Here is a 70,257-nt window from a genome sequence, read left to right as displayed (position 1 = left end):
TATGGTGTTTGGAGGACGGAGCACCCCTCCATGGAGGGCTGTGACCCACCTCCCCCAGGAGGCCACGCAGCTCCCCTCTGGTCTGCTCAGAAGGCGGGAGGCCCCCATCGGCTTTCTGGAGCCCCTGGAGCAGGCAGGGAGCTGCGGAGCAGGGTGGGGGCGGGGCCCGGACCCATCTGTTTGGAATTAGACACAAATTGAGCACAGTTGGCCAGAAACCGGCTCCATTAAGCCAGAAAGCCGAGTTTGGAAACACTCTGCCAAGTGTCTGAGCAGAGCCCACTCTCCTCTTGAGGTTCCATCCGGCTCTCTTTGCTCCAAGGCTCATTTTCGAGCACCCTCTCTGTGCTGGGCTGGGGGACAGACATGAGGACACCTTTCCTTGCCCTCTGAGGGTGTTAGGAGGGGGACAGTGTGCTGGGGGCACACCTCGAGACCAGAGAAGGACTCTACTCCAGGGAGGACAAGGGTGACAAACAACAACAATAATAATAGTCTCTATTATGTGCTTACGGGGGGCCATGGCTTAACATTTTACCCATTAGGCCAGTATTAGTTTTGTCTCCAGTTGATGGATGAAACCTAGGCTCCTAGGGGTTAACTAGCAAGACCCCACAGCCACTGAATCACTGTGCCGGGATTTGAACCCAGGCTTTTGGATGCCAGTGCCCGGCTCATGTGATGTGGCCAGCTGTGGTGTGGGGTAAAGAACTCCAGGATCCAGTCAAAAGGCCTGAGTCCCATTTCTTGCTCTGTCTCTTACCAGCTGTGTGGCCTCAGGCAAGTCGGTTGACCTCTCTGAGCCTCAGACCTTCGGCTAAGACATATAGTACATATGACATTGTAGTACCTTCCCACAGGGGCAGTGCGAGGAGATCCAGCCACAGCGAGCCTGTGATGTGCTTCGAAAGTCAGAAAGGACCTGTCTGTGCTTCTGGGTGAATGTGTCACCGTCCCCTTGGCTTTTTAGTTAGGGGTTGGAGAGAGAAAGGTGGGGTCGGGCCCGAGGGAGCCCCTAGGGATGGTGTTCCCACGCCCTCCTTCCTGGGATCCATTTGGGTTTCTTTTTTAATTTAAAAAAATTTTCCTGGATCTGCATTTGCACACATCTCCTACCTCCTCTTCCTTGCTGGTGTCCTAGATTGCCTCCGATTTCTCCCTCTCTGCTCTGGGTCTGAGCCTCTGCACAGGAAATCCCATGTCCTGGGAGGCTGTCTGTGTAAGTCAGCCCTTGAGGGATGGCCAGGTCAGAGTCCTGGAGGCTCCTGCTCTCCATTGGGCTCTGGAGGTCTAGGTACCACTGTTTCCTGGGGTTGGTTTGGTTGGTTTTGTTTTTTTTCTTTTTTTGATAGTATTATTTTCGGATCATAAAAGTAGCCATGTCGACTGAAGAAAATCCTGAAAAGAGAGAAAAGTGTAAAGGCCCAAGGGAAGAAAAATCCTGCAGATCTGCCCATCTTGGAGAGTACCTATCTTAGCATTTTAGAATATTTCCTCTCACTGTATTTCTGGTTCCTGTATTGTTAAAACTGTAATTCTGATTCCGATATCGTCCCTTGTTTTTTCCAATTTAAGGGTATATGTTTCAGCAGATGTTTCCTATGTTATTTGAAAATCTTAGTGAGCATTATTAATGCTGCAGACTTTTCCGTCATGTGACAGATACTTGAACTTAACATGATGTACTTGATAATTTGCTGAGGGTGGAGCGTGTTGGAGGTCTCTGGCATTTTGCTATTAAAAATTAACACGATGATAAACCTCTTTGGGCACAATACTCTGTCTGCACGTTGGGCCATTTCCTAGACTAGATTCTTGGCAGGGAATTTCGGGGTGGAACCCGAGCGCTTGTGGAGGCTTCTGATGCCCCGCATGAATGTCCTTCTGTTCTAGATGAAGGCTCTGGCGGACCAGAGCCGGCGGGAACAATGTCTCCGCTGCAGGGGGCTCTGTTTCTACTGAGAGGGGATCGGGACCCACGTGCTCTGGCTCAGAGGGAAGGTACCAGATGGGCCAGACCCCACGTCTTTTCTCCGTGACTTTGAAGCTGCTCTAGGAGTCCCGATGACCTGAATTAAGTTTCACTTGAAGCTGGGACAACTAGCAGTGCTGGGAAGGCAGAGCGTCAGGACACGGGAGCTTTTGCGATGCTGGACGGGGTTCACGTGGAATACAGACAAAACAGCGCACGTGTGTGCGCACACACTCGCCACATTCTCCGTCCATCCGCTGCTCCTCATCCTTCCTCACTGGTCTCTGGATATTGGACCTGTTATGCATTTTACTTCTTTGCTGATTCTTTCCTGCACCTAGAATTGAAGCTTCCTTCACTGTTTTGCTCCCTGCTGTAGCCCTGCCTCCTGGAACATCACCTGGCGGTGGCAGGTGTTCAGTAAATAAGAATGGAATGAATGGTGAATCGGGGAAAATGTAAAGACCCCCTCACAGGTCCCCCCATGGGGTTTTTTAAGTACCAATACTTGACCACGTTCATTGAGTGAGTTCTGGATGTGTGCCTGGCATGTGTCCCCAGACGCCTCCCATGTCACCTGACGAGGTGGCTCTGTTATTGTCCGATGTGTTTCCTTACTCCTGCCACTTTGACATTATAACAGAAGCATATCCCCATGTTTCTAAAAATTCTTTATGAACTGGAATTTTTCTTCTTTTAACATATATAAGAACATTCCAGAATGTGTTTGCTACTCTCCCTGACACTTTGGATAGCTCTGGTGTTTACCTTGGAGTGGAACTGCTGGGACCTAGAGTATGCCTCTATGTAACGTGCCCCAGTACTGCCAGCTGGTTCCCCAGAATGGCTAATGTGTCCACCTTCCCGTTGGCGGGGCGTGAGCTTCCCTGTCTGCACACACCCGCCAGCACTTGGCATCACAGTGCCTTCCAATATTTGCCAGGCTAATAGGTGTCAAGTGAGGTCTCATCCTGTTTTCATTTGCTTTCTCTGATTGCTAATGAGACCTCAGACCTCTGTGCCCGCCCTGCCCTCAGCCCGGACCCTCACCCACCCCGGGCTCGCCCTCTCTTCTGCTTGTTCTTCAGGTTTCAATGTAGACATTCGCCCCTTCATCAGGCTCTGGTCCCGGGCCTCTCCTCTCTGCTCCTTCTAGAATAGCAGGCTAAGATAGTGTTTACAGACCCAACTCTGGAGCCTCACATCAGCAGACTGATCAAAGTCTGCTCCAGCAGCTATAAGCTGTGCAACCTAGACCAAGGGCCTTAACCTCTCAGATCCTCAGTTTCCTCACCTGCAAACCAGGGATTAAAACTGGCACCTCCTGGGAGAGTTTTCTTGAGAATTAGGTGAGATTATTTATGCAAAGAGTTTGGTCCCTAGTGTAGCTGAGTAACGGTAGCTTTTGGGTGGCAGGGCCGTTGCCGTCCTGCCTTGTCATCAACTGCTTACTGACTGGCCCCTGCAGCCTGGGAGGACTCCAGGGTGGGGCTGCTTTCAGTGCTGCGTTCTATTTCCAGTTCCCGGCAGTGCTGGGCAGACAGTCATACCTTGAAGGAACCGTGTCAGCCTTGCTGGAGGAGAGTTCAGCATCAAATGATGGGTTGGTCTAGATGCCTTTTTAAAGTCCCCACCAACCCTGAAATTCTCTAATCAGGAAATTACCCAGGAAAACGTTCTCCTCGCAGGGTCCTGTCTAAGATTTCTAAATGGGGCTTTATTACACACTGCAGGTAATTATAAGAGGCTGCTGCCGTGGCAGGGAGCTCGGCCTGGCCTGATGGCTGGTTGATGCATTTTAGAGGCTATCATCTTTCCGCTGACCAGGGTATCGGAATCCTGGCAGAGGCAGGGTGGTGGGAGGCAGCCCTGGAGGACTCAGCTTCAAGCTGGCGGCCCTCCACTGTCTACCCCACGGGGTGGCAGCTCAGCTTCTCATGTGAACAATATCAGGGAAGTCACGGACAACAGAAGCAGAGGATACCTTTAGAACATCCAGCCCAGGGGTCACAGCCTCATATGTCCACAGGGGCCCTGTGGGCAATAAGAATGGAAAAAGGCCTGGGTAAGGCAGTAGAGAGTGGTGGGGCCTACGGCAAACTGGAAAACTGACCAGGGTCTGACCCAAGGAGATGGCTGCTGCTCCGCTCCAAGGGATTGTCGCTGTGGGGAAGGTGAGCCCAGGGTTCCTGAATCTTCCCCTCCTTTATCAAAGGAAGGCAGAGGTCCAGATTTTTATGTGAAGCTTTCTGATTTTTACAAGTTGCAGCTAGTTCAAATTTTTGTCAATTGCTGTGCAGTGCGGACAAAGCACACTCATGAGGCAACAGCTTCTGTATCTTCTGATTTAGCACAATCTTGGGGAAAGCGAGGGATTCACCAAACGTCCCTGGGGAGGTAGTGACCCTGGTGGACGTAAAGCACGATCCTTTGTGGCTGAGTCCGGGCGTGTTGCCTACCACTCTGATGGGCTCTCACCACCGCCTCTTTCCGAGGCAGGAACTGAAACCCAGAGAAGGAAGGGACTCGCTCTGAGCCACGCAGCTTGTGATGGCAGGTCTGGAGGAGGGCTGGGGCTTTGGGACTGTCCAGCCACTGTGCTACCACAAACAACCCTGGGACGGTTTCAGTGAAAGCCTGACTGGGAGCTTGGCACGGGGCAGATTCTGACTCGCCGCCAATCAGCAGGAAATGGCTCGCGCACCAGTGAGCGGGAAGCCGCCAGGCACTACGGCTGCCCGGGGAGAGCTGTGTGTGCATTTGCTAAACTAAGGCTTTCAGTCCCGAAGGTGCAGAGAGCTACTCTGGCCTCTTTGTGGAGGGTCCTCCAACTGATGCCCACAGTCTGATCGAAGGACGTGTTCTGACCCTGAACTGCATTCTTCAAGAGTCTGCCTGGAAAGGCCCAGGCTCAGTGGGGGATGTTTATTCTCCTTTGTGGTCAGCCACAGTCTTGGGGAAATGAACCTGGGCTTGGAGTTGTGAGCAGTTCCAGTTTACCATGTCCTGGCTGTGACACCGGGCTGGCCATTTCAATCATTGTGGCCCTGCCAGCCACAAAGAACTATTGTGAGAGTGTAGTTAAGCAGACAGATCTAAACTGCCAAGGCAAAGGCTAGACAAATATGAACTATTTTCGGTCTTATATTCCTCCTCCCTGAAGGGTGACATTTGAGCTGGGACAGGAATGATAGGAAGGAGTCAGAGCATTCAGCAAGTGCAAAGGCCCTGAGGCAGGAAGGGGCTTGGAGAGTTCAAGAACGGATATGGATGGAGTTAGCAGGACTGGAACACAGAGAGCAAGGGAGAACGTGTGAGGGCAAAACAGAGAGAGGTGGCCCGGGACTGCCAGGAGCAGGGTGCAGTCTCTGGAGCACAGACGAGCTGCCTGGTATCATGCGAAGATCCTCTCCCCTGAAATGGTGGCAAGGAACTGCTCTCTGAGGCAGGCCCTTCTACCAAGGCCAGGACTGTGGGGTGGGAGCACAGAGAATTCCAGAAAATGGAGAAGATAATGCGGAGGGCGAGGACTGATTACCCCAAAGACATCAAGGAGGGAAGGGGTAGGCCATCTGGGCTGTGACATGTGAGTAGGGTTTGGCTGGACAGTGGGAGGGAGATGAATATTCCCGATAGGGCTCGGGATCAGCAGAGAGGCCAGTTTGGAAACGAGCGGTGTTGCTTCTCTCTCTGTATGGAAGCTGTGTGCAAGCCACAGGCCTGAAGAGAAGGCCTGAGGCCCTGGACTAGGAAGGGCAGGGACAGACCTCAAGGGTCTTTACAGGCAGACCCATGTAATGTGTGGACCCCACCTCTCCACCTGGCGCCCCAGGAATGCAGGACCCCGCCGTCCCCCATTCCTTCCAGCCTCACTCATTTGCGCAGAGGTCCAAGGCCCAGGAGAGAATCTCGCTGTCTGAGAATGCAGACGTCTGAGGAGCCCCCAGGGACCCCTGTGCTCCTGTTGTGGGAAGGCAGCCTGTGTGCGACCATCGCACAGAGAGGGCGCACAGTGGAGGACAGGGCTCACCAGCAGGAGACCGGGCAGCGTTAGAAGGAAGAAAGGCGGCCAGAGGCGGCCCTTACGTTCCTGATCGCTGCCATCCGCTTCTGTCCCGGAGCAGGAGGCGCGCCCGCGCTCCGCTCCATGCTCCCATACGGCGGTGAGCGAGGGCATGTGGCTCCCGTCCACTCTGAGCTCGCCTGTGACCCCAAAACCATGATGAAGAGCACCCATCCCATTGCCAGGGAGCATGCTGTCAGGCGGGACAGGGTCACACGGAGAGTGAGCCAGAGGTTGGTCGGTGGTGTCACCTTGGAGATTCCGCTATGTAAGAAATGACATCTCTGTTGTTGGTGTCACTGCAGTTACTGTGCGGTAGAGCCACTCGTCATAGCTCGTTGGTCCCTTGCGTTCCTTCTGTGCATGTGCGTGTGTGTGTGTGTGTGTGTGTGTGTGTGTGTGTGTCCTTCTCATCTTGTGAGGACACACACACTCATCCTTGCATGTCATGACTATTGGCCAGGGGCCCGATGTGCTACAAATGTGCTTCCTCATTCAACTTTCTTTTTCACTGTTGTTCCGGGAGTTGGATCCCATAGAGCAGGGTCAGCAAGTGTGTTCTGTGAAGGGCCCGAGAGTAAATATTTTAGGCTTCTAGAACCGCACAGTCTCCATCACAACTGCTCAGCTCTGCCGTTGTAGCACAAAAGCCGCCACAGGCAATACGGAAATGAATGTGCACGACTGTGTTTCAATAAAACTTTATTCACAAAAACAGGCAGCCAGCCTGCGGGCTGTGGTTTACCAAGCCCGGCCTTAGGGAAGCTAGCATGTCTTACGTGTTCTGTCTTTTTCTTTATGTAAATATGGAATTGTTGTTTTTGTGAGGAAGATCAGCCCTGAGCTAACATCCATGCCAATCCTCCCCTTTTTTGCTGAGGAAGACTGGCTCTGGGCTAACATCCGTGCCCATCTTCCTCCACTTTATATGGGACGCCGCCACAGCACGTCTGGAGAAGCGGTGCGACGGTGCGCGCCCGGGATCAGAATCTGCCAACCACTGGCCGCAGCAGCGGAGTGCGCACTTAACCTCTGCGCCACGGGGCCGGCCCCTAAATATGGAATTTTACACTAAGCAGGGAACTTGCCCACTCCAAGATTAAAGGGGAAAAAAGCAAAACAGAACAAGGAGAAAAGTACTTAAAAGTGGTAGGAGTGGGTGGTTCTGGACCTGCTGACTGCGTCTTGGTGGGTGGTGAGTCCCCAGGAGGAGACATGAGGGGACACTGCTGCAGACAGAGGCAATGGCCTGAGTGAGGCCAGAGGCATGGGGCCTGGTGCCCCCCATGCAGCGGTGGACCGGAGGGGGGCTGGCACCCAGAGGGGTTTCTTCTATCCCTGCGCCTCTCCTCTGACCTTTGCCCTCCGCACTGACCTTGAAAAGCGTGTTCTCAGGGGTCACTGGGCCCATTGTGTCTTGAGAGACCTGTCCGGTCAGCCAGCTGGTCCTTGGCCGCCCCAGTGGGACCCCAAGTGAGGACCCCACCTTCCACAGAAGCCACCAGTCCCCTCCCCTGCCCCTCTCCCCCGAAATCTGGACCCTTCCATGGACTGAGTTGTCAGTCTGATCCTAAAGAATCACATGTGAGTTTTACACTGAGCAAAAGGAGAGTCCTCTACCCTTTTCTTCTGACCCCATTGCAAAGGTGTCCTTATACCCAGTGCTGTGTGTAAGATACGACTTTCCAGTCAAAATGGTAATTCTAAACTGGAAAACCCACGCTGGTTTTGCAAAGGGCCGATGGGGAGATGTGTTGGTTTTCTGGATTTGAAGAGGCTGCTTTCTCCTCCTTTCTGCCGGCCTACCTCCCCCGCCCTCGGCTTGGTCAGCCTGAGGACACACTGCAGAACCCAGGCCTGAGGGCTGGGCAGTCCCTGAGTAGACGCGCAGCTGGCCACGTGACCTGGGAAAGGCTCCTCACCTTTCTGCATCTTGGTGGACTCTCCTTAAGGATGGAAGCGATGATGTGTGACTCTCCAGGTCTGCAGCAAAAGTGAGGGGAGGTCACTTAGGATAGTGTGTCACAGTTGCTGTTAGCTCCAGAGGCTGGCCATGTCTCTGAGTCAGGTACTGACTCTGCCGTCTACTCGCTGTGTGACCTTGGACAGGTGACTTCACCTCTCTGTGCTTGCCTAAATAGAGTTGGATGATAAGGCACCCAATACTAGGTCGTTTGGTGTTTGAAACAAGGCACTTAACGGTGCCTTGTTTGAAACAAGTTAGTAAACGGTAGCTATTATATGTAAAGTACTGGCGCGTAGTGGGTGTTCAGTAAAGACAGTCGCCCTTCTGTGTTTTAGATGTGCCAGAACGTTCTTATTGTCCTAATCTTTGCCACTTTCACCGGGACTGCAGATTCCACGCACATGCACCTCGCCATGCACCGTTAACAAAAGCCCGAGCCCAGAGAACCTTGCTTTTCCGTCCTTAGCAAGCGTTGCCTTGATGAGAATTTTCAAAATGTGTTTGTCGATCTTTTAAAACCCCTGAGGTGAGTATTTATTGCCAAAATGTGCAAGTATTTCAAAAAGATTTAATTCAGGCGCTGGATAATAACGCTGGAGATTTAAAGAGGGAAAATGATGAGGTTTTCCTTTCTCTGCCCTCTATCTGCTGTGGCCACGAGCACTTCTGTTTATCACTTAAAATCTCATTGGAAAAGGTCGCCATGTGTCTGTGTGAATCACCCTGGGGGAGGACTTAGGAAGGAAGACCTGGGGACTGGCCTCCTCAGGTTCCTACTCCATCCCTGTCTGGCCCGATGACGTGGTGCCCTGCGTCCCTGCTGCTCCCGGCTGTGGTGGCCGCCCCTGGGCAGAGGAGGACCACGGAGCCCGGGCACGTGACACTGTCGGTGACGATGAGAAGATCAGACGCCTGTGCTCGGTGTGCCGAGGTGGCGAGACGCCTTCCATCCACTCTCTCACGGTTACTCCTGTTCCCATTCTTCGGAGGCAGAGACAGAGGCTCCAAACGCTTTCAGCACCGGTTTGCAGTAGGCCCGCAAGCACGCGGCAAAACCCGCAGCTGCCTTCAGAGGGCAGCGAGCCCCTCCAAAGGCCCACCCTCTGCCTCGGCTCATCTCTAACTGCATCCGCAGGTATTCCCCTCGCCTCCCGCAGCCCGGGTTTCATTTGATGTGAGACGAAATGAGAGGCGATGAAATATTTATTGGCCTCATGTCTGATCAGCGCCGTCACAGGAAAGCCCAGAGGAACACTTTGGAAAGTGGAGCTGGTGTTCAGAAGGCCACTAATTGGTTTGTTCACAAGGCTTCGTCTCTGATGTTGCAACATCCCCCGTGAAAGATGGTCCTGGCCTGGGAGCTCCGGTGGGAACAGGGGTGCGGCCGGGTTTCCCCAGGACAGAGCTGACCCAGAGGAAGGGACTCATAGGGAAATCGTGAGCAGCCTCTCCCTTTGCTAATTTGTTGGATGACATGTCACCGCCCTCCCGGGGTGACAAGATGGGGCTCTGCTTCCCTCTCTGACCCCGTCCTGTAAGATTATCCCTCTGCTCAGCGCGCTGGCACCGCACTGGCCTTCGGGCTGAAGACGACCAGCTCGTTTCTGCCTTGTGATCTCACTGACTCTCCCTCTGCCCGAGCTCCTCTCTCCTCGCCCCGTCTCTGCGTGGCTGGCTCATTTAGGGGCTCAGCCGCCAGCTCTCCCCGGTGCCGCCTTCCCTGACATCCACTGGCACGCCACCTCTTTCATTTCTGCAGAAGTGTTTCCCGTGCTCTGCCTGATTTGATGCGTGAGCTTCCAGAGGAGAGGGATTTGCCTTGTTCACTGTTGTATCACCAGCCTCCAAAACAGGGCACATCCGGGGCCCCAGTGAGTCTTTGCTCAATGACCGATGGCTTCTGGTTGCTCGTTATAAAGCCACGAGTTAGGACTAGGCAGTTGCTCAGGAGCCTCCCTGCTCTTGGAAAAGCTCTCTGAACTCGAGTGCACTGCACTTCCAGGGCTTTCTCTTCCTGACAGTCACTACTCAGACCAGCCTCATGCGGGGTCCCAGTTCCCTCCCAGCAGAGCCTGAGGCAGGGATTGGGTGCGCGTCGATTACTAGAGGTGCTCCCGGAGAAGGGGTGAGGGAAGCAGGAGAGGGTGGGTGAGGGACAGAGGCTGAGCAACCATGTGCCTCCAGCTGGAGTCGACCTTCAACCTGACCCCATGGGAGCCCTGATGTGCAAAGTGCGCCCACCGCGGGGTTGGTCCCACATGGAGGCAAAGGGAGCCAGTCTCATATAGCCCTGGGTCCCCCAGTCATTGCCTGGGGGCTGCCAGGGTGGGGGGGCCAGGGAGTGGTCACCTCCCAGACGAGGCAGCTCCTCTCTGGCTGGAGCAGGCCTCTGGAGCAAGGGCACTGTGAGCTGCTCGCAGCCAACACCCACAGCGGCCGAGGGGTGGTGGCCTGGCCCAGAAAGGGCCGTAGAGCTGGGCACCAACAGCATCCACCCCACAGGGCCCTGGCGCCTTCCAGGCAGCCTGAGCCCCACGGAGGAAACGAAAACCTGAAACCTGCCTTTCCAGGTGAAGTGACTCCCAGGGTCACTGGAAGTAACCTAAGGAACGTCTGAGGCTCTTGGTTACCCCGCCGTCCCTCCGTGCCACTCAGGTTTCCTGCTTCTCCTCCAGCCCAGAGAAGAAAAACATAATGGACTTTGTTTTCTTAGTGTACCTACTGTGTGCAGGAACTCGTCTGCGAGCTTTGCACATATTATCTTATTTAACTCTCCCAACAACCCCTCGAGGTGGGTCTTATAATCCCGGTGTCTGCAAGATGGAAGCCACGGCCCTCAAGGTAAATTAGCTTGCCTGAGGCCTCACAGCTAGAGAGTGGCAGCGTCAGAACCCCACCCAGGTCCTCTGGGCCAAAGCCTGTGATCCTCCCGCTCTCCACACTGCCTCCCTGAGCTTGGGTGGGGAGAGAAGAGGCACCCCTCCGTCTACAATCTTCTGAGCCTCCCACTTGCCCTTGGGGTAAGGCCAAACCTTTGGGCCTGGCTTCCTGAGCCCCTTTGTGTTTTGCCACCTTCCTTCCTATCCAATCCCATCCCTCAGGGTTGCCCGCTACCACCTCCTGCTGTAGTGTGAAGGGGAACTGGATTTGCCCAATACCTGAAATACTCACCCCTGTTTGGGGAGCCCTCACCATGTGCCCAGGCTGGGCTGTGCACTTCATATGGTTATCTTGTGGAATCCTCACAAGAACTCATGGGGTCAGCCCTGTTTTTCTTGCCTTAGAAATGAGGAATAGGAACTCGGAGAGGTGAAGGAGCTTGCCCCAAGTCTCGTAGCCAGTGAGCAGTAGAAGCGAGGATTGAACCCAGGTTGGCCTGGCCCCATACCCTCTGCTCTTTTCTACTAGACCCATGTTCTCCAACAGAACTTTCCCAGTCATGGCAGTGGTCTATATGTGCACTGTCCAGTCCAGTAACCACTAACCACATGAGGCTCTGAAGTGCTTGAAATTTGGCTCGTGTAACTCAGGAACTACGTCTTAGATTTTATTTAATTTTAATTAAAAATAGCCACCTGTGGCCCATGGCTGTGAGGAACTGTGAAAATCTTGAGATGTTACCCTACTTACAAGCTGACAAATTAGTCTGCTGGCAGAAGACGTGAGCTTCCTGGATCAGAGACAGAGGACGTTACCACTCACAGCAGACAGGCAGCCTGAACTTTGTGGGGGCCTCATTGCTACTTGCTGCTCGAGTTCCCGTGGCTTTCCTCCATAGACCGGACACCGTGATCTTTTACAATGGGCTGCAAGCAAACCTGCCCAAGTTTTCCCCTGGAGGGAGACACTGTCTCTATTATACCGGACGGTGCGCACACCTGAGCTGTGCTCTGGAGGGACGCACTGCCTCTATCTTCCATTCTCCATACATGCTTGAAAAGATGGTCCAGGAGAGGAGCTGTCGGTGCTTCTGCTCCTGAGACACAGAAATGCAAGAGACCCATGAAGAATTGTCTCTCGACAGCATTGGGCAGAACAGTCCTAGACTGTCTGCAGTGCCTACTCTGGGATGTTCCACGTGTGTTTCCTCATTCGCCACCCTCTGGGAGCCTATGGAGCTGGCCTCAGTTTCCCCATTTTGCGGATGAATAAACTGAGGCTCACTCCAATTACATTCCCTGAATGTTCAAATTGTGGCTCCTACCGATTACCCATTACTAACTCTGCCCCCCACCCTGAGGGGAAAGAAAACAGAAACTTGGGACGTTTGTCCTCCTTGCTCCCTTTCAAAACTTTACCCTACAAGACTCGGGAGTTCTTTTTCTCTTCTACCTTGTCATATTCTTCCTATCTTTTCAGAACCAGTGCCAGGCTCACCTCCTCCATGAAGCCCTCCTTGTCCAGCACAGCTTGTGCTGATCTCTCCTGTCTCTTCTCTAACACAGAGCATCCTGTCTCATACTCTGGACCGGCAGCTCTGGAGACCACGCCCGTGCCTTCCCACACCCGCTCTCCCCCTACAGGGCCTCGCGCAAAGCTTCGGGGAAAGCAGACCGACAAACAGGGACCCCCAGAAACAATCCAAAGCCCAGCAACTGCTGGTTTATGCCCTGAATTGATTCCACAGTGGACCACCCGCCTCCCGTTCCAGGATCCAGGGAGTGTGTGAGTGGGCTTGACTCTCCCAGAAAGAGAAGGGGAGGTTTTGAAGTGACTCAGAGAAGAGCTTGTTGAATTGCACTGAGTTTTGATAAATCCACCCACGAGGTCGAGAGGCTGGACGTTTGCTTCCCAGCCAGTGTCAGGAATGAGTCTCATTCCCTCCAGAGGAGCGGCATGCGGTGCCATGACGCCTGAGCTGGACGCAGGGGACCAGGGGTCTATTTCAAGGTACAGTGCTACCTGGCCGTGTGACCTTGGGGAAGACACTCCCCTTTTCCAGACCTCAGTTTCTCACCTATGAAGTGCGACTGGAGGGAAAAGAGCAGCCAGGTCCTCAAGGAGCCTTCTGCCCTTCCTTCTCGTCCCTGCTTCCTTGCCTCTGGGCCTGGGAGAGCCCAGCTTTGCCTTCATAAGAACCGAGTGCCTCCCTGCTGCCCCCACAGCCTGCTTCCTGCTGCCCCCCTGAGTGGGCCCAGCCCCCGCCCTGTAAAATGTAGCACTTGCTTTAAGGATGTGTTGGAAGAGGAGCTCTTGATTCGAATCCAGCCTCACCCTTCAGCCTTAACTCATCGCACCATCATCCTACTTGCCAACCATACTGCATACTTAGTGTCAGGCATTGTGCTGAGAACTTTCTATCCTCTCTCACTGACTCCTTGCAACAACCTTAGAACATGGGTGCTTTTATCTCTATTCTGCAGATGAGGAAACTGAGGCTTGGAGAAGCGAATCGCTTATCCAGAGCCACAGAGCTGGTGAATGGCAGAGCCTGGGCTGGCAGTCAGATCTCTTGACCGCCTACTCAGTTCTTATAAATTGCATTGTTGTTGGTAGGAGATAGAATAATTGCGAAGGGAACCCTGCATTTGTCAGCTTTGCTGCATAGCAAACAGTCCGCAAATCTCAGTGACTTACAACAAATGCTATTTCTTACTCACATTACGAGTAGACTGTGGGTCAACCACAGGTGGTCGACTGGCTCGGCGATGTTCCTTGAGTTTTCTTGGTCGAATGTCCAGGCTGAAGGTAGTCACTACTTAGGACATGCCATGCCCACGTCAGAACTGAAAGAGCCAGGCAATCAAATTTAAACCTTCGGCTTAGAGATGGTGCACGCCATATCTGCTCACACTCCGTTGGCCAAGGCAAGGGAGATGGCCAGGCCCAGCACCAACGGAGCAGGGAGCTGTAGTCCTCCCACAGTGAGGGGTGGGGGCAAGGGGCGGGTAATAAATGTTTGCATAATACAGTTGGCCACAAGCCACTGGGCTCTGCAGCCGGATGCGTGGGGCTGACTCCTGGCTCTGCCTCTTCAGAGTTGTGTGGCCCTCCGTGTGCCTCAGCTGCCTCATCTGTAACGGGGGTGGCAATTATAGCCGCGTATCAGGCTGCGAGGGCTGCCGTGACAAAGTGCCGCAAACTGGGTGGCTTAAACAACAGGAATGCATTTTCTCACAGTTCTAGAGGCTGGGAGTCCAAGATCTAGGTGCTGTCAGGGTTGTTTCCGGGGAGGCCTCTCTTCCTGGTATGTAGACAGCCACCTTCTCGCTGTCTCCTACACGGCCTTTCTTCTGCCTGGTCTCCCTCTTCCTATAAGGACGTCAGTCCTATGGGGTTAGGGCCCCACGCTTATCAACTCGTTTAACCTTAATTACCTCCCTAAAGGCCCTGTATCCCGATACAGTCACATTGGGGGTTAGGCCTCAACATATGACTTTGGGGGGATGCAGTTCAGTCCATCACAAGCCCCTAATCTGTAGGGCTATGGGATGATTTAGTGGGTCAGGCACTTAGGACAGTGTCTGCCTCACAGGGAGCACCGAAGAGATGCTAGGTTGCTATCTGTATTTGGTTGTAGTTTGTCCCACGTTGTCCTGATTGGACATCTCCCCACGATGATGATTCCTCATTCCATTTATCTTTATATCCTCGGCAATTATCTCAATTTCTGGCACAAACTAGATGCTCAGAAAATATATTTTTGGACTCCTACATAGTCCAACAGTTGATGGGAGCCAACCAGGGTTCGAGGGCCCCGGGCTGTGCTCCCAACTGTGTTACTGACCAGCGTGTGACATTGGGCGAGGCACTGTCTTTTTTCAACCAGGAGGATCCATCACATGAAGACAGAGGTGGTCTTGCGAGCAAAATCTCAGCATATTTCATTTTCCCATGGCCTTTTACACCAACATTTGGGCAATGTTCAGAGCTAAAGTCAACTCAGAGAGGTCCTTTTTTACGAAGAGGTTATTATAAACTTCAAAGTGGCCGTAATTCTCCAACCTCCCCCAGCTACTGTCCCCCACCTGCAAAGCACTGCAATGACCCTGTGTGACAGGGCTGGGCATGGCTGGGCATCGGGAGACCTTCTTCCCGCTGCTTTGTGTCCGGGGAGGTTTCTGCATCTGGCTTAGGTGTCTGGGCATGTTTTGATCTTGCTGACAGGCACAGAACCACGAGGCTCGGGGCGACCTCTTGGGATCCCATGGCAGCTCTCAAATACCTTGTGTGTCTGTCTCTCCTTCCTAATTCGTGTTACCTTTCCCACGTCCAGCCTTGCTTAGGAATGGCTGTGTCTGAGGTCGTTTGTTTAGCAGAGGGCTCCATTAGCCTGGGATGAAAAGATCAAAGGACGTGGGGACAGCTGGACTTTCCAAGTCCTCTGCCTGAGGTGGCTCAGCTCAGCAGTATGGGAGAGGAAAGCACCGTGTGAATGTTCTGGGCCTCCTCCCAGTTCACCACTAATTTATTGTTGGCATGATGAATAATTCAATATGTATTGACTCTCTCAGGCTTCATTTCCTCCTCTGAGAAATGGGAGCGATGACACTTGCCATGAGATATGCAATGTCTGGCCCAGAGTAGATGGTGATGAGGAGATGATGATGATGGTGATGGTGATGACGATGATGATGATGATGATGGTGATGAGATGATGGTGATGGTGATGGTGATGATGATGAAGAAATGGTGATATAATGATATGATGGTGGTAGCTTAGACCTTAGAGAGCAGTTAGCTACATGCCAGTCATGCTTTAAGCACGTCATGTATGTTGACCTTCTTAATCTTCTCAGCAACCCTAGGAGGTAGGCAATATCCCTACTTTACAGATGAGGAAATTGAGGCACAGTGGGTAAGTGACTCACTGAAGGATGCACAGCCAGGAGTGACAGTCCCCTAGCCACTGCAGGTACAGCCTTGAGGCTCACCTGATGTTAGTTATGCAGGACTGCGTCCTCCTCAAAGCTTCCCTGCATGTGGTGGGGGAAAGGGCATAAGCAACACATGTTGCTTCTTCTGGAAAGGAATTACTTTTGTGTGTGTGTGTGTGTGTGTGTGTGTGTGTGTGAGGAAGATTAGCCCTGAGCTAACATCCCGTGCCAATCCTCCTCTTTTTGCTGAGGAAGACTGGCCCTGGGCTAACATCCGTGCCCATCTTCCTCCACTAGAAAGTAATTACTTTTAATTAAACTCTTTCGTGATTTTCAAAAATTCCTCCTTTCGTGTTGTTTCCAAGGAGAGTCAGAGGCAGGCCAGGCCCATCCTGGGCACCAACTCCCTCCTTCTGGCTGAGGCGGCCGCTATGCAATGCTAATGTCCGTGGGCCTCCACGTCATCCATCGTTGACGTGCAGAGGTCAGCGAGCTCAGTGCACGGGTGTGGGTATGCTCAGAAGAGAGGGAGAGAAAGAAACCCAGGCCGTCCCGACCATTCAGAAAGTTCTTTTCATGCTTGCTTCCTCAGCACATATACTAAAATTGGAACCATACAGAAAGTTCTTTTCATCCCCACTCCCAGAGGGAAAGCATTTTACACATCTCACAGGTGACAAGAGGGAATACACCACATGGCTGCAGCTGCTGCAAGCCCAGGAGTTATTATTAATACCCCAGGCGGAATATTATTATTATCATTTGTTGTTGTTGTTGTTTAGGGAGGGCCCGCCCCCCACTCAGCATTTAGGAAGAAATCGGAGACAACAATAACATCTCCCTCATTCTCAGATTTAAGTACTCTCTCCCTTCACAAAATGCCCAGCAGTCTGTTTCCTGACAATTAGAATATTCCGGAGTCAGACTCCCTCCACCCCAACATGTGATCTGGGACTTACCACCAGCCCAGATGCAGGTACCACCTGCACGGGACTCTGTCCTCCGTCATGGGGGAGAGAAAGGCTTCCAGCCCTGCTCTGCTGCTCACCCCACCATGACCCGCCCAGCTCCTGAGCCCGTCTGAGCCTCGGTTCCTTCTGTCCGATGACAGGAGGCTGGAGTGTGCGGTTACACCGTGTGTGTGAAGCGCCTTAACCAGTGCAGGGCACCCTCCGTCTCAGAATTGGAGCTCGCCTGCTCTGGCCCGCTGTCTGGAGCAGGAAGTGGTGTGGAGGTCATGCGGGAGGAGCTTTCATTTACAGCTGGCACACGAGTCCCGAGGCTCGGGTCCCCTGCCGCCGGCCCAGCGCTCTGTAACTGACTGTTCCCCCACACACACCGGGGTGTGGTCCAGGGCTCGGTGGCTTCACGTTAGCACTTAGTATTCACTCCTGAGTCTGGCTGAGCACATTACCGGTGCTCTCTGGTTCAGTCTTCACGCCTGTTCCCTGCGGTAAGTCTGAGTATTTTTTTCTATTTTTCAGATGAAGAAACTGAGGCTCAGAGAGGTTCAGGAATGCCCCCGAGGTCACACAGCTGGTAAGTGGCAGAGCTGGGATTTGAACCCAGCTCTCTTTGACTGCAGAACCTGTGCTCTTACTGGCGCTGCTTTCTCTGCCTTCAACCGTGTTGAGATGATTGCCCCCTTCCCCTCAAGTGTGGGAGACCGGACTTGCTTATCCTATGTCTCCCATTAGCTCCCAGGACACGGTAGGCTCTGCGTACATACACGATGTTTAGAAGGCAGCCCTTTCTGAGCCCATGTGGTCGAGCAGTGTTCAGGAAATGGGATGCTGGTCAAATTGTTGGAAAGTTCTGGTCAACCGAGTATTTCCCCTTTTTGCCACCTTGAAATGCACGAATGGGTCGACCAACACGTACAAATGAGAAATGCATTCTGCGCCTGTTCTAAAGATGAGATGCTCCCTGCGCAGACTGTGTCTATAGACTATTTCGAAGATGGATGTGTCCTTCTTTGTGATTCAGAAAGTAGGACCTTGTCTTCGTGGTGGGAAGGAGGGCAGGGCAGGCGGTGGAGGTGAGGTCCAGCATGGGCCCCCGCACCCCACCCCACATCCAGGTAGGCACCACCATCTGCTGCTCTCTCCACCAGCCTCTCTTCTGCATCCTCGCCGTGGCTCTGACTACATGCATTTTCTCCTGGTCCTGCCGCTTCTCCTGTCCCCTCTCTCCCTCCCGTCACCAGCAACGCCTGTTGTCTCCTCTTCCTCATCCTTGACACCCACTCTCTTCACTGCGGAAGATTTCCTAGAACCTGTTTCTGAAAAATCTTTGAGAATGAACAAGCCCGACTTAGTAACATGACCGCAAATAAATGCCTGATTTGATTTCCGAAGTCTCCAGAGAAACCCCAGAGTGGGGGTGGAGGTGGGTGTACATTCTGGGGCCACCAGCACGGACAGTGGGTGTGGTCTGCTAAGGGCTTCGGTTTTCAGACCACTTTAGGGGTGGTGAGGCGGCCCAGCAGCTGGGCTAGTGGTCCCCACCCCGTGTCAACCGGAAAAGCTCGGTTTCAGTAGCTCGTTTCCGCTTGGGTAAGATCCAGTTTAAAGAAAATGTGAAAACCACTATCTAACAGCAAATGTTCATGTCCAGAAATCTGGAAAGCTGTTTCTGGCTCTGGCTCTGCCACATCACACTGTGTGGTGTTTGCCAAGTCCCTTCCCTTCACTGAGCCTTGGTTTCTCCACCTGTGCAGTGGGATATGGACCAAATACAGCTAAGCTAGACCCTAGGCTGTGGTTTCCTGGCTGGGGCAGCGGGGAGCCTTTGATGATGCTCATGCAGATTCCTGGGTTGACAGGAAAGAGCTGTTGGGGCAGGGAACTGAGAAGGGGTGTTGTTTGATAAAAACAACTCCATCCTCTGTGGGTTCCCCGGTCAGGACAGACCCAAGCCACGCACACCCCTGGGTTCAGGAATGAGCCCCCCGTGGCTGACAGAGGCCATTCCACCATTCCAGAGAAGTCAGACTCTGAGGCTCCAGGCTCTCCGGGAAACAGACCCAGGGACCCCACGGAAGCGCCAGGTGCCTCCCCATGTGCTGTGCACCCCACATCCTGCCCCAGCCGCACAGGAGCCCCGCAGGCAGGACTCACACTTGCTTGCACCGCTCTGGGCGGCTGTACAGATACTCTGTGGTTTTGCAGTATTTTTGGCTTTGTTGTTTTCGCAAAAGCCAAAGGAAGTCTGTAGGCCAAGCTGTGCCTCGCCCTCCCCGAGGACGGCTGAGCGGCTTGGTTGGGGACAAGCAGAGCTCAGCTGGGAGAGGAAACCTCCAGACACAAGGTCCAGAGGTCAGAAGGCACCTGCTCTGAGCTGCACCCTGTCCCGGGCCATTCATGGGCAGGGCTGGTCTGAGGTTGTCGTCGTAATCATCTCATTTTCCATAGGAGGAGGCAAGGTCCAGAAATGACCAAGACCCCCCACCTTTCACTACGCACAAACCAGAATGAACCTCTGCTCCCTGAGCTGGAGCACTTTTCCCTCTGCCTTCAGTCCACACGTATTTGAGGGGCTACCACTGTTCTCAGCAGGGGGACACAGCAGCAAGGGACCCAGATGAAGTCCCTGTTCTCCTGGTAGGAGGGAGCCAGACAGACAAAGAAGGAATTCAGTATACAATGGAGTGTCATTTTGTGGTTGTCTGTGAAGGAAAATGCAGTGGAGCAAGGGGCTAATGACAGTGATGCTGTTTTAGGCTCATCCGGGAAGGCCCCTCCAAGGAGGGCATTTGGACAGAACCGTGAATGCAGCGAGGGAGCAAGCCATGTGGCTTCTAGGGTAAGAACATTCTAGGTGAAGGGAACAACATGTGCAGGGGCCCTGGGGCAGGGAATTTGCTTATTGTACCATCACACTGTTTGATTCTGATTCTCCCCCACTCTCCCAGCAACATGGCTACTATTCATCTCGAATATTCCCTCCATCTGTCACCTCCAAATATCTAGGGGTGTGGCAGACAGCAGTGGTTGTGTAGCAAGAAAAATCAAACAGAATTAAATGAGGCAGAAGGAAGGTGTATCTCCAACAGGAAATTACTTGTCTCATTTCTTAATCCTCTTTGTACAGTTCACTCTCGGGTGACATTTAAAATAGGTTTATATTCTTGCTTTGCATGTATTCTCGAAACGCATGTTCAAACCAGTTCTATGAGTTTTTAGCGCACTGTAATCCACTATTTCAGGCCTATCTTCGCAAGCAAGGCAGGAACCTGGATTCCAAAACCACAGAAATAGAGCAAGAAGTCGTGTTAGGGCTGCACCACTGACTCGAGTTGACCTCAGGAGGGGAGCTGCAGCAGCAGAGCTGGGGGTGGGCTGGGGCATGGCCATTAGCAGGCTGGGACCTTAGGCAGGCCCGTCCCGTCTGGGGGCTCAGTTCACCCTGCCATCTGATGGCGGTATTGATGCCGGACTGGCTCCTGCTGGACAGCTCATGGGTCGGGCGTGCTGGAAGGGACATGCTTTGGAAGTTAGGGCCCCAGGTTCTATCTTGGTGCCACCAGACTCATGTAGCTTGGGCAAGTCAGGTCCCTTCCCTGAGCCTCAATGTCTTTACCTGGAAAAGGAAGCAGAAAGGTATGGGCCTCCCTGCCTTCCTCTGCAGTCCTGAAGTGCCGCAAGCCTTTGCCTCCTAGGCAGGCAGCAGCCAGGCACGGGGAGGGAGCCTTCCGGCAGCTCTCCTTTGATTCTGTGGACCTGTGGCCCTTAGCAGAGAGACGCCCAATGAAAGGGGCACGACCTTGGTGGTCCTGCCTCAGGCATTCAGATAAGAGCTTAGGGCGGTCCTCACCTCTCCCTGATCTGGGACCCGTGGCTCCAGAGCCGGAAGCTCATTTCTGTGAGCTTAGGAACGTCTCTCTTTCCTCAGGGCCCTGAAGGACTTATGCAGTCTTCCATTAACTGAATCTCATTCAGCTGGAAAAATAATAATCAGAAAGCAGTTCTGCCTGGTTAGCAGCCTGTGGGCTCCTTGAAAGTGTCCCATAAGGAATGCTCAAAAAGCTTCTGTCCCGTGAGACTCAGAGCCAGCCCTGCCTGCTTCCTCCCCAAGGAGCAGGCAGCCTGCTGGTCGACCAGCAAGCCCATTGTCCATCAGCGTCACTGCGTTATCCATCTGTCCATCTACCCATTAGACAGTCCACATGAGGGGCCGGGGCCAAGGGCACCATACCAGGACACAGAACTAAATAAGACACAGTCTGTGCCCTCAGTGGCAGTTCAGGCTCAACCCGCCCACTTTCTCCATTTGGTCGAATTCCAGAGAGTGCATGGCTGAGCTCATGCGCAAGGTCACAAAAACGCAAACATTCAGAAACTTTCACCTCTCTACATTGTCTGATTTGCCCGATGTCTGCCCCAAATTCATAGGCTTTACACGTTCTGTGTTTACTAGCTAAAACTAACGTCTCTCTCTTCAGTGAAATCAGATTTTCTTCTGCTCACTTCCATCCATTACGTCCGAGCCTCACCTGAATTCTGGGGGAAAGGGGAGGAGAGGGCTTCAGGGACGTGTTCGTGGGAAGGTGGTACTTGAAACGTGAAGTTCACTGGCCAGGAGGAAGCAGGAGACAGAAAGGGGCTCCATCAACAAGGGCGTTTCATTGATAATAACGTACTTTAATATGTGGAACGTGGAACAGCACAGGTGTAAGGTCTGGAATTTGACTTTATTCTACTTATGAGCTAATAAGTTAGCCTGTTAGTGTTTCATGGACGCTGGCGGAAGACAGGAGACTCCCGGGTCAGAGACGAGGGCCGTTATTACTCACGGCGCAGCCAGCAGCATTACAGTCTGGTCTGTGTTGGCTCCCTTCACCCCTGAGGCCACGGGAGCCAGGCAGATGGCCCAGGCAGATGGCCCAGGCAGACGCCTGCACGTGTGCTGGGCTGCAATACAGAACAGGAACCCTGAGCTTGGAGAATCCACCGTTGTGTAGCCAATATGAAGCAAGCCACTTTTTTGCCCCAGAGGGAGACTTTCCCTCATGTTTCATGATTGTTTACGGCAAACACAACCCTGAAAACTGACCCAGATAAAGAGCGGTCAAGGCCTTTTATTCTTAGCCTGCTCAGAAATCACGTATGAATGTGGGACCCGTGGAGGAGTGTCTCCTAACAGTAAGTCGGCATTGAAAGTCTGGATTTGAATCCCTGATCCAACACCTGCTAACTGTGAGATTAGGCAAATTGCAATCGCTGGGCTTCTTTTAACCTCAGTTTTCTTTTCTGTAAAATGGGGATGATACCCACCTTCAGGGGATTGTTAAAGATTGTGGAAGAGTACTCTTCTAGGAGCATGGTGGGAAACAAAACACAGTCTCTGAGCTCAAGGAACCTAGTTTCATGGAGAATCTTGTCAGCTATACACAAGGATATAATGTCAGAAAACAGAGGCAGGGGAAAATGCAGAGGGTGATACACACCATGATTCAGAGATACAGAAGGTTCAGAGGCAGTCTCTCCAAGGGACTGAGATTGACCCAGCACCCCAAGTTAAGTAGAGGGGATCTTAACATCTGTGGGAAGAGCATTCTGGGCAGGGCAGATAGCCTGTGCAAAGGCCCTGTGCTTGGCATGCTCATGGGAGAGCACAGGGGCCAGTGTGGCTCAAGCAGGGTGAGCACAGAAAAGGCATAGAGAGTGGGGCCAGAGAATAGGCAAGGAGCAGCTCTTGTAGGAGGGGGATGCTTTCTGGGGATGGTTCATTCCAGACGCTGCTCGTCGTCTGGGGCTCTCGCCCATCTCAGAACACAGGCGGGTGCTGGGCTCTACGTTAGCGGCCAGGTTGATCCTGCAATCTGAACCCCCCTGCTGGATATCACCAGAGGTTGTTCCCCTAACCCCGTCAGGAGCCTGTGGATGCCCCCGTGAAGCATGAGAGTTAAAATCTCCCCATGGAAGTCAAGGGACCTGAAAGGAAAGTTATCTCTCTAAGCCACACGTCAACTGTCTAAACCTCGGCCCCAGACCAGCCGGGACTCCAGCCTCCTTCTTGGCATAAGCTCTTTAGAACCAGCGACAGATCCCTGAGGCGGGGGTGGAGTGGGGCTTTCACAGTTCTGCATAGTCTTTCCTCTGTCACAATCGAGGCAATCCCTTTTGTTACTGGGGCAGGTGTCAGCCTGGACGGGCATGCTGTGCGACCCCCTAAACGCCTGACCACGTTACAGGCTTCAAAGGTTGTATGGATGTCTCTGGACTCTGAATTTAGCACCCTCAATCTACACACATAAGAAGCTTTGTGGATTTAAATTCCTTTTGTGCAGCTCAAAATATGAAAACACAGCCAGCACCTTCTCATATGACCCTAATCCGAGTTAATCGTGTTTCTTGGGGCGCTTCTCCAGCCCGCCCCTTCTGAACCGCGGTCTGTGCCTCAGGGAATCTGCATCTCCTCCTCCAGCTCCCCAGCCCAGGAGCAAGCCAGCGGTAGTGGAGTGAGAAGAGAGAAGAGGAAGATTAGCAAGCACGGGAAAGGGTCCTCCCAACCTGCCAGCGCTTCTTGGGTGTGGGGACATGGGCAAAGGGTCAAGTCAGTGCAGGAAGGAGTGGGGAAACTGAGGCCCCAGTGGAGACAGGCTTCCCAAGGCACCAAGATGGAGACCGGGCTGCTCTCCAGGCTCCAGGGGGCTTCGTGTGCACCCCCCTCCAGTCCAACCTCTATATGCCAGTTGTGTCACTACCATCTGCTGCTCACCAACCATCAATGGCTCTCCATTGCCTTCATCCCAAAGTCCATGTTCCTACAGACTTCCACGACCTGGCCCCCGCCCATCGTGGCCACTCTGAAGGGCTCCCTGTTTTCCATGACTCTATCCTGTCCTCCATCTCCATCGCTGGAAGCTGCCTGGCTTACGCCACCCTTCCACTCTCCCCTGTGAGTGCCAAAGCTCCCCTGTCTTCAAAGCCCATCTCCATGGCCACCTCCTCCACAGAGCCTTCCCTGTCCTTCAGTTGTTACCAACCTGCCACTTCCAAATCACTGGGGCCCTTGGCGTTCCTCCTTAGAGGTGTTGGTCCCTCACGGGCAGAGTTGTATGTATGAACTGCCATGTGCTAGATCCTGGAGCTGGGCCAGCCGGGCTTCACTACCTAGTGGTGGAGAGAGACCCGCCACCTGGTGTGTTCAGTGAAATATTATAGGTGTCCTCACAGGCCCAGGTGAGAGGCCGGGCAGTGTAGCATCGAAGAGCAGGCTCGGGGATCAGCCCCAGCCCTTCCTAGATGTGTGACCTTGAGAAAGCTACCTAAGTCCAAGGGCCTCAGCTTTCCCATCTGTAAAATGGGGTTGATAGTACTACCTCCCCCATTGGACCCTGGGGAGTCCCTGAGAAGCTGCGTAGCCTGGGGATAGCTCAGCCTCTCAGAGCCCAGCCTCCTCCTCTCCTGCAGAGCAGAGCTAAGGGTACCCACCCCAGAGATCGACTGGGTGCCTTGCCAGGTGCCCGGCCCAAAAATGTGTTAGATATTGACCCTGCAGGATGGGCAGACTGCACGGACAGGATGGGGAGGCGGCTGGGGCTGCCAACCAATCCAGAGAGAGACAGAGAAGAGACTACTAGTGGCCACCAGGTCTGCTTAGAGATGTTCTGTGGGCCTTTGTCCACAGGAAAAATAATGAGCATTCTCTGATAGCTCGATATTTAAGTCTAGCGGGAGTCAGAGAGCAGATGAGTGAGGCGAATCCGTGGCAGAGAGGGGCCCAGGAATGGGTGGGGGTCAAACCACATTCCCCACCTGTAGCAGCCAGGGGCTAAAGGGGGCTTGCCCTGTGGCTCCCTGCTGCGTCTGCTATGATCCTGTAGGAGGCAGTGCTGGGGAGGTGGCTGGTGGTTGGCACCTGGGAGGCTGGGGCTGGGGCTTGTTAGAGCGCCCCCTAGTGGGACCTGGAATTTGGTGAGCCTGGAACCTTGTGGTGCCCAGGGGGAGCCCAGGTTCTGTCCCTGCCATGGGCCATCTCAGTGGCCTGAGCCTGGACAAGAAGACCTCCTGATGGGTGAGTTCAGGGCAGCAGTGGGAGCAGGGTTGGGAGCATTCCAGAAAGAGCAGCTACTGGAGGCGGGAGGGGAGCTGGGGCTCAGGGGATCCAGCTGGCTCTAGCCAGCTCTTCGTGCCAATCCTCTGCGGCTCCCAGAGCTGTTCCTGGAGCAGCTTGGTTCCCTGGGGTGGGAGGCAGGGCTGCCTGCAGGGCACGCCTCCAGGGGGTGCCGCTTGCATAGACTTTGGAGTTATGAAACTGGCAGGACTGTGAGGCCTCCTTCAGCATCCTGGGAGGATGCAAATGATGCCCTCACAGTGGGCCACTGAGGGCAGTTTAGTGGAGGGTTATTCACAAGGGCGTGGTCTGGGGTAGGGAACCCACAAGGACAGTGTGGTTCCTGGGGATGGAAACAGTGGGGTGTTTCCCCAGCCCTAGGCCGAGGACGGAGATAGACCTGGACTCCAAGACAGAGCCAATGACAGGAGCAAGAGGCCAGCCCATGGCTGCCCCACAGGGAGGGGGCCAGGGCCCCCCCACCTCGGTCTGGTTTCTCCCTACAACCTCCTGCCTGCGTTCCCATGGGCCAAACCCCCCAGAAACCAGCCAGCGGGGGAGCCCATAGATGCAGGCCCCAGTGCCAGCCCCTGAGCACAGAGCAGCATGGGAAAGGTGGAGGGAACGTCTGGAGGGAAACCCCCGGTGCCCAGCTCCCTGCCTGAGCCCCGCGAAGGTCTGGGTGCACTCCTTCAGCCCGCCCTGGCAGGCAGGACCAGGACGTGGGAGGTGCCTTTCTGTCGGCCCTGGCTTTGCCTCCTACCAGCATGATGTAGGCAAGCCATGACCCCCCTGGGGCCTGATCAGGAGACGCCACTGCTTCACACCCTGCAGGGGCTTCCCAGGCTCCCAGGATGGGGCCCCAGCCCTTATGTGGCACCAGACCCTGCCTGACCCAGCCCCGCCCTCCAGCCCCATCTTGCATCTTTGTCTCTGGGTTTCTGCTCCACTCGACCTTCTCTTTTTCAGTTCCTTTGGACTTGCCTGCCCTCCGCGACAGGCCTTCGCACCTGCAGCTTCCCCTGCCTGGAGGCTCTTGTCCTCTGCCTAGTTACCTGTCCATCCCACAGGCCTCAGGCCATTACCACCTCCTCGGGACATCCACCAGCTCCAGCCTGTGCCCACTCCTCCATAGCACTGAAGGTGGCTGTATCAGGCAGGGTTCTCCAGAGAAATACAACCAGTAGAATATATGCACATGTATATTAAGAGATTTATTTTCAGCAATTGGCTCATGCGATTGTGGAGCTGGCAAGTTCAAAATCTGTATGGCAGGCCAGCAGGCAGGAGACTCAGGCAAGAGCTGATGTTATGGCCTTAAGGATAAAATCTGTCGGGCAGGCCAACAGGCTGGAAACTCAGGCAAGACTTGATTTCTCTGTTATAGTCTTGAGGCAGAATTCCTTCTCCGGGAAACCTCAGTTTTTGCACTTAAAGCTTTCAACTGATTGGACAAGGCCCACTCACATTATTGAGGATAATCACCTTTATTTAAAGTTGACTGGTTATAGACGTTAACCACATCTATAAAATACCTTCACAGCAACACCTGGACTAGTGTTTGACCAAACTACTGGGCACCGTGGCTTAGCCAAGTTGACACACAAAATTTAACCATCACGGCTATTGTAAATTTTTTGTGTAATTTCTTAATAATCTCAGCGTCGGCCCGACTCCATAACATTAAGTTTCAGGAGGGCAAAGACGAAGGTCATTTACTTTGTCCGAGCGTTGTTTTGTCCGGCACTTAACAGAGCGGCTGCTACATAGCAGCCCCCCATAAATTATTGCGTGAAAGAAAAGTAGCAACAGAGAGACTCTGCAAAGGGGGTGCCCGTGTGCAGATCAGAGGGTGCTGCCCAGACGAGGCGAGGCGTCCAGTGCAGAGTTACTGGCACGTAGTCAGCGTTCATCTCCATGCGTGTCCTCCTTCATCTAAACCCCACCCCCATCCCCACGCCACACACATGTACCTTCAGTTCCTCAAATTATGATGATACCAGGACAAGGCACAATTTTCCTAGTATTCATACCAACGACCATTTACTGAGGGCCAGGAATTATTCTAGACACTTTCTGTATCCATAAACCCTTAGCATTGCTTCTGATGCATACTAAATATTCACTACTCTAAATAAGAATTTTATAATGTGGTGGCTCTCTGTTATAGTCCCCAGGGAAAGTGACTGTCAGGGCTAACTAAGTATGCATTAATGTTTTAGCTCAACTGAGTCTGGGATGAGCAGGGGCTGCCATCATTGTCCCATTTTGCAGATGAGGAACTGAGGCCCAGAGACGTGGACTGAGTCCCGAGGTGGCTCCGTGTCAGGGCTGGACTGCAGGCCGCTGCCCAGGGCAGGGGCTGTTTACTTAGTCCCCTGGGAGGCACAGGGAGGAGAGAGGCCTGTGGGTCAGCGCAGTTGCTGGCTGGGTTAATTAGGGACCTTCTTTTTACTCTGTGGAGGGGAGAAGCAGCCACCTCCCACTCCTGTCACCCCTGTTTACCTCTCTGTGGCGGGGCCACCTCTCAGGCCTCACCTTGCCGTGGCCAGGGTCCTCTCGGGTGAGATTTTGCACAAGGAACTGGGTCCGGCTGCAGCCGGGGCTGGTCCTTCCTGATCCGGGAGGAGAGAGGCATCGAGCGGGTCCAGGTCCCGGCTGGGCCGAGGGAACAGGGCTGCCAACTTCGTGGTGACCCAGCGGGTGGAGCTGAGCTGGAGCCACAGACCAGGGAGAAAACAGAACAGGAAAGAAGGGCTCGTGCTCGCCCCCGCCAGGCCCCGCGCTGGGCCGCACGCAAACCCAGTCAGTGCTCACGCTGCCATTGCTGAGTGGGCATCCTCACTGTCCCTCTCCTGCAGTTCAGACGCCGGGCGCAGGGCAGACCCCAACCCTGACCCGACAGCGCCCGCTGGGCTCTGCCTCTCCTGGAATCCAGCCTCACCACCTCCCGGGGGAGGGTCTGGGGCCGGTCTCTACAACTGTGGGCCTCTGTTCCCGCCTCTCAAAAATGGAGATGGTACCCAGTGCCAACGCCTCGACTGGTGTGGGCTCAGCCAGTTTGATCCACGATCGTGCTTAGAACAGGGTCCGGCAGAGAGAAAGCCCTCCATAAATGTGGGTATCCTTATTGTTAATAGATTAATTATTACTCCATGCAGCCAGCTCGGGCAGGGACGCTTTTTAACCTCTATTTCATGGATGATGGCCTTATAGCGCAGGCAGCCCCTGTAGCATCCCTGAATCACACTGCAAAGGACCCGGTGCCTTTCGGACTCTCCCTGCAGGGCCCCGGCCCTGGCCGCAGCAGCCGGACCAGCTCCTGGATCTCTCCAAGTCAGGCCTCAGCGGGCTCTGTCTCTGTTCCGTCTCAGCCATGACGCCTTCAAGCTCCTTCCCCCGGGAGCTGTGAAACAGCCACACAGGGGCAGCTCGGGAACAGAGTGGCTTCCGTCTAAGGAGGCGGATGTGTCTTGGAGTTCAGGGCCTCTCTCTCCTCTGGGCTCTGGCACCATTTCCCTGTGTGTCGTTGGACGAGCAACTTCCCGTTTCTGAGCTCAGCCTGCACGTCTGTCAGATGAAGTGGGGCCGGGATGATGGGGTAGGGGGGTTACTGGTGCTCCGTACAGGAAAACAAACCACTGGGGGGATTTCAGTAACAAAACCCAACATTCGGGAGCACTCGACACGTGCCAGGCACCACGCTCAACGCTTTACCTGCATCGACTCATGTCTTTCTCGACACCACCCTTTGCGGCAGGTACTATTCTCATCCCCACGTCACGGATGAAGAAACCGAGACCAAAGCTTCAGGCAGAAGGATTTGATTCACGGGATCTGGTGCTTGCGAAGTTGTTGGAAAGGTGACAGGAGAGAGGCCTCCCCTATTTTGGTCCTGCTACTCCAGGCTGAGCCCCAGAGGCCAGGAAGCTACAGGAAGCCAGGGCAGAATCCGAGCCTGCCCTGCAGCCCGGAGGTGGGGGAGGCAGGGAGACAGCAGAGTCCACCACTGCGGGAGGGAGGACAGCCCCTGCCTCCCTTCTGCCTATCCAACCCCTAGTGGCCGAATCTCAACTGCGTCCAGAGCAGTACGGGCAGGGGAAGCTGGGAAATGTAGTTTCCAGACCTGCAGCCCCTGAGTACAGGGGAGAGGGCACAGAGGATGGAGGAAAGAACCCTCTCGTCAATAGGCTGCAACTAGCATTGGGGTCTTAAGAGCAGCAAGACACAAGATGCCCCGAAAGCCCTCACACGCCGACAGCGTTAATGCTCAGAGAATTTGGGCGTGTGAACTACAGACACTCCGCTAAGCCTCTACCGCTCTGGTGTTTGCCGACCCTTCCCTGCAGGCTCTCAGAGGTCATGGCCAGTAGAGCAGAACGCAGTGAAGTGTTGGCTGTCCAGTCCCTCGAGGAATGGAAACAACTACTGCAGCAAAGGGGAATCATCATTTTCATAATACCCTGGTGGGTTCTTTCATGCCTGGTTTCATGTGGTCTTTTAAGAAACTGTCCCCGTTGGGCAAGCCAGGGGTTCTGGTAGACTTTTTACAAAGAGGACCCCGATATGTAGGGAGGGAAGAGAATGGACATTTATGGTGCATTTACTCTGTTTCTGTGCAAGCATCTTACCCTATAGCAACCCGCCATGTGGGCACTATTAGTCCCGCTGTTTGGATTCAGAAACCGAGTGTCAGAGTGATGCAGTGCCTTTTTCATGAGCACACAATGAGAAATGGGAGGGGTCGGGATTTGAACCCAGGTCTGTCTGTGCCATTTTTTATTCCAACAAGTGTTGGTAGTGATCCACTGGCAGGTTCCTCACGGAACCAGAATAGAGGGACTCCTAGTGTCCGGGGACCATGCCAGGGCTGGAGAGCAGTTCAGGAAAGAGTCTCTCTCCCTTGATGGAAGGTTTGGGGCCCTTCGCCAGTCGATTCTTGTTCCATGCCACCCTGGGCCACCACGTGACGCCAGCCAGGACCCCAAGGCTGGGACATGGCGGGGTACGATTTCCAACTCAGAAGGTTCACGGATGCTAAATCCCCACGAGGACTCGTCATGTGCGCAGGACCGGTTGAGCCGGGGAGCCATCCTCGCTGTGCGTCCCGCAGCTGGTGTGGGAGGAGGCAGTGGCGGCAGGAGGAGCTGGGCCTCCTCGGGGGCGGGAGGTGGTGGCAGACAGAGGCGGCAGCTGCGACCCTCTGGCCTGTGGATTTGTTCCCTTCCCTCCACCATCTGCTCGCTCGCTGCTGTGAGGACATTTGCTGTGGGGCCTCGGGGGCCTCTCTGGGCCCCACTCTCTTCTCCAGAAAGGCGAAGCCCTTAACCTGTGCAGGACGCCACGCCAGGCACCGGGCGCACCACGAGGCAGAGGAAAGACACCGTGACTTCTGCTTCTGGCTGTGGCGGAAGCTTGTGCCAGGCCCTTTCTCCCACCGAAGACTAGAAGAGCTGGATAAGATAGAACTCCAGCTCTTTGAAGGTGTTCGAGAACAACCAAGACAGCCAGGACTTGAGGGGTGGAGACCCCTGAGAGAAGAGAAACGAGTGGGCTGAGCCCCGCATTCCCTGCCGCCCTCCTGCCACAGGGACGTGCCGACTCATAGAACGGTTCAGAGGACAGGCTGGGAGCAGCAGCTCAGTCTCACAAGGCTGGGGAGTAAAAGAAATAAAATAATAAAAAATAGATTTCAGGACTACCAAGTCAGCCAAAACCTAAAGGACCAAGAACCTAGAGCAAAGGGAACCACAGGGAAGAGAGTCGTTCTGTGCCTCTTTCTCCCCTCGAGGCGTTGCCAGTAGCGAAGTTGTGTGGGACCGGAGCCTGAGAAACCAAGCTGAAAACAGAGGGTGAGAGGGTGAAAGGCTGGACCGAGCTTCTGGCAATCTCACCAGGCAGGGAAGACAGAAATCGGAGATGAGAGCCTGCAAGGAAGAGGAGCCTTAGTCGGCGCCCAGCTATCCTGTGAGAAGGGCTATGCCCTGTAACTAAGGGCCAACAAGAGCTAGCCAGTTGTCCTGAAGACTGAAGTGCAGACCCAAGCATCCCTATCACCATTTGGAACAAGGTGTGTGCCCTGCTCTACCCACCTCCCAGGAGAGGACAGATGCCTCTCTGTATAAGGACAGCCTCACCTGGAGCCTCTGCACCTTTGGCATCCACAGTGTCCACAGTTACCAGGCATGCCAGGAGACAGGACCAAATGACCCAAGAGAGAAAACAGACAGTAGAAATAGGCCCACACGTTGTCCTAATGTCACAAGGTGTAGACATAGTCTTTAAAATAACTGTGATGAATAATTGCAGGAAGAGAGATGACAAGATGGAGAATTTCACCTGCAAACTGGAACTTCTAAAAAAAGGACTCAGAAATTCTAGAACTGAAAAAAACACTAACTGAAATGAAGAACCTAATATATGATTCAAACAGATTAGACACAGCAGAAGAGAGGAGGGACAAGGTGGTATCCATCTCAAGAAGTTGAAAGATGAGAAGAAAGGAAATAAGGAAGATGAGAGCAGGAATTGATGAAATGGAAGGCTTAGCCGTGTCTACGTAGAAGGAGCAGGAGGCGGAAGCCTGGGTCAGAGTGCTGGCTTTGCCACCATCTTGCTGTGTGACCTTGGATAAGCCGTTTGCCTTCTCTGAACCTCAGTTTCCCATTTCAGGGAAACAAGCATGATTACCCATTTGTCCCAGTTGATGTGAGGGTCACACAGAGGACAGTGTGGCAGCTCTTTATCAGAAGTGCTAATATTGCCACCAACCTGCCGTGCTCAGTCATTTCACCGACAACCGTAGCACAGGAGGCTCCGCAAAGAGCTAGGAGGGCGTCCCAGCCTTGGCATGGCTACTGTGTGGTTCAGCAGGCGAAAATGGAACATTCAGACACCCATCCTGTTCATTCACTTGGTTTTCCAAGCATCTGAAACAATTCCTCGCTCAGTGGCTGGTAATTGCCGCCTCTCCCTATTGCCAAGGGAGTTCGTCTTCATTAGGGACCCTCCTCAGGGAAATCCTTGCTTTCTGAGTCCTTGAAAGGGCGCTGACATGTGCCAACATTGTGCTGGTGACCCCCCTAGGCTGTCACACACATGGTCTCCGTGCCTCCTCCAATATTCCAGCGCGGGGCCATGAGGTGACGGCCTCTCTGCAGACGGGACAGGAGCCGTATCCTCGCCCCTCCCTCGCCCCTTCTCTTTGTTTTGGGGAGGGGTGGCCGGCCTCCCTCACTGCACACTTGGCACGCAAAGCTCTTAGCCTGTGGCGTCTTGGCCTGGGTTCCATTTCGAGGAGCCAGCGCTGGCGTCCCCACGTGTTGCCGGCTGCCTCACCGACAAGTACAGGGAAGTCACGCATCCCTCGCTTCTTCCCTGGGGCCCTGGGGCCGGGGAAGGGGTGGAGGCGGGTTCTTGCTTTTCCACTGCAGGTTTTTCCTGAGCTCTTGAAAGTGCTAATTAATTCCAGCCCAGAAGCCGGGGCTGGGAGGTGGGGTTCAAATGAGCACCCTGGCTCCAGATGTGGCTCCCAGGACGTGCCAGATGGACGGGAGGAGTGTGTCGCCGTCCCCTCGCTCCTGCATCTCAGCCTTGCCCTCTGTCCCAACTCTCACCCCACCCCCAGCATCAGCTTAGAACATTCCTGTCTCTCTCAGGGAGCCAGGACTTTGCAGGGAGCCTGACCTCTCATTCAGAACCCTATTCGATCAATGCAGTTCAACAGCCATCTGTGTAAGTGAGCTTGTCTCTGCCCTTGGCATCAGGTTACAGAGTCAGTAAGAACATCATGATCCCTGCTCATTGCGAAGACAACTGTAGTGAGACCGTGTCACTCTTCTGCTCAGACCCTCCAGCAGGTCTCATGTACTCAGAGAAGACCTAATCTTGATAATGGCTTCCACAGCCCCGCACGCTCTCTGCCCCACCCACATACAGGCCTTCTCCTCTCTGATCCCATCACCTGCTCCTCTCTTCCACGCTGATCCAGGCAGACCAGCATCCTTTCTCCCAAAGGCACTGGGGCCTTGCAGATGCCTGGAAAGCTCCCACCGTAGAATCTTGCATGATGTATCCTAGCCACGCAGCCCAGGACCTGGCGCAGCGTAGGCCCCAGCAAATATGCAGTGAGTAATATCAAATGAATGGACAGACCTTGCCTGGTTGACAGCCCCAAGAAGTGAGCAGAATAGGTGTTATCAGCTCCATTTTCCAGTTGAAGGAATGGTTCAGAGAGGGTAGGTAACTTGTTCACAGCCACACAGCCAATGGGTGATACAGCCCAGTGAGACTCAGAATCTTCCAACCCTTAGTCTGTGCTTTCTTGCTGAGATCTCGCCTCTGAATTGTTGGCTCTTGCCTTTCCCTACATTCACTTCTTCATTTCTTCATGCCATGCGTGTGCCAGGTGACAGGGTCACAGCAAAGAAAGAGACTCAGCTTCTAAGCTCATGGAGCTCCCAGCCCAGGGAGGAGACAGGGAAGTAAACAGTGCAGGCAGAGTGGAGCCAGGGCACTGCGGGAGTCAGGAGAGGCCTCTACTCACGCGAGGAGTGGGCAGGCCTTCCTCCAGGAGTCAGCGCTAGCTACGCTCTGAAGAATGAATAAGAACGAAGCAGAATGGGATGGATTTTCCAGACAGTGGGGACAGCCTGGGCAGAAGGCCAGAGGCAGGAGCAACTGTGACCTCTGGATCAGCTTCAAGTTACAAGTAATCTGCTGTGTTTACATAATAAAGGAGATTTATTCTCCCATGTCACTAAAAAGTCAGGGTGTAGGGTGGGCTACAGGTATGGCTAGATCAGGGAGTTAGCACCATTTGCCCGGGCCCTGTTCAGCTCTCACCTCTTCCACATGAGCTAGCAAAATGGCCAGCACGACCCTGACTTCCACATGCAAACATCAAACCAGCCACAGCAAAAGAAAATCTCTTCCCTCCCTACCAAAGCCAGGGGGTTCACTCTGATTTGATGAATTAGGACACATACCCATCCCTGGACCAATTACTGTGGTAAGAGGGGCGGGAAGCCTGTGCAGGCCAAGTTAAATCGGAGCCTGCCCTTGAAGATAGGCAAGTTAATCTAACTCAAATGACAGAGCTGCTTCTGATGGTGGGGCAGGGGCCGGCTGGAAGGGACAGCTGTGGACACCACTAGGTATTAAATACAAGCCGGGTTGTTGTGAAAAATGAAAAAAGGAGCAGTGGGCAAATCAAAATGACCTTGCCCACTGAGCTGGGGAGCTGAGGAAGCTGTAAGGGGTTGCGCCAAGCACATCTTGAACCCCAGAGGTCTTCCAGAAGGCTCTGTGGATTTAATCTGATTTTCCAGCTGCCCCTCTTTCTACCAAAAGGTAATCAATCTCCCTCCAGCTGTCACTTTCCTGGAAAAACCGTATCCTGCTTGTTGACGATCTACACATTGAGGATGGAGAGAGATTGGTCAGACAGATAGAGATGGGGGCACATTCCATGCAGAGTCCAGAGTCACCAGGCTGCAGAGAGGCGACCACAATTGCACGGAAGCCCCCAGAAGTCAGGCACATCTGGGGTCTTGTGTTATGGGCATCTGAGGAGCCCCCGTTTACCCTGTTTGATTAAATATATCTCTTTCTCTATATCCCTCAACTGTGGTCATCTGAAGACCAGTTCACAGACGGGGTGTCACTTCCAGAGCAGAGCCCCTCACCCCCATTCCTGGTGGCCCAGCCTCTCCAGGTGCACAGAATCAGAGGGTCGTGGATGTGGATCCAGATCCTGCTTCCTCCTTTCCCCATGACCGTGGGCAAGTCATTTAATCTCTTTGAATCTCAGCGTCTTCCAAGGACAAGATGGAGAACGCCTGTTTAGCTGGCGATGCACTTTGAGGATCATCTGAGGAAATACTTGTGAATGTGTGATTGTGTCCGGCTCTAAGTGGATCATCCAAGAACATTCATTCATTCACACACTGAAAGAGGAAAATTAAAGTTTAGCAATTGCCAAATAGATACCAGAAGCTCAGCATATGTCATTTTATCTTATCTTCAATGCCATTCTGTCAGTGGGGAATTATTATCTCAGTTCATAGAAAAGAAAAGTTGAGTATCTTTCCCAAGGCCACACAGCTGGTAAACCAGAACTTGAACTCGAGCCATCTAAAGCCCAGTGTACGGGACTGAGGCTAATTGGCAGAGCCTGAATTCCAGGGTAAGTGGAAGCCTGGGCCGTGTGCTAAGCACACCATTTTTTTGCTGAAATTCAGAACCCATAAGAGAGTGAAGGAGGGGGAAAGTAGCCCGTACTTAGCAATCTCTGTGTGCATTGCTCTGTATATGCGTCACTGACTCATCTCACAAATGTTGATTGAATGCTTAAATGTGCTAGGTTCTGGTTGCAGGAGAAATGGGTGGGACACCGTCCCTGTGCCTTAGCAACCTTGCAGAATAGGCGTTAACGCCCCGTTGCACACGAGCACACACTGAGGCTCAAGAGGATAAACAGATTGCCCACCAAGTCTGCCTGACAACAGAGTGGAAGATCATGGCGTTCATCCCGGAGGAGGTGGGGAGACAGAAATATTTTTTTATAACAAGGTAATAGAATTTAATCCTGTTTTCTTCCTCTTCTTCTGTGCAGGTGACAAACAACTCTCAGTGCCTTCATCAAGCCGGCTGCTTCACAGCCACATCTCTTGTGACAGCCTGGGAAAGACTCAGTTCTAATTAAGGAGCGTCACACACCATCCTTTCCGGAGGACAGTGGCAAAGACAGCTTCCCTCTGTCCTGCATTGCGACCCTTCCTTTGAGGCCCTCCCCCACGAGGGACCCTGGAGTGTCACGAAGTTTAATTACCCCACAACCCCTTTGGATGGGAAAGGAAATCGCTGTTAAGGTTGATAAAGCTTCATCGAGAGATGTTATCAGCGGTTTAAAGATTGCTAACGAAGCAGGCTACTTTATTTCCTGAAAAGACAAATTATATGCAAGAAAAACCAACCCACCACGAGTGGTCCATGTGGCCTGTGACTATCTCGGGGTGATGTCAGGCATGCCCGGGTGGCCATCGCCCAGTGGAAGTGAAGTCGGCCGTAGCAGGCCTTGAGGCCCCCAGGCCCCCCCCCCGTTGCCTTGTGATCAAGCCTCCGTCTCGGGGATTTTTCTTCAAAGTTCCTCCCCAATTCTTCGTGATTTCCTCCGGCCCATCGCTGGGAGGCCCCATCAGGAAAGCAGAAATGGCGACCACGAGGAAAAGGATTCTCAAACTGCTCACCCTCCTCATCCTCTTCATCTTCCTCACCTCCTTCTTGCTGAACTACTCCAACACCATGGTGGCCACCCCCTGGTTCCCCAAGCAGATGGTCCTCGAGCTCTCTGAGAACGTCAAGAGGCTGATGCGGTATCCCCACAGGCCCTGCACCTGCGCTCGCTGCATCGGACAGCGGGAGGTCTCGTCCTGGTTCGACGAGAGGTTCAACCGGTCCATGCAGCCGCTGCTGACAGCGCAGAACGCACTCCTGGAGGAAGACACCTATAACTGGTGGCTGGTGAGAGCTGGGGCTGAGTGTGGGGCTGGGGGCCGCGCGGGGGGGTGCTCCCGGCTGCCAAACACTCCGGCCCTGCCAGGCACTGAGCAGGATTCAGAATCCTGGTCATTCATTCATTCAACAACTCTTTACTGAGCATCTACTATATATGTCAGAGGAGAGGGACCTGTTTTAGTTTCCTGTGTCTGCTGTAACAGATTACTGCAAACTTGGTGGCTTATAACAGCAGAAATGTACTCTCTCATAGTTCTAGGGGCAGAAGTCTGAAATCAAGGTGTCGGCCAGGTTGGTTCCTCCTGGAGGCTCTGAGGGAGAGTCCATCCTGTGCCTCTCCTAGCTCCTGAGGGTTGTGGCAATCCTTTGAATTCCTTGGCATGTAGACACGTCCCTCCAATTCTGCCTCCATCTTCACATCGCCCTCTGTCTCTCTGTCTTGTCTGGCCAGCTAGGCCAGTGGGAGCCTTCATCCCTCCCTCCCCAGGGTTTGGGGAAACGGGAAGGGATGCGATGTCAGGGCCCACGGCCCACCAGGCGGGCTGAAAGGAGACTTAGTTGACAACTGTGAGGTCCCCAGCTCCCATCCTGCCTCTGAGCTTCATATTCCCCAGCGGTCAATGGGCATCAGAATTCCAGTTAGCGAAGGAGACAGAGCAGATGAAAGTTCTAGCAGGAATAGGAAGACAGGAGCAATCACTCTCGGGTCAATTTATAAATTACCCACATGCCTTGCCAGCCAGGAGGCTGACAGCATCACACAGCGTGGCCTCTGGGGAAGGGCCCGGCCCGGGATGGACACACTGCCCTCCATCAGCCTGCCAGCCTTCTCATCCCAGATGCCAGGACGAGGGTCCCTTCTTCCCCAGTTCTGAGACAAGACGTGTAGCATGTCAAATCCTCCTCCCCGTTTACCGCAAACTGAGGACACAAGTGGATGGTGCCCAGGGAGCATTCTGAAGGGAGAGGGAGCCTGCGGCCACCTGCCCTTGGTCTCTGTCCTCTCCCCACTGGGGCATCTTCCCCGGCCAACATCCATGCTCAGTGCACAAGTGCACAATAAGGCCTCGCATCCCGTGCCAAGCACCACCTCTGGCCATGCCCTGGGCCAAGCTTTCAACGCACTGCCCCTCCCCTTCCCCAGAATCCTGAGGGCTTGTAAATATTTTGTTACCTCTAGTTTGCACTTCCTGGGGTCACCGGGCTGGGGAGGGGCCCAGTCGGGTCACATTCTAGTTAAAGGACACACTCTGAAGTAAGGCCGTGGTATGCAAACTGTCTGGAGGCACTGGGCAATCCGCTTCACCTCTCCAAGCCTCAGTTTTCTCATCTGTAAGATGGGTACCTAACACCACCTTTCTCATAGGACAGTTATGGGAAATAAATGAGGAAATGCCTGTAAAGCTCTTCGCACAGGGCCTGGCATGTAAGGACCACAGAAGGCAGTCTTCCACTTACAATGTGTCTCAGAGCCCAGCACAATGCTTTCTAAGCTCCTTCTGCCCATCTCTTACCTCCCACCCCACACAGTGCCTGGCAAGTGATGGCGGCTCAGTGGTGAGGGGTGGAATGAATGAATGAATGTGTATCAACCTGGCAGAGGTCATTCACTTAGTGAACATATGTCAAACATATGACACACATAACTGTGTGTCATGCCTGTGCTTGCTGATCCCATGCCGAGGGGGCCGGACACACAAGCCAACTGCAGCTGGGTCCCAGGAAGGCCCGTGCTGAGGGCCCAGAGGTGCTAACCACGTGTGTAAGGCCAGGGACCAATATTTTAGGGGCCCGTGGAGGCCTCCCAGAAGGCGTTGCATCGTGAGCTGGACCTGGAGGGAGGAGCAGGGTTCACCGGGCAGAGAAGGAAGGGAGGGTGGGAAAGGGAGGGTACCTCGTTCCAGCACTCTCGGGGTGGAACGCGGGGTACAGAATGCCGGCCATCGTGCCTCAAGGCGGGACAGAGTCTGCAGGGCTCCCATGGGATCTGGCGGAAGTGCAGGTGCACGAGGGAGGTGCCCACTCCTGGCCGTGCTCTGAGCACAAGAGTCCTCTTTAAACTGGGTGCCCCGGACACCTCGCTGGCCTCCCCCTGGTCCCAGCCTGCTGGACTGGACTCCTCCGATGGAGTCCACATCCGTCTCCCCTCATCCCTCCCTGCAGACCGTGCCCGCGCTGTGTGCCCGCATCCCTGTCTCAGCCTCTGCTTCCGGGCTCTGCCCTAAGACACTGCTTCCTTGAGGAGCCTGGACCACCAGGCGACAGGCACTCATTGAGCACTGACTGTGGACAGAGAAACACACTTGGAAACGAGTCAGGAAAAGCGAGCAGGGAGAGGGCGTCCTAGAACTTCTCACCATTCTCCCCTGTGGGCCTGTCGGCAGCCCTGCAGTGCTTTCACTGTCATTTACAAAAGGCAGAGAAATCAGAATATTGCTTCCAAGGGGGACAGGGACGCAGCATTGACCCGCCTCACGTACCCAGCCAGTAAGTGGATGCTTTAGGATTCTGACCCGCAGACACACAGCTCGGGTTTCCCACTCAAGTTCCACCAGGCTCTGCTGGTGGTTGATGTGTTGAGGTGCTCACCCTGGGGCCCAGACCCGTCCCTCTCTGGGCCTCAGGCTCCCCTTCTGCCAATGACGGGCTGGAACAGATCCGAGATTCTGAAGCATGCGGCCCGCAGCGTGATTCTAGGTGATACCAGGGCAGGGCGTTCCAGAACATTGCCTCACGGAGTGGAGCGAGGAAGTAATTCAGGCTTTAATTCTCCTTGCGTCTTTGCAGCACAAGGATTTTAAATTGGCCCGATGTTTCATTATGTACCTCTCTAACACCTGTCAATCTTCCTTCTGACGAAGACGGGGCAGCTTGCCTGTGCAAGCAGCAGGATGGAGCTAGGACCAAATAATGTTTTGTTTTCATTGTGTTATACAATTACTTTTTCATTTCTGCAAAGTAATGTTTTCCACTAGTGGTAGAGATGTGAGTTTCCTTTTAAGATAAACTTACTTTTTTTCTAAAGTGAGTCGTTAAAGAAGAGAAGGTCAGTAATTGCCGGGAGAGACGATGCCGTGCTGACAGCTCCCCTGCCAGCCTTGAGTCTTCAAACCCCCAGGCCTCCGAGGCAAAGCACGCACACGTGTCACATAGTAGGTGCACAGTAAATATTGTTGGGCGCTGGATTAAAGAATGCCACATTGGGGCCAGCCCTGTGGCATAGTGGTTAAGTTCACACGTTCCGCTTCGGCAGCCCGGGGTTTGTGGGTTCGGATCCCAGGCATGGACCTACACACTGCTCATCAAGCCATGCTGTGGTGGCATCCCACATACAAAGTAGAGGAAGACGGGCACAGATGTTGGCTCAGCAACAATCTTCCTCAAGCAAAAAGAGGAAGATTGGCAACAGATGTTAGCTCAGGGCCAATCTTCCTCACTGAAAAAAAAAGAATGCCACATCACTTCTTAATCCACCATGCAATGTCACGCTCCCCAGAGACAGTGACACAGATGGAGGATGCTCTCTGGCCCTGAGTTCATCTTCACAATGTTGGGGTGCACAGGGGCCTTTCCTGGGTGGGGCTCTCCAGGAGTTTCCTGCAGGGGAGTTTGCCCCAGGGGTTCTCAGAGTGGGGTCGCTGAACCCCCAGCAGCAACATCTCCTGGGAGGCTGTTAGAGATGCAGAATCTTGGGCCCAGCCCAGCCCTTAGAGTCAGATCTGCACCTTAGTGAGATCCTGGATGATCACACATTCAGGAGATCCTATCAGAAGCAGGTGCTTAATCTGGATGTTGGTTCATTTTATTGTGGTAAAACATATGTAACATAATATTTGTCATCTTAACTCTTTATAAGCGTACAGTTCAGTGGCATTCAATACATTCACCATGTTGTTTAACCATCACCTCTATCTGTACTCGGGACTTTTCCATCAACCCCAGCAAAAACTCCCTACCCAGTAAACACTAATTCCCCCTCAGCACTCCTCCCAGCCCCTGGCAACCTCCATTCTACCTTCTGTCTCCATGAATTTGACTACTCTAGGTGTGTCATCTAAGTGGAATCGTACAATATTTATCCTTCTGTGTCTGGCTTATTTCACTGAGCGTAAGGTCCATCCATTTGTAGCATGTATCAAAACACCCTTTTTCATGACAGAGTAATATCCCATTGTATGTATATTCCACATTTTGTTTATCCATTCATCCATCAGTGAGCACTTGCGTTGCTTCGACCTTTTGGCTGTTGTGAATAATGCTGCTGTGAACATGGGTGCATAAATAACTGTTTGTGCCCCTGCTTTCAATCCTTTGTCAATACTTAGGTGTGGAAATCCTGGGTCATATGGTAGTTCTATGTTTAACCTTTTGAGAAACCACCAACCTCTTTTCCACCATGGCTGCGCCATTTTACATCCCCACCAGCAATGCACGAAGGTTCTAGATTCTTCACGTCCACACCAACACTTGTTATTTTCCCTCTTTTTTATTATACCCATCCTGGTGTGAAGTGTGGTCTGGGTCCTGTTCGTGTTGCCTGAGGCTGGTGCAGTGTCTTATGCTAGAGGAGATACTAGACGATTTTAACCAGAGGAGCCATCTGGGTCTCCTGGTGTGCCTCTCCTTTGGGGACCCTGGTCCATTCCATCCCAGGTGGGGACCGGATGCCCTTGGATCTCCCTACACACAACCCGGTCACTAATCTCCTAGACAGTGACCAAAGCAAATGCTAGCCTCTCCTTTCTCTCCAGCCACTCCCATGTCCCTGGATCTGGGAGTGACTGATGGGACTCACCCCACAGCCACCTCCTGCCCCCCAACCCCAGGGAGTTGGCTTTCCAAAGCTCAAGGTTCCAGGGGTCTGAGGCAGGAGTGATATCGTGGGAGAAACTTTAAGGCAGGTTTCTAAAAGCCTGGGTTCAAATCCTGGTTTGGATTTGGGACACTGGGCTCCACCAGTCTGGGCCCCAGAGCATCCTTCATCCACAGTTGAAGTGACAGAGTCAGAGGGAGTACCTCTTAGGAAATGTCTCCAGGTTTCACTATGAATAAGGAAGTAAGCTGCATCAACAGTTGTCACTACGCAGCGCAGCCGAGCTCCACCTGAGGCCGAGGGAGGACGTGGGAGTGCAGGGAGGGCATCACTGGGTGACTAATTCATCCTACTTTTAGTTCTGGAAGTCCTGCCTCCGGGGAAACCCTCAGTCCTGGGCCAACCAGAATGGCTGGTCACCCTCGGGATAAAGCCAGTGTTCACCTGGGGGTCAGGGAGGCCCTGGGGCAGCTGACCCTTGAGCTAGGTCTACGAGGCTGAAAACAGTTTGCTAGCAGATATTGGAGGACTTGATGCATCCAGCAAAGGGCTGATTTTTGGGCCAGAGCCCAATTATCCTGGGGCCGGGGGAGTCGAGGGGCGGGAGAGTGAGGGGGGCAGATGCAGGGGAAGTGGGCACGGAGTGTCATCTGACTCTGCTCTCACGTGCCTTACTCATATCAGCCAGTCTTGTTGCCTCAAGTGGTCAGAGCAGTACCTAGCACATAGTAGGTACTCAGTGAACATTTGCAGAACGAAGTGGCTGGAAGGGGAAGTGGCTGTCTGAGCCTCTTCAGTCTCCAGGTAGCCAGCAGAGAGAAGGGTACCGGGAAGGGCCCAGTCAGCAAAAGTGGGGAGCTCGGGGCCCAGCAGCAGGGCGGCTGAGCCCCCTGGCCAGAGGCAGCACAGCCAGGCTGACCTGTGTCCTTCTGTCCTCTGTCCCCAGAGGCTCCAGCGGGAGAAGCAGCCCAACAACTTGAACGACACCATCAAGGAGCTGTTCCGAGTGGTGCCCGGAAACGTGGACCCCCTGCTGGAGAAGAGGTCGGTGGGCTGCCGGCGCTGTGCCGTTGTAGGCAACTCGGGCAACCTGAAGGAGTCCTGGTACGGGCCGCAGATAGACAGTCACGACTTCGTGCTGAGGTGAGTGCCCGGACCCTCACCCTAGCCCACCTCGCCGCACCCGGGGGCCCCTTGGAGCTGCAGGAGGCATCTTGGCTCAGGGTCAGGAGGTCAAGTTCCCAGTCCTGGTGAGCCCACACTTACCCGGGGACCCCAGGCCTCTCACTGCACCCTCCGTGCCTCAGTTTCCCCATCTGTGCATTGCAGGCTGGAGATGGACTAGCAGAGAGGAAACCAAGCACAGGAGGTAGCCAGTGGGCCAGGAGCTTGGCATCGAGAGGGCTGGTGAGAGGGCAAGATTAATTCGAAGACTTGTTTAATCTTTAAAATTCATCCCCATGTTGCAATCTAGGCCATAATATAACCGTATGCTTTTAGTGTAAAACATATTTCCCTGTCACTGAGTGAAATAGATATTCCAGGAAGATGCCCCACATCTCTCCGGAGTTTCTCGTCCTCTGCCCCCCACCATTCACCCAACCCAGTGGCCCAAGTGCCCCAGCACGAGAAGCACAAGCAGCGGTGAGCCTGGCAACGCCCAGGCACCTTCTAGAATGGTCTCCTGTTTCTGTGATCTCTGATTTTGTCCTCAGACCACTCACCTGGCCTCTCGGAGCCTCAGTGTGCCTGGCGCCCAGTGGGAATGTCCGTGGTGGGGGGAAAGAGGCAGGGTCAGAGTCAGACAGACCTGAGTTCAAGGCTGCCTCAGATTCCTTTGACCATGAAATACCTACTGAACACAGTTATCCTTAAGGTGAATGAGATGTGTCACCTGGCCACGGCAGTGCCTGGTGCGCAGTAGGTCTCAGCGGTGGCGATGGTTAGGCTCACTCGAGATGGTAAACTAGAAAAATATCATGAGAACCTTTGAGCTGTGTCGGATTGTCTCCATTTGACAGATGAGGATTGGGGCCCGGGGAAGGAGGGTGCTGTGCCCAAGGTCACCCCGCGGGTTTGTGGGGCTAAAGCTGACCCTCAGAATCAGTGCCCGTGTGATGCGATGCGCATCCTTCTCTCCTTCTCCTCCCAGGATGAACAAGGCCCCCACAGCGGGGTTTGAGGCCGACGTGGGGAGTAAGACCACCCACCATCTGGTGTACCCTGAGAGCTTCCGGGAGCTGGCGGAGAACGTCAGCATGGTCCTGGTCCCCTTCAAGACCACCGACCTGGAGTGGGTGGTCAGCGCCACCACCACGGGCACCATCTCCCAGTAAGTCCCCTCGGGCGTCTGGATGGACGGTGCACTGGCCCGCCCCTCTGCTCCTCCTCGCTGTGTGGGCACCTCCCGGCCCCTAGCATGCCGTTCCGTTCCCCCCACTGCAGCCTTGCTCATGGTGCTCCTCTGCGGGAATGCCTCCCCTCCCGAAGCTTCCTCCTGGAATGACGAGTCCCTCAGCCCACAGGCGGCCCCCGACCCTCCAGTTCTTCCTGGTCCCTCTCCTCCCATCACGCTTAACACACCTAGATCTTCTGCCTCCCTCCCCCGATGACTCCCGAATACACCTCCAAGACTTGCTTCCCCAAACCCTGGAAGCTCCCGAGAGGGGGCACCCCCCTGGGAAGGACTCAGCACGTGCCAGTTCTGACCCCTTCCTTATCTCTGCCGTGCTCCTTGATGATGACAGCCCCTTGCCTTCAAACTGTAACAGTGGCCCTAGGTGGGCAGGGAGACCAGCGTCGAGCCCGTCAGCTCCGAGTCTCCCTGCGCTGCCTGCAGAGTGGGGCGGGGCCGGGGGGGGGGAGCTGCTCACATCTTCTGAGCATCTGCTTTGTTCCGCGCTCTGCCCTCGGCATTCGGCACGTGCTGTCTCACTGATTCTCATGATGGTTATTAGTGCCCCCATTTCCCAGGGAGACACAAGCTTGTCCTGCCCAAGATGAACTCTGCACAGAGCCAGGTTCGCACGTGGGCCCGATTCCTGAGTCCCTTCTCTTCCTGGAGAGAAGCGGCTTCAACGTCCAGATGGCCAAAAGCCTCCTTGTGGGAAGCCTTGAGGGATTGGTGCGCAGGAAACCGGGGGGCTGAGCTCTCAGGAGAAGGCAGTGAGGGGAGCGGGCTCGGGCAGAGGAGGAGCCGGGCCTGGCCTGGGCTCGGCTGCCCGCTCCTTCTGCCCAGTCCCACAGGCTCGGGTGTGTGAATTGCACCAATTGGACCTAACATAAGGCCAGGTGGCCGGGCATTTACACCTTCACCTTGGGGTGCGTATAACCTTGCAGATGAAAAGGGGGCCCTGTGGACCTCACCAGCCGGCACCCCAGCAGTGGGGGTCGGGCTTGGGCTTCTGCTGTGCCCCCTCAGGCTGTGTTGGGCCTAGGGTAAGTGTCCCTTCTTAACCCTCTGGGAGAAGGTGCAGGAAGCAGCAGCAGGTCCTGGAATTCGCCAAGCTCGCCCTCTGGTGTCTGTAGTGGGCTGCTGCTGCAGGCGGGGACTCGCTGTGGCCGGGAAGTGGTGTCCTGGAGACAATGCCTGTGCCTCCCCCTCCTGCCCTGCCCCCCGCTCCAGCATCACCCCAGAGCTGCATGCAGGCAGCCAGCGCGCTCCCCACTTACCCACCTGCTCTTTCTCCCGCTGCAGCACCTACGTTCCTGTGCCCGCGAAGATCCAAGTGAAAAAGGATAAGGTGAGTCGGGGCTCAGGCCCCTTGTCCTCTGGGCTCGGGCTCACTTTTAAGGCTCTGTGTCATGATGGAGAGCGCCCTCTCTCCCCTCTCCGCCAGCATCCGCTGCGGGGAGCCCCTGAGCCCCCAGGTGGTGGAAGGTAGCCCGCACTTAGCTTCCCTGCTGGAGAGAATCAAACCGTGGGAAAGGTTCCCCAAGTGGGGACCCCGGACCAGATCCTCAGGCCCACCCCAGATCTACTGAATCAGAAACGCTGGGTTTTTACGAGCCCTTCTGGGATGCCAGATGCAGTTTGAGAACCTCTGCTCTACAATGTGAGCTTCTCAAAGCCAGACCTCGCCTCCTGTCTCCATATCTCCATCTTCCCCAGTGGGCCCTGCTATGGGGTTGGCCAAGACATGAGCAAAGGGCAGAAGGGTGAAGGAAGGGAAGGGTCCACCGCACTGGTCCCTTGCACACGCTATCATGTTTAGATGGGGAGATCAGGTCAGAGAGGTCAGGTCAGTTGCCCAGGGACACACAGCTAGTTCTCGATATGGGTGGAACTGAAGTTCTCCCCGTGCCCCAGCACCTGCCTTTTGCAGGGGGCTGTGCTGCAGCAGGGAAGAAGCCACATGCGAATCTCGAGGGCAGAGCCGGTGGAAGGGAGAGCCTCCCAGTGATGGCAGTAGCCTGAGGCCAGGCTGAGAGACAACAGCTCAGCAGAGAGACCTGCGTCAGTCTCCACTGCAGTCCACTGCTAGGCTCCCTGGCCGTGCACACCCTCTGCTGTCTGAGAAGTCCCCTCCGCTGTCCTCAAGGCAGCTGTGGACCGTGGAACCAGGGCCAGACTGGACACCAGGATATTCCCAGCTCAGCCCCCGCTGGCTGTGTGACACTGAGCATGTCACTCAGCCTCTCTGAGCCTGTTTCCTCACCTGTAACAAGAGGAGAGGGAAAGCTAGTACACGGGGTCATTTTCAGGACTGGAGATCATTCAGGCCCACATCAGGCAGGATGGGTGGCTCAGTGCCTGTGTGTTCCTGCAGTGTACAGGAGGGTCCTTGTCCCCACCTCATGCTGTTCCCTGGAACCTCCTCCCGCAGCCTCGCATCTGGCTCCCTGGCCTCATTAGATGGTTATTCAGATGTCACCTTCTCACCCCGTGCTTTATTGCCTTTCTCTGCTGTATTTCTCTCCGAGGTGCTTTTCCAGCATCCTCTGTCTTCATGATAGAGGTTACTGCCCATCTTTTCCCCCGAGAACATCAGCCCCACGAGGGCAGGGGCACTTGTCAGTTCTGCTCGCTGTGGGTCCCCCGTGCCCACAGCAGTGGGTGGCACCTAACAGGTGCTGGGTGTCCTGTGCCAACCGCCTCTCCCCTCCCGCAGATCCTGATCTACCACCCGGCCTTCATCAAGTACGTCTTCGACACCTGGCTGCAGGGCCATGGGCGGTACCCGTCCACCGGCATCCTCTCGGTCATCTTCTCCCTGCACATCTGTGATGAGGTACGCCCCCTCTCCCCTGTGCCCGCCGGGGGGCCAGGGCTCCTCATTCCCTGTTCCCAAGAGAGGGCCGAGGGCGTCGGCGGCCAGGCTGACCCCATCCTCCCTCCAGGCCCCAGCACAGCCCGTCTCTTCCGGGAGCTCAGATTCCTTTCTCTACAGCGGGGCGTGCAAGGCCTCTCTCATAGGGTGTTTTAAGGAGCAGCAGTGTTCTGTGAGTACGTTCTCAGGAGCAAGAGTTCTGGCTCATTCTGTGTGAGGTCGCAAGGCAGAGCTGGACCAATGGGCGGAAGCTCAGATTTGGAGGCAAAAAAAAGGAGCAGATTGTCTCAGCGAGGCTGTGGGTTCAGTCTCGGCTGCTCATTAGAAACATCTGTGGAGGGAAACCCCAACACCCAGGCCACACCCCAGCCCGCTGTCACCAGAATTTCTGAGAGTGGGAACCAGGCACCCAGGGAGCCCGCTATTCGGTGAGATTGAGAACCTGTGATCTTGCGAAGCATTTGCTTCCCATGATGCGCTGGCCTCACCATCCGCCAGGCTGTGCCTGGGTTTCCATTGATGATCTGGGGTGCTCACTGCTACCCTGGGCAGAGGAGCGGGAGGGGGGTCACAGCGCCCACCCCCCACTAGGTTCAGGCAGGGCACTCCTATGTCCCTTCTTGTCACATATGGCTCCTCCCTCCCCCACCTGGCTCACGGTTGGAAATCCTAGGGAGAGATGCAGAGGGTGGCAAGGCACATCCACCACCTCTGCCTCGGTTGTTCTGTCACCATCCCCCCGTCTCTTCAGCCAGAAACCTGGGTGGCCCTCCCAGAACCCTATCTCCCTCTCATCTGCACCCCAATCCCTAGCCTGCTGGTCACAGACCCATGGGGTTCTGCCCCATCTCTTCCCCCCTGCTCTGGGGCAGGCCCGTGTCCATGCCGGCATTTACCAAAAAGGCTACGCTGGCCACAGAGACATCTCCTGCCCCTGGTGGGCCCCCCGCGCTCAGATCTGTCCTCCACACAGCAGCCCAAGTAGCATTTCCTCTCCCTGGAAGCCCCTCCCCATGTCTCTTCCTGGTCATTTTCTGCTCATTTCCAAGACCCAGTTCAAATGTCTCCTGCCCGGATGAGCTCTCTGACCTCCCCGGTCATCAGCCCCTCCTTCCTCTGCTGTGGGAGCCCTGACATTAGCTCCTGTCTGTCATTTGCCACTCATGATGCTTGTCATAAGTTATAAGTGCCAAGGGCTGAGAGCTGACTCTCGAGTCCCTAATTTCCCAGCACCCACCTGGGTGGCCCCTGATGACGGCCGGCCAGCTCTCTGATGTGTTCAGCCCAGAGCTTGGCACAGAATAAGTGCTCAGTAAATGCTTGTCGCGTGTGAGACAGGCCCCCCGCCCAGGTGGACGTTAGCCTAAGGGAAGAAAAGGATCAGCACCCACCAGCTGCCTCACTGTGCTGGTTAATCTCAGCCCCATTTTCCAGACGAGGAAACCGAGGCTCAGAGAAGCGCTTTGGCACTCGCAGGGCTGGGACTGGGGAGCCTGCTGGGTTTCAGAGCCCTGCTCTCCTCTCTACTCCACTCCCTCCGTCCTAGCTTCTCAAGCCTCGGAGAGGAGGTTGTACCTGCCCCAGAGGTGAGACCCAGCACCCTCACGGCCACCCACAGGCGTAGCCTCCCACCGTGCCTTCGGGCACTGTGCTTTTATTTAGCTCGCTTTGGCTTCCCCAAGCCCCTGGGAGTCCCAGGAACCTAGAGAGGGGCCTCTGTGAATCCCTGGGAGTGGTGTTTACAGATTCCGGGGGTGCCCGCCGGCTCCCTTCTCAGAGGTTCTGCCTGCGCCCCTGCTGTCTGGGTCTCACCTTGCTCTACCCCACAGGTGGACTTGTATGGCTTCGGGGCAGACAGCAGAGGGAACTGGCACCATTACTGGGAGAACAACCCGTCGGCGGGGGCTTTTCGCAAGACCGGGGTGCACGATGGGGACTTCGAGTCCAACGTGACGGCCACCTTGGCGTCCATCGACAAGATCCGGATATTCAAGGGAAGATGACACTGCGAAGGGTTAAGGGCTGATGCACCAGAGCGCGCCTCTCGAGGTCCAGCCCCAGCGTCTCGCCAGGGCCGTTCCGTCCCTGGAGCTCCGAGGGCCAGCCTTGAGGGTGCGCCCAGGTGCCTCTTGCAGCCTCTTGCACCCCAACATTTGGCAGCATCTACTCAGCAAGGTCGCCGAGCCCTGCCAGGGCTGCAGAGCAATCTCAGAACTGGTCTCTGGGGGGGAGAAGCTCCTTGCTGCTGTCCCAGGGCCGGGGAAGGTGGGGAGACGGACGAGGAGAGGTCCAGTCTCCAAATGCTGAGGTCATTTTGGCTTCTGGGAATCAGGGGGAGCAGATACAGAGGACGCTCATATTCTAAAGGAAAGGATGGCTTCCCAGGGAAGATGGTCCAGGGCTGACACTCACACTGATTCTCCCTGGGCTGTTTGTGAGTGAGGATGACCTCCAGGACAGAGCCACGTCGGGCCACGTAGGCACTGGGGGCGAGGTGACACCTTTCTTTGCACGATGCTTGGCCTGTGTCTCACTTGGCGTGACAACCCCGTCTCCCCTTTCTTCCCAAAGCTCATTTATGGCGGCCAGGGGAGGCTCCCCACCCCGAAGGTCTTCACCGACACTTGGCAAGGTGTCTCCGACTCCAGGAGTTATCTTCTTCCCAAGCTGATGTTCCCTTGAGTAATGGATCTTTGTGGTTATAACATGGCTGAAAGCAGATCTGACTATTTCCACGTGCCTTTGTATTTCGGGGAGAAATGCATGCGTTGGCTGAAAGGAGGCGAAAGCCCCGACTCAGGAAAGGGGACCCCTGGTAACGGCCCCCCGTGGCTCTGTAGCTGGGGACATCTTTCCTAGTTTCCTGAGCCAGAGCCTGAGTTGGAACAAAGCTCGGATGACACTCGATGCATCCAGAGGCGCCTCAGCCGTGGAAGGTCACTCATTTTCACAGACCGTTGGCGTTGGTGCCCATAACCTTCCAAGGCCACGCGGAGAGCCTCTGCCAGCCAGCATTTCCCCCCAAGGGCCCGAGCTCTGGCCCTGCTGGCCACCTGCGTGGTGTCCTGGGGGCCGGGGGGCCATCCTAGGAGCGTGACCGTCAGGGCGGGCTATGTCATACCTCATCCTCTCACTCCCCGGCTGCTCTTTCTTCCTCGTCAGCCTTCCTGATTATTTATTGATTTTTTTTTTAATTCAGCCAACATTGTGTGCACTTTGTGGCTCTGTTGCTGGTCCTGGTGTTTTGATTAAGCTCGCTCTTGCCTCATCCAGCAGCTGGGGAATGGGGAGCTTAAAGCGAGGTTTGCGGGAATCCTTGGACTTGGGGCCTGGGGGCTCACTGGGGGCAAATCCTGGGGTGTCAGGTTGGTAGGTTTGGGGAATGCTCTGAATCTCCTTCCCTTCCAGCCCCACTTCCTTCTTTCTCATTGTGGACTTGGATAAAGTCTCAGGTTAGGAATCTCCAAACCTCAGTGGAACCTGCTTGGGGCCAGGTGGGGAGTAGAGTCACAGGCGTAACGATAGTGATTGTTGGCTCCAATACTGACACGTAATCAGAAAAGCCACTTTTCCTGTTGACAGCATTTCCTAAAAGGCCACTGCTGCTTTGGGGAGGTGTGACAGTCTCCTGGCGGAGTGTGAAGGATGCCAGTCTCTGATGGAAGGCAAGGGGCCTGCCTCCTCCCTTCCCTGCAGTGCTCCATCAAGTCCTGCTCTCCCCGGCCTCTGTTTCTCCCTCTGCAAACGGGGAGGGAGGAATTATGGGAGCCTAGGGGCCACAGATGGCATCGTGTGAATCACAAGAGTGCCCAGAAGTTGCGCACGAAGTTTGTTTTTTTCCCCGAGTCTGTGCATATGAGCATTTTCCTGGGGACAGGTTCCAAAGCTTTTATTAGATCTCGAAGATTTAGAATCCAGAAGTTTTTTTTTTTTTTTTAAAAACTGTTCCAGCTTTAAAATCCTTCAACACTTAAGCCTCTCTTGACTGATAAAGGCTCGTAAGTCGCTGTGAGGTCATCACAAATCCTCGAGGGCTGGAGGTCATGGCAGTCCTTGATGTGAGGGACTCAGCAAGCATCTGCAGGCTCGCTGGTTAATCCTAAGGACGTATCTTGAGAAAAATGGATGCCGAGACAGGGAGCCGTGTGGAGCCAGGCACTTTCCCTTCTCCTGTGAGCTGAGCCTGCTGAGGGGTGTCAGGGTCAGAGAGAGCAACCTGCCTCTGGACTTTGCTGTGCCAGAGCAGGTCCCCAAAGGGAGGACGTGTCCACGGCTGAGCTCACACAGCCCGGCCTGCTGTCTGGTCCCGGTCCCGTCTCTCCCTCCCTCCCTCTAGGCTTTTCAAGCTGTGAGATGGTTTCCAGACTGCAGAGTCCAGATCTCCCGTTTTACAGATGAGAAAAACAAGGCCCAGAGAAGGGAAGTGACTGGCAGAAGTGAACCAATTGTGGCAGATAGCACAAGTCAGACAGATTTTGAGCAAAAATAGGACGTTATTGGCTCCATGTTGGAAACATCCGGAGGCGGGCTTCCTTAGCCGGGCTCCACTAGCATCTCAAAGATCCGTAACCAGGTGCAGGTGTCTGACCCTGCTCTGCCTCTCGCTGCCGAGCTTCCTCCCTAGGCTGCCCCTCTGCTCCCCCAGCAGGCCGTAGTCCCTGCCTCCTCACAGCGTCCCTCCAGCGGAGGAGACAGCACTGCTCTTTCCCTGAGCGCCAGCAGACGTCTCCTTGTGTCGCTCTCGCTTAGCAATGGGCACTTACCCGAATAAAGGCCAGCCTTTGTGGCTGGGACTAAGTGCATCCATTGGGTTAAGCCAGTGGGGGCCTTACCTGGGTGAGGGTGGCTGGGAATCGGACGGGAGTGTCTTCCACACGGCCCACGATCAGCAGGAGAACGAGAAGCACCCACGCGGGGAGGCTCTCGTGTGTCCACTACACACAGCTGGACTCCCTGTGGCCCCGGGCAGGGAACAGTGGGTCCCCACCTGCAGTCTCAGCAACAAGATGTCTCAGCAGCATCCCAGCCTCTGTCTCCCCCCAGGGAGCCAGCAGGCTGATGCTCTCGAGCTGGAGGCACCTCCAGCAGAGGTGACATCTGCACCCACATCCCCCGGGAGCCCCTGCCCTCACCCACCTGTTAGGGGAGAAAGGGGCCGGGTGTGTAGCCTCTGACTCCTGGATCGATCAGGGGCAGAGAAGAAAGTTCTTAAATTGATGCCTTTTGGAACTCTGGCTTCATCAGCTATTGTCTAGCAAACCACACAGGCTGTGCTTAGAGGGAAAGCTGATACAAGAGAATAGGACACGAAATAGAGGAGCCGGACGAGAAGGCGGGGAGGGCAGCTCTTGCAGCCAGAGGCTTGATGGCGCCCCAGTCTCTGCTGTGGCCAGGAGGGGCTGCGAAAGGCTAGTCCCACCTCTGGGTGACCTGGGCCTCTGGTGCCAGTGGAACTGAATCACGGAGAACATTTAGAACCGTCAGGTTTGCTTTAACTGTCCTCTTCAAGGCAGCCTGAACACACAGAAAAATAGAAAACTGAAAAGAGCTCACTGTTCCTCATGTGGGTGTGATGGAACCGCTTCCTCCAGGGCAGGCCAGCCCTGAGTGGCCGCTGTCCAGCTGGAGATGGCTGGACGCTGGCCACGTGCCACCAGGAACCAGCAACTGTCCTCGCCCCTCCAAAGGGCTCGGGGCTCTCATTGTGTCATGGGAGACATCGGGTTTGCAGCCAACATGTGGCCCCCACTAGCCATCCTCCCCTGTGGTCGGGACTAACAGGTTTCCAGATGGAATCCTCTTTCCTCCTCTTTTTGGTCATGAAGACATCAGCTCGGGGCCGGCCCGGTGGTGCAGCGGTTAAGTGCGTGGGCTCCGCTGCTGGCGGCCCGGGTTCACAGGTTCTGATCGTGGGCGCGCACCGAGGCACCGCTTGTCAAGCCATGCTGTGGGGGTGTCCCATATAACGTGGAGGAAGATGGGCATGGATGTTAGCCCAGTCTTCCCCTGGAGGAAGGTCTTCTTCAGCAAAAAAACACATCAGCTCTCCTGCCCCCGGGGCGCTACATGACACCTCTGTGCAAAGAAAGGAAGAGAGACAGGAGGAACAGCAGAGACAGGCCAAGCGCATCTCAGTTTGTCAGCATCAGGGCATTAGGCACGTTATTCGTACCAAAAGCGCCAGAGAACACCATGTGTCCTACAGACAGACAGCCCGCCCCCGGCCTCCTGTGTTCCCTCCCAGCCCCTCAGAGGTCCACACGCCTTTGACCTGACCCCATTGCTTAGCTTCTGTCATAGTTCAGAACTGCCACTTGTTGCCCACCTGCCGTGGCCCAGAGCCAGACGCCAGCTTCCCCGCAGTGTCAGGACCCCGCCCCGTAGGATCCCCGTGGGGGCACAATCACGTTAGCATGTCACTGAATTCACGGCAAAGCCAAAGCTTCCTGAGCACTTTCTCTTCTTTGCAATCTTGTTCGGTTGGTTGTTGGTGTTTTAAAATCTGCTTTCTTTTCCCCCAGCCTCGCTCCGTTAAGCTGGATGCGTTTTGAATGAAGTTAGCACAAGTCTGCCTTCCTCGGCCTCTGCTCTGTTTTATTTATTGTTGAACATTTCCAATGATCCGAATCAAAGTGAATTAAAAAAAGAGCTATTTTATTGTTTGGGTGTGTTTGTTGTTTTCCTCTGAGGGCCCTATGTTGGTGCTGCCCCTTGTTTCCACTCAGGAGATCTTTTCAGTCCTAAAAAGGCACAATGTCTCACCTCCTATGGGCCTCCTGAGTTAGTGTCCGCCCCAAACAAGTGCCCAGAGGCTCAGGAGATGGGGAGTCAACCTCTCCTCAAACCCTGCTGTGTGACGGCGGCAAGTCACCTAACCTCTCTGAACCTCAGCTGCCTCATCTGTCAAATGGGTGCCACAATACCGGCCATCAGAGGAGGTGTGAGATTAAGAATAAAAGCATCTCCTGAGGGGATCCAAGGCAGTTGCCTTGAGCATGTGCAGAATGAAATCGCCTCGGCCAGGGCCCAATGTGGGCCCAGTTAGCGTCCATCCTTTCCCAGTAGACGGTCACATCCATGGATGGATGCGAGTCTGGCTCGAAGCTGGCACAAATCTCCCGTTTGTTTGTTTTACTAGATCCAGAAATCCAGTACTGGGACTCAGTAATGTAAATTTGGTGTAAATGGTAACGCCTCGCAATTTGGGTGGTACTGCACAGTTTGCACAACCCTTCCCTAGGCATGATCTTGAATGTTCACAATGGCCTGCAGGGCCCATGGATGCTGACCAGGGTGCCACGTGAGGAAACAGGTGCAGAGAGTTGAAGTCAGGGGAGGGCAGAGGTGGCGTTCTTATCCGGGTCCCCCTGTCTCTCTGCTGCCTCTCGGTTACTCTGTGCTCAGCCAAGAGGATGCCTCCCGAGTTCATGTGAGAAGTTTGTCTGTGGTGACCTCCTGAAGGCAGCCCGCAGGGACAGGACTGTGCAGAGATGAGCACAGGTGCCCTGGAGCCAGGCTGCCTGGGTTCCTACTATTAGCTGTGTGCGTGTGAGCAAGTTGCTTAACCTCTCTGTGCCTGATCTCATGGATGGAGTTAGGGTGATGGAGTACCTACCGTATAAACACGCGTTGAGGTTTAAATGAATTATATCATGCCACGGCCCTGCTCTCATCAATTGTTAACATGCTCCCCACCCCCCTCCTCTCCATCAGAGACCCAGCTTCCCCCAATTGGCTCCTGGTTGACATCACATTACAGCTGCAATGTGGACAGACGGCCACAAGGGGGCAAGGCCCCACTGGGAGAGCTCAGTGGGCGGGGCTCCCAGGTGGGGCCAGCCTCTCCCTGCACATCACACATTTCTCCCAGGCGGAGCCCCCGGTAGGGAAAGGGATTAGCGAGGGCCATCTGCAGAGAGCCCTGAGGATCTACAGGCGTTTCCTCAGGACTCTCCAGGCGCCTGCCCAATACAGAGGACAAGAGCCAAAGCCCCCTCTCTGCACCACCCTCACCCCCCACAAATGCAGGTCCTGCAGGATTTGGTGGTGGGACCCTGGGAAAGTCCTGGGAACACCCCTCAGGCTGCTCCAGACATGCTTGATTGCTCAACAGAGAGCTATGGAACCAAAAAGAAGTTCCCGAGACAGGGGTTCTAACTTCTTTTTGCTTTATAACATGAGGATTCTTAGACACACAGGACTGACAGGAACGTGTCTGAGCCCCGATTGTCCGTTCCCTAGATTCAATGGTTGTTAATGTTTCCACAGATGCCCCTCATTTTTCTTTCTTTCTTTTTCATCATTGTTAATTTCTGCCGTGTTTAGGGATCTGCCTCAGACGTCACTTTGTCCCCGTGAGCCTGAGTGGGCACCTCAGGAGTGTGCCTGTCTTGTCCCACTACAGTGTCACCAGCAAGGCGGAGCCGTCCCCGGGGCCTCTGAATGCCTTTGGTGGTGAGTTTATTTACACCAGGACACATTAAAGGTCGTGTCACGAAAGGCAATGTTACATGTATATTCAGAGGTCCGTCCCTCCCTGGGTGAGAGGCCATGTGAGGTCCAGGCCCCGGTGCTCTGGGGCCTGCAGGGGAAGTGCCCCCAACTGATTGGTGGGTCCCTCTGCTCCCGCTGGAGGAGGGCTGGCCTCTGCCTCTGCTTCTGCTCCGTTCACGGACTCAGCACCTGCCCAGCACAGGCGCCTCCAGGGCTCAGGTCCGGGCACCCCGCCCTCAACAAGCACCATCTGTGGGATGGTGATGATGGTGATGTATTTTTTGCCCCCGTCACTCTCCCTCCCTCCAAGCCCACCCCTGGGCCTGACCAAGGCCTGGAGCCTGGAGAAGAAGAGGAAGCCCCGTCCAGGTGTCAGAGTCACGGCCCTCCTGGTCATCTTCAGCTGAAACATTGGGTCCTCGTCAAATTGGCAATTCCAGGTCACCTGCTTCTCAGAGGTGCTGGGCACCTCACCACACCTGACATTTTGTGAGCACATGAAACGTTTCAGAGACCAGCTGCACTCAACACCAGTCCCCTTGCCATAGACTGAATTGTGTCCCCCAGGGTCACATATTGAGGCTCTAATCCCCAATGCGATGGTAGGTAGACATGAGGCCTTCTGGAGGTGATTAGGTTTAGTGAGGTCATGAGGGTGGGGCCTGCACGATGGCATTAGCGTCCTTATAGGAAGAGACACCAGAGAGCTCTCTCTGCTCCTTCCGTGTGACGCCACACCCCAGCTCAGCTCCAGGAAGCACAACACGGCCCCATCTCTCTCCATCTCCGGGCCTCCATAGGGCTCACTCTCAGGCGGGCCTGGCTGCTGCAGGCAAGGGGCCACATTCGGGGACAGAAAAGTCAGCTCGGTTGGATGAAATAAACAACAGGGAATTGGATATTTTGCTGCAATTCTAAGCCGCAGTCTCCAATTCAGCTGACCCAGAGTTAATTAGCATTTGACTTCCACTGGCTCCTGAATCAATCTCCCCCATAGCTCAGAGCCCATACTGGGAAGGCGGATTGAGGCCCTGAGACCCCAGCTTCTTGGAGACAGAGCCCTGGGCCTTGTCAGGCTATAGACTGTTGCGGCCATGGGTCTGGATGGGAACGTGCGGGGAGGTGAGTGAACAGCCCCAGGAGGAGGAACCAGGCAAGGGGGCGAGAAGGACCAGGCAGAGGCCACGGGTCCCCGGGGCTGTGGGGTGTCCCCAAGGCCCTGGGCAAGATGACTTCAGGGAGAAATGAGGCCTCGTGGTGCCACCCGTCCTGTCCTCGAAAGGTGGAGAATCACTGGCGGCCGCAGAGGGAGGCTGAGAGTGGAAACCAGGCAGGAAGAGCTTGGGAGCTGGAGAGGAGCAGGTAAAGATGGAGGGAACTCCAGTCCTGTGCCCGGAGGGGAGGGAAAGGGCTGCAGCTGGAGGGGCATGGGGGTAAGGGAGAATATTTATTTGATATTTGGGGGGAGATGGTTTTTTAATGAAAGAGACTACAGCAGAGAAGGAGCCAGTGCAGAGGGGAGGTAAAGGAGGCAGGAGAGAGAAGCGATGAGGGATGGAGCAGGGTCCCCGAGAGGGGAGAGGGCCTGAAGGGACCCCCACCTCCATTACAAGAGGATGGTGAGGGGCCAAGGTGGGGACGGAGGGACAGGCGGCTTGGGTGGCACGAAGCTGAGGTCGTTGCCATCTGAGCTTCATTTTCTCCCCTGGGCTTGGGGGAGGTAATGTGCCCAGAGTGAGAGGGAGGCAGGAGGATGCAGGGACCCAGCGAGAAGGGTTTTCCCGTTGCCTGTGGGTACCTGGGGCCAGCTGACCTTGAAGACGGAGTCTGGGGGCTGGCTGGCGTGGAAGGCCCAGCTGGGGCTGGAGGGGATGAATTTAGAAGGTCCTGTCTGCGGAGCCTGGCGCCTTTGCTCAGGGTGTGGGGAGGGGAGGTGGCGTCTGCGGGAGGGAAGCAGCGGGAGGCGAGGGGCATGAAGACCCCAGGAAGGGACTGGCTGGAGTGAGGGAGCTCCTGGGGTCCTGCAGGCGTCAGGACACAGGACGGACTTTACAGGAACCCCTCTGGGAGCTGGCAGACCGTGAGGCTGTGGGCACCAGGCGTCTGATGAGCGGCCTTCAAGGTGGGGCAGTTCCGGGTGATGGAGAGAAGGTGGAGCGAGGAAGTGGGAGTGAGTAGACACTAGGGCCCGAGAGGGCACGTGCTGTGTGTGAGCTCCACGGGGACACCAAAGTCACTGGGGTGAGGGCACAAGTTGAGTAGAAATGCACTTAACCAACTCGCAAATTCTGCCAGGAATGAGGGAAAATAGGCAGCAAGGTGGTGGGTGCGGCGATGGGAAGAGGGGATGCACCGTAGCCAGACGGCGTGTGCAGAAAAGAAAGGCTCGCGCGGGTTGCGGGGGGCATGAAGTGCAGCAGCATCAATGTGGCCAGTGGTCACTCTGGACAGGCTGCTGGGAGCTGGACAGGAGAAGCCCTAGGCTACGACGCTGGCAGAGTCCTCAGGACCCCCAGGCACATCTCACAAGTCGGGGCAGCCAGCCTGTCTCCTTGCAGGACCAGGGACCGCCATGATGCCACACGCAGGGCACACTTCCTGACACACAGAAGACCTTAGCAACAGGTCGTGGTCGCTGTCAATTCAGAACATCCTTTTTGGAGCCCTCGGAGGGGGTGCTTATATATAATCTGTTGCTGTGGAAGCTTGAATGACCTGCGGACAAGTTTAGTAACAGAGTCCAGGCACAGCTGCCTATGCTGAACTTCCAAGAATTCTGAGAACTCCTTCCCCTCCACATGTTTTATAACATTTGGTCCAGCTTTCCTGAAACTTTGTCCAAAACAGGGAGCTGTAGTTGGTGTAGACGTGTAGATTGCTGGAAGATTTCTTCCCTCTGCAAGTCCCGCAGGGAGAGGGCTTGGCTGGGTCACGGGCACCCACAAGCCCTGGGAGCCAAAGATCTGGATCCACACATGGAGCTTCTCTGTCAAGTTGGAATGATGATCCCTGGTTTGTCTGCCTCGTGGGACTGTGTGAAACACTAACACACTTTTTATGTGTACATACACTTCATTGGACAAATATGTGCCGAGGGCCACTGGGGGCTGGGGATGGACGAGATAAGTTCTCTGCCATCAGAAGGTCACAGTCTAAAGGGGGCGGACAGCCAGACAGCCAGACAGCAGCAACGCCCAAGAAAAGTGGGGGATTATTAATAATGACTGTGGCTCCCTTTTGCACTCCGTCGACTCGGGCTAAGTGCTTGGCCCCCATTAATCTCATTTCATTCAGCAACAGTCCTGCCAAGAAACACTATTCCCACTGGAGGAGAAATTAAGGAGGAAACTGAGCCTCCGAGAGGCAGAGTAACTTGCTAGTGAAGAAGGGGCGTAGCCAGGAATCCAAAAGCAAGGTGCTGAATTTGAGTCCTGAGTAATGGTTTTGAGCGCTCTGCTCCCCCCAAGAGCATGGGGCAGCGGACTCTCAGCTTTGCTGCAGACTGAAGCACTTTGGCGATGAGCCCCCATGGGCTGCTTCGCCATGGTAGACCCGGGAATGAACACCAAATGGCTGTTGTGACCTTGGTCAAGAGCACTGAGCAGGCCGCCTTGTCATGGTGGCCACCAGAGGGCGCAATGGACCCACCTTTAACCAGATTTCCCAGCACAGGGTTTGGTTGGCACCCGGAAAGGGTTTGAAAACCACATGAGAAAACACACACGCCCGTGTGTAAGGTCAGAACTCAGAGACTTGGCACCAGATGTTATCAAGACCAGCACCCTCCAGATAAGATTGATATCTCTGCCACTCAGCAAGGAGAACTGGGTCAAGAGGAAGTCTGGGCCCGGCTCGAAAAAGTCTAAACTCCAAGCAAGTGTGAACTGATGGAAACGTGATGTCACGTGGTGTCACATTGTCCTACAGCGTAGCTGGCCTGGCCCGGGCTGGACCCCCAAACTTCGGAATTCCCATGGCTTCCTACTCCCAGCTTCTCCGTGACGCATTAGCTTTGTAGCTTGTGGGGAAAACCTGACCTCGTCAAACCTTGGTTTCTTAGTCTGTAAAGTGGGTATGAAATGACAGGGTACAGATAAAGCAAAGATGACAGGCGCCATTGTCTGAGTCCTTTCTGTGGGCGAGGTACTCGGCCAGGCATTTATCGTGCATTTTCTCATTTAATTCACTCAGCAGCCCGTGAATGAGACAGTGTTACCGTCCTCACGGAAGACCTGAGGCTCAGAGGCTCTACGTTGTTTGCCTGGGGCCACACACCCCGTAAGGGACCAGGAGGACTCAAGACCAGACCTGACTCTCTGAGTCAGGGTGGGACAGGCTAATGCTGCAGTCAAGTCCCGGTGACTTAGAACAGGACGAGGACGGTTTAGTTCTTGCCGTGTCAGAGTCTGATGGGCGTGGCAGTTCTCCTGTGTGGGCCCCCCTGGTGGTAAAAACTCAGGCTCCCCAGCTGTTTTTGTCTTGAGACACGAGCGACTTCAACGCTTGACCTTCAAGGCCACTGGCACGAGGGGATGGACACGGCTCCCTAGCTCTTCACGGTCTCCACGTGGAGTCGACACTCGTCCCTTCCACTCTAGGTCCAGGGGCCAGAACTACCCACATGGCCCAAAGAAAGCTACGAGGGAGACTGGGAGATGCGGTGGAGCGTCTGGACTAGGTGAGGAGCCCTGTCTCTACCCAGGTCTTTCCCTGATGTCACAGAGCCCAGACCCGGCCTTGCAGCTGGCTGGTGAGGTTCCCTGGGCCCGCCCTCAGTCCCGAGTGTACGTGGGCGCAGTGCTCGGTTCCACGGGCTCAGTGAAATGCCACACGGCAGGGCAGGCCCTAGGCAAGGACCCCAGAGACAGAGGGCGGTGGAATCCAGGCTGTTCAACCTCATGTCTGTCAATGTCTTCTACCACCCGGAGGGCTGTGTGTGGACGAGGAGCTTGGTGTGTTCCTGGTGGCTGTTATTATGTTTACCTGGATCCCTCGGTGTGAGACTGTTCGTCCCAGGGCAGACTCTCCCGTGAGAGCGTGAGCTGCTGTCTCTTGAGGGAAGTGAGCTCTGTCCTGGGAGCTGTCCAAGCAAAGGCTGGAGAACCACCTTTGGGAGATGCTGGAGAGCAATTTGGGTGTCAGGGAAGATACACTGGGAAAGGCGGGTAGATCCTGCGATGAGTCCAAGCCACCCCTGCTCTAGCAGGCTGCAATGGTGCTGCTTCCATGCTGGCTTCTGGGGCCTCCATTCCCAAATCTATACATGGAGGGCTTGGACAAGATCTCTACGTCTCAAGCTTTGACACCAAAAGACACCCGATTCCCCACTTGTCCAAGAAAAGTCACCAACAGAAGTCCCGAGGCCCGAAACGGCTCTTTCTTCCCTTCCCTTCCCAGGCACATAGGAGACACTCAAATAAAACTTGTGTTGGCTTACTAGCAGGCCTTTTGGAATTTATCCTATTTACACAGAATGAAAGCTCACACTTATTGAGTATCTACCATGTTCAGGTCTATTCCCGGTGTTCGTGTGATGTGACTCATCTGCTTCTCGCACAACCTTGGGGGCAGGTGTCTTACTGGCACGCACGTTTTACAGATTAAAAACACAACAACAGGGGCCTGCCTGGTGGCATACCAGTTAAGTGCGTGCACTCCGCTTCGGCGGCCCGGGGTGTGCGGGTTCGGATCATGGTTGCACTGATGCACAACTTGTCAAGCCTTGCTGTGGTGGCGTCCCATATAAAGTAGAGGAAGATGGGCACAGGTGTTAGCCCAGGGCCAATCTTCCTCAGCAAAAAGAGGAGGATTGGCAACGGATGTTAGCTCATGGCTAATCTTCCTCACACACACACACACACACACAAAACAACACAACAGGGGCTGGCCTGATGGTGTAGTGGTTAAGTTCATGTACTCCACTTGGGTGGCCCGGGGTTCATGCCCTCAGATCCCGGGCGCAGACCTGCACCCCTCATCAAGCCATGCTGTGGCAGCGACCCACATATAAAGTAGAGGAGGTTTGGAACAGATGTTAGCCCAGGGACAATCTTCATCACCGAAAAACAAAACAAAACAATACAACAGCAAACAAACACGTAGGTACAGAGAACAGATTGGTGGTTATCAGAGGGTAAGGGGAGTTGGGGAGAGTGAAAGGGATGAAGGGGCACATCTCTATGGTGACGGGTGGTAACTAGACTTTTGGTGGTGAGCACGATGCAGTCGATACAGAAGCTGAGATACAATGATGTACACCTGAAATTTAGATAATGTTATGAACCAATTTAAAAGAGCTCTGAGAGGGAAACCACCTTGCCCAGGCTCACACAGGTTATTAGCAGTGGACCCCGAATGTGAGCCAGGTTGTCAGGCTCTGAACCCCTACCCTAGGCTCCTTGCAGTGTCCCCCGAAATAGCTGTCAAACGTGCTGTTCAGGCCCCCGAGGCTGTGTGAGGCACAGCAGAGGACAAGCTCCTGGAGAGAAAATATGCTGGAAGAGATGTGAGTCATGACATTGATTATACGTGCTCCATCACCCCCCGCCCAGGGCCGTGGGGACAGGGGACTCTCAGCTTTGCTCTAAAATGAAGAATTTTGGACTTGAGCCCTGTGGGCTGATTTGTTATGGAAGAGGCAACCCAGTCCAGGGAATGCTGGGCGCTGGCCAGATCAGGGGGAGGTGTGCAGGGGTATCGGTACAGCTCAGAAAAGAGAGGGTGGTCACACCCAGCTGGGTCCTGAGGGCACAGTAGGAGTTTACCAAAAAGGGGAACCGGGGGAAAGGGCCTCCCCAGCTGAAGGGCCAACACTCCTCCTGTGGCTTCCACTGCCCGCCTCCTTCCTCTCTGATTCCTTCCCAGGCCCTTTGTGGATTCTCCATCCCCCACTCCCTCCAAACCTCTGGGCTTCCCAAGATGCTGTCTCTAGCCCTCTTCTTACAAACCACAGTCACAGTGCTCCTGGCTGCTGGTGTCACTACTCCCCCTTTTCTCCTCTCTCTTCACTCAGGTCCACATATCCATCTGTCTTCTGGATATCCTCCCTTCCATGTCCTAGAACCCTTCGACTTCCACAAACACAAACAACCTCATCATCTTCCTCCCTCCCCTGCTCCTGCCCCGGGGGTCTCCATGACAGGAAAGGCACACAGGCAGATGTGCAAGGCAGCATCCCCTGTGCAAGGCAGCAGAGTGTGCAAGGCAGCATCTCTCGCCCAGCACAGCTATCTCATCACCAAACCCGATCCCTTCTGCCTCTGTGGTATGTATTGCTCAATCCTACTCTCCCCCCAAACCCCACTCCCTCAGCCCTAGTAAGGTTCTTACCATCTTCCAATTAGATGGAAGACTTGCTAACCATAAATTCCTCTTTCTACTACTCATCTTGCCTCTCTTTAATTCATTCTCCAAGTACACTTAGACTAATCCACTAAAACTCAAACCTGATTGTATCTGTCAGCTATTGCCACAATAATGCTGCGTAACAAATCATAAGTCCATAGTTAGCTGGGAAGGCTCTGCTTCAGACTAGCTCACTTGGGCTTCACTTCAGCCTACAGGTGGGACCCAGGTTTTCTCTATGAGGCTCACATTTCTTGGCCCAGCACACCTGCAGAAGGCAGGAGCACAAGAGGACAAGCGCAAAAGCGCATTTAAGCCACTGCCTGCATCATGTGCTCCAAAATCAGATTAGCTGCCGAAAATAACATAGTGAGGAAGATCAAAGATGAGCACAAGTTCTTTGACATTCCTCCCATCGAGAATGTCCCTTCCCTTTGAATTGGAACAAGCTCTGTGACTCCTTTGATCAATCAAAAATGGCCTAAGTGACTATGCCATGCATGGGTTCAGGCCTTAAGAGTCTGAAAGCTTCTACTTCTTGTCTCGTGGAATATTTGCTCTGAGAACTCAGCCACTATAGTGAGAGGAAGCTCAGGCAACGCCGTGGAGAGGGCTGTGTGGAAAGAAACCCACCCCCTGTTCAACACTCTGGCTGAGCTCCCAGCTCACACCAGCACCAACTTACCAGCCATGTGAGTGCACCATCTTGGAAGAGTTTTCTCCAGCGTCAGCTGAGCTGCCCCAACTGATATCATGTGGAGCAGAGACGAGCCATCCCCACCAAGGCCTTCCCCAACGGCAGGCTTGTGACCTGGGTGAATTAGTGTTGCTGTTTTAAGCCACTACATTGTGGGGTAGCTTGTAACACAGCAATAGATACCAGAATAGGTGACCACGCCCAAAGTTAGGGATGTGGAAGGACTCTCCTCCCAGTAGGAAGCCATGGCAAGGGTGTAGATGTGTTCTTCTATTACGAGGAAAGGAAGCATTGGGACCGCTCATTTAATCTATCACAGTGATCGTGTTGTCCATATACTTAGATCTTTACTGTTCCTGCATCAAGATAAAGACCAAACTCCTTTAGAGAAGCAAGAGCTGGTCCCAGCCCACCTTCCTCCCTACCACATTCCACAGGCCCCCACACCTGCCACTTGAGAGTTCCTGATAGTCCACGTGATCTGCCACTTCCCAGACTTAGTGTCTGCCGTCAGCAGGTCCTATAATGCTCTTCTCCCTCCTCTTGGCTTGGGCAACTCCTACACTACCTTCAGAGCACAGGTCATCTCTCTACTCCTGCATCTCTAACCTTTGGCTGGCGCCCCTAAAGACCAGGATTCATGTCTCCTTTACCGCCACATCCTCAGAGCCTGGAACACGCCAGACCTGAAAGGGAAGCTCAGGCGACAGGAGCTATAAATATAGAGTGAGCTCCTCCTCCATCAAATGCTGCGCTGGGAGGGCCTCCACGGACCACCTCTAATGATGACGGCAACCAAGGGCATTGTTGGCCTCATCTTACGATGAGGCCATAATGGAGGAAGGCTACAGGTGCTGGAGATCAGGCACCGCAAACAGAGAAGGAGGTGTGCCCGGAGCTCTGTGCTGCTGTGAGCCTCGCCATCTCTAGACATCCTCATCTTCCGCAGCCCAGTTAAGGGCCACTTCACCATCGGTCAAGTGCTTAAACCACCTGGGACTCACCTTGAGTCCTCTTTCCCTCACCCACCACCGACCTTCATCCCTCCACGTAATCTATGAGTTCACTCACAACAACATGCCACGAGCCTGTCCCTTTTGTTTTTCCTCCCTGTTCCAGCCTATTGCAAGCTTCCGTCTTGTCTCTCCCGTGCCAAAGCAGGGGGTCCTAGTACCTGGCCTTACTACATGGTAGGCACTTACAGATATCTCTTCCTTCTTCTAGATGACAAGAGTAGCACTACTAACAAATTCAGAGGGTGGTTGTGGGGATTAAATGGCCCATGGATGTAAACCCCTTAGCACACAGCACTTGGTGTATAAAGTGCCACTTGTGATGGTGGAGATGACAGTGGTGTATTTTAAGAGAGTTGCAGTCATGGGGGGGATCTATTTTTGCATTCTGTTGGCTTGTTATTTTGTAACCATTATTGTCCACTTTGAAATGTTGTTTCCTAGTCACCATTTTAATGGCAGTAGAAACCTCTATCCAAGGGATGTGACTTATCGAGCATCCCCTGTGCACGGAGTCATGAAACAGAGAGACAGGAAGGGGTGGGACAGGGAGGGATAGGGTTGAGGGAACCCTCACAATTAAATAGGCAAGTCTGGTAGGGAGGGGGTGGCATGCCTTGGGTACCCAGAGGACACATCCCTCTGCTGGAGGAAGTCCAGGCTGAGTGTGGGGGACTGCGGGGCTCAGGGGGTGATTGAGGTAGAGGGAGCTGGCCAAGTAAAGAGGGTGGAGAAGTATGTCCCAGGCAGGCCGAAAAGCACGCGCAAAGCCTCTCTGTACCTCCACTTCCTCATCTGTAAAGTAGGAGTGATGGCTCAAGAATAAATAAGAAAGGGCATGTAAAGCACTTAGCACAGTTTCTAGAATATACCTAGTATAAGAAAGAAAAATAGAAAGAGAGAAAGAGAGAGAGACAGAGAGAGAAAGGGAGGAAAGGAGGAGGGGAAGAAGGGAGGAGGGGAGGAGGGAAGGAGAGGAGAGAGAGGAGGGGAGACGGGGAGGAAGGGAGGAGGGGAGGAGGGGAGGAAGGGAGGAGGCAAGGAAGGGAGGAGCGGAGGAGGGGAGAGAGAGGAAGGGAGGAGGAGAGGAGGGGAAGAAAGGAGGAGGGGAAGAGGAGGGAGGGGAAGAAGGGAGCAGGAGAGGAGGGGAGAGAGAGGAGGGGAGGAGGGGAGAATGGGAAGAGGGGAGGAGGGGAGAGAGAGGCGGAGAGGAGGGGAGGAGGGGAGGAGGGAAGGAAGGGAGAGAGAGGAGGGGAGGAGGGGAGACAGAGCAAGGGAGAGGGGGAAGAAAGATGAGGTAATACTAAAGAAACTAACATAACATTTTTAAACAAGTATTTCTAACTAGTATTAAAAAGAAATTCTTTTTAAAAATCTACTTAAAAGAAGAAAATATTTCCAAATCATATACCCGATGAGTCTAGTTTCCAGAATATATAAAGAACTCTTACAACTCAACAACAAAAGTGCAAACAACCCAATGATAAAATGCACAAAAGATTTGAATAAGTATTTCTCCAGAGAAGATAAATAAATGGATAACAAGCGCCCGAAAACACACCCAACGTCGTCAGTCATCAGGGAAACGCAAATTGAAACTGCAGAGAGGGCCAGCCCCGTGGTTTAGCGGTTAAGTGCGCGCGCTCAGCTGCTGGCAGCGCGGGTTCGGATCCCGGGCGCGCACCCATGCACTGCTTCTCCGGCCATGCTGAGGCCGCATCCCACATACAGCAACTAGAAGGATGTGCAACTATGACATACAACTATCTACTGGGGCTTTGGGGGAAAAAATAAATTAAAAAAAAAAAAAAAAGAAACTGCAAAGAGAGTCTACTTCATACCCACTAGGATGGCTGTAACCAAAAATGTGGAAGATGAGAAATGTCGGCTAGGCTGTGGGGAAATTGGAAGCCTTGTGCACTGCTCGTGGGGATGTAACGTGGTGCAGCTGCTGTGGAAGATAGTGCGGTGGTTCCCCAAAAAGTAAAACAGAGCGGCCGGCCCGGTGGCGCAAGCGGTTAAGTGCGCGCGCTCCGCTGCGGCGACCCAGGGTTCGCTGGTTCGGATCCCGGGCGCGCACCGACGCACTGCTTGGCAAGCCATGCTGTGGCGGCGTCCCATATAAAGTGGAGGAAGATGGGCACAGATGTTAGCCCAGGGCCGTCTTCCTCAGCAAAAAAAAAGAGGAGGATTGGCGGATGTTAGCACAGGGCTGATCTCCTCACAAACAAAAAAAAAAAAAAAAAAAGAAAACAGAGAATTACTGTGTGACCCAGCAATGCTACTCCTAGATGTGTATCCAAAATAATTGCAAACAAGCGCTCAAACACACGCATACGAATGTTCACAGCAGCACTCTTCGCAGTAGCCAAAAGGTGGAAACCATCAAGCGTCTATCAACAGAAGACCGGATAAACATTGTGAGGAATACTTAGAGTGGGATATTATTCAGCCACAAAAAGGGATGAAGTACCGACACAGGCTATAACATGGATGAATCTAGAAAACATTATGCCAGAAACAAAAGGTCACATATTATCTGATTCTATTTCTGTGACACAGCCCTCCTGTGTAAGTCCATAGAGACAGAAAGCAGATTCCTGGTTGCCGCGACTGGGAGGTGGGGTGGGGTGGGGAAGAGGGAGTAATGCTTAATGGGCACAGGGCTATAATTTGGGTTGATGCAAATGTTTTAGAACTAGATAGAGGTGGTGGTTGCACAACATTGTGAAAGTACTAAATGCCACTGAATAGCACATTTTAAAATAGTTAATTACGCATTATACGGATTTCACCTAAGTTAAAAAAATAACTAAATAAAAAATAATTTAAAATAGTAATAAATAGGGGCCAGCCTGGTGGCGTCATGGTTAAGTTCGCACGCTCCGCTTCGGCAGCCTGGGGTTTGCAGGTTTAGATCCCGGGCGCGGACCTATGCACCGCTTGTCAAGCCATGCTGTGGCGGCATCCCACATATAAAGTAGAGGAAGACGGGCACGGATGTTAGCTCAGGGCCAATCTTCCTCAGCAAAAAGAGGAGGATTGGCAACAGATGTTAGCTCAGGGTTAGTCTTCCTCACACACACAAAAAAGTAGTAATAAATAAAAAATTTTTCAAGCATTTTCTCATTTAATGAATGAGCCCTATGAGGTGGGCAGAATGTGTTAATAATCCCTTTTCCTGGATGTGGAAATGAGGGCCCAGGCTGGTTAAAAGACTTGTTCAAAGTCTCACCAGATCTTAGCAGAAGTAGGAAAATCAGACCCAGATTCCCTGACTGTCCTGCTTTGGGGGAGAATCTAGGGGCCAGTGTCTGCCTTGCTGAGTCCAGGGCCAGAGGTTAGGGCGACAGGAGTCCCTTCTGGGCCGAGTCTTGGGGCAGCTGTCCAGCTTGTGTCTGATGGGCGGGGATTCTTCATGAAGCCTTGAACTAAGGGGTACAGTTACACATTCCCAGCAGCCAGGCCTTTGGGATAGAAGGGGAGGGAAGGAAAGAAGGGAGGGAGGGTACATCAAGACAGAGAACAAGGAGAGAGAAGAGCTGAACCGTTCTGTTGTCCCCTGGCCTGTGGGGTTTCTTTTGAGTTTTCTAAAGATATTGGAGCCCTTAGAATTGTTCCAGAAATAGAGCTTGATTGCATGGCACGTCCTGGAAATCAGACTTCCTGTTATGGAAACATGGCTGCCCTTAACCAGCCAAACTTTCTGAATTGAGGTGGAAAATGCAGCCTCTCTGGGTCACGATTGCCTAGACAGTGGAAGAGTCCTTGGCTTGATGCTGGAAGGCACAGCTGAGTGGGAGTGTTAGAAAAAGCAGAGCTGATCAGGTGATGCCTCTGGCCCGATTCTTCCCAGGGCTCCCACTCCCGTCCCAGCCTCGGTGGCAAAGGCCCTACCCCAGCCCCACCCCCGACTCCAGCTCTGCCGGGTTCCTTGCTGTGGCTGCTAGGGGTGCCTCCTTTCCTGCTCTTGCACTAGCTCAGCCGGGACAATGAGCAGGGGCGGGGATGGGAGCAGGCTTCTGGACCACTGGAAAGTCATGCGCTGCCCTCTCAGCCTTGGCTGGAGGGTCCATCACACCTTCTCTCCTTGTACCCCCCACCCTGTGTCTCATCAGGCTTCCGGAGTCCCCAGGACAGCCATCGACCCTCAGAAAAACGTGTTTTTTCTATCAGAATTGTTCCTTTGCCTTTCCGTCCACCTCATCCCACGGGGAGCTCTTAGTCAGAGATGTGTGAGTGCTCCTTCTGTCCTCAGTGTCCGCACAGCGCCTGGCAGCTAGCAGGTGCTGGGTCAGCGCGGGCGGAATGGAAAGAGCATCACTTTGTATAACGTTGGGTAGATAGGTAGACAGGTTAATGAGAAGGTTGAAACACCATGTGAAGGGCAGGGAACCAGAAGTCAAATCAGAGAGCCCTCCCTGCCTAATTCCCAACTCACTGGGAAGCCACAGGACTGCACTGTCCCTCCACTGATCCCAGTTCTCTATCTATATAATAAGGGGTTTGGGGGACCTGATGCCAGAGGCCTGTCCTGCTCTGATCCTCTGTGAGACTCGGAGCCTGTGGCCTTAGGTAGGATGGAGAGGATGGACCTTCCCAAGACCAAAGACTCAGGACGGCATAATTATGGACAGTTGCCTCCCTTGGACGAGTCTACCTGGAGAAGGAAGTGGAGTCAGGTGTCCCCAGGAATATCGTGCAGTATTCCAAATTCTAACTTTTCCCTTATACGTTAGTGGCCATAATCATATTTGTTGCTTACAGCCTTTGCATAGAGCCAGGAGCAGAGGCCACCAGATCCACATTTAGGGAGAGGCAGTGACTTATCCCAGGCCCCACAACAAGCCTTGCTCTCCTTCATTTGGCTTTGAAGGTCTCTGTTCACGTGCAAAACTGACCTAGGAGAAGGAGCTCAGTGAGTCCAGGCCCCTTTGTGTAAATTATGGGGCTTGCCAGCCTCAGGCCCCAGCAGGACGCTGGAGCTGAATACCGAGGTCAAATCCATTTTGAAGGGGTGAATCTGGGCTGGGAGGCTCTGCAATGGAGCCTCCTGCAAGTTTGGGTGACTTTTGAGGGCGAGGGATCAGAGGAGCCACAGAGCGATGGCTGAGAGAGAGATGGGAGTGGAGGGGGACGAAAATGGAGTTGGTCTCAATGGGCAAAGACAGGTTTCTTATTAAGGAGGGCAGTTCCTTCCAGCATGCTCCATCCTGCCACGGTGAGTGCTCTGTATGTGCGCTGCACCAGCAACCCCCCCAACTTTAAAATCCTTCCTGCCACTAAACATAGCCAGAGTTCCCAGTGAGACCCACAATGTTTGCCTGTCACCAACCCTTCCAGCCTTCTGCATCTCACATCACCTCTCTCCCCTCTTTCTCTCTGCCCTGTGCCCTCCTGTACCCCACATCTCACCATTCCCCCACCTCGCGTGTCTGCTCTCCTCCGTGCCTTTGCCCTGGTCGTTCCCACCTCTGATGCCCTTCCTGTGTTTCTACAAGACCAGCTCCTCCTCAGTCCTGATGCTCACCTCCCGGCCAGAACTGGTCCCTTCTCTCCTCTGTCCCCCTGGGCTAATGACAGTGCCCTAAATTAGCACTCAGGACAACTTGTTAAAATGGTGTGGCTTCCTGCCACCTCTCACCTCCTCCATCACACAGTACACAGGGACTTGTAGCTTTGCATCCTCAGTGCTTAGCACAGTGCCCTGCATTCAATTGATTCTGTAATATATATGATAACAGTCAACATTTCACGGGTGCAGACTATGGACCCGGCACTGCACTGGTGCTTCACATGGAGGAATTCATTGAACCTTTACATCAACAGGCGGGGCTGCTACTGCCCGTTATACAGAGACGCAGCTTTGAGCAGTGAGCAATACGCATGGAGTGAACCTGCTTGTAATGTAGATATCATCCTTATCTTCATCATCATCATCATCAGCCTCATTTTATAAATGAAGAATGAGAGGCACAGAGACCTTCAGTTACTTGCCCAAAGTCACAGAGCTAGGAAATGACAGGGCCGGGATTTGAACCAGCCACCTGAGTCTAGATTTGGGGCTCTTAACTACTACTCTGCTGTTTCCTACCACATTTGGCTGCCAACATGTGCGTTTTGAATGTTGAGAGGAAAGAACTAATGGACTTAATGCATTTAAGAAGAGAGACAATCAGAATGCATTTCAGGTACAATATTACGAAAGCGTATGGACATGGATCAAGATGGT

The 70,257-nt window shown here is 54.1% G+C and overlaps 1 protein-coding gene across 1 annotated transcript; it reads left to right on the top strand.

Annotated features, from left to right (window-relative positions):
* Positions 1–17,199: 17,199 nt before the first annotated feature.
* ST3GAL1 (ST3 beta-galactoside alpha-2,3-sialyltransferase 1) lies at positions 17,200–49,199 on the top strand. The gene is made up of 7 exons (XM_058564970.1): positions 17,200–17,357; positions 35,494–36,401; positions 42,155–42,351; positions 43,361–43,540; positions 44,906–44,951; positions 46,320–46,439; positions 48,308–49,199. The coding sequence occupies exons 2-7, from the start codon at positions 36,090–36,092 to the stop codon at positions 48,479–48,481; spliced, it is 1,029 nt and encodes a 342-aa protein (XP_058420953.1). The 5' UTR covers positions 17,200–17,357; positions 35,494–36,089; the 3' UTR covers positions 48,482–49,199.
* The last annotated feature ends 21,058 nt before the right edge of the window (positions 49,200–70,257 follow it).

This window comes from Diceros bicornis, chromosome 21 (genome assembly GCF_020826845.1).
Source record: "Diceros bicornis minor isolate mBicDic1 chromosome 21, mDicBic1.mat.cur, whole genome shotgun sequence".
Lineage (NCBI taxonomy): Eukaryota > Metazoa > Chordata > Mammalia > Perissodactyla > Rhinocerotidae > Diceros > Diceros bicornis.
Note: the sequence above shows the minus strand (reverse complement) of the source record. Positions and strands in the feature narration are given on the sequence as shown.

Excerpts from the sequence above, each read along its gene's own strand:
- ST3GAL1 (XM_058564970.1), top strand. The coding sequence starts at position 36,090 with ATGGCGACCACGAGGAAAAGGATTCTCAAACTGCTCACCCTCCTCATC. Across the intron at positions 44,952-46,319 it reads TCCAAGTGAAAAAGGATAAG|ATCCTGATCTACCACCCGGC; the intron begins GTGAGTCGGGGC and ends CCCCTCCCGCAG. Across the intron at positions 46,440-48,307 it reads CCCTGCACATCTGTGATGAG|GTGGACTTGTATGGCTTCGG; the intron begins GTACGCCCCCTC and ends TCTACCCCACAG.